This window comes from Python bivittatus, unplaced genomic scaffold (assembly GCF_059951505.1).
Source record: "Python bivittatus isolate LINGU-HERP-01145 unplaced genomic scaffold, Pbiv_v1 ctg000410_np1212, whole genome shotgun sequence".
In the NCBI taxonomy this organism is placed as follows: domain Eukaryota; kingdom Metazoa; phylum Chordata; class Lepidosauria; order Squamata; family Pythonidae; genus Python; species Python bivittatus.
Genome location: NW_028277067.1, coordinates 10235283 through 10303704, shown reverse-complemented (window position 1 = coordinate 10303704; position 68422 = coordinate 10235283). Strand labels below are relative to the sequence as shown.

At 39.0% G+C, this 68422-nt stretch overlaps 1 protein-coding gene across 2 annotated transcripts; it reads left to right on the top strand.

Annotated features, from left to right (window-relative positions):
* The first annotated feature begins 10945 nt into the window (after positions 1–10945).
* Positions 10946–38172, top strand: COPZ2 (coat protein complex I subunit zeta 2). 2 transcript variants are annotated; one of them, XR_455790.3, is made up of 10 exons: positions 10946–11238; positions 12242–12310; positions 16040–16121; positions 17246–17337; positions 17988–18043; positions 19877–19954; positions 21209–21260; positions 21376–21503; positions 31088–31126; positions 38104–38172. XR_455790.3 is itself a non-coding variant. In XM_007420140.3 (9 exons), the coding sequence occupies exons 1-9, from the start codon at positions 11095–11097 to the stop codon at positions 38149–38151; spliced, it is 660 nt and encodes a 219-aa protein (XP_007420202.2). In that variant the 5' UTR covers positions 10947–11094; the 3' UTR covers positions 38152–38172. The 2 variants fall into 2 exon arrangements, 1 of the variants encoding a protein (XP_007420202.2); XM_007420140.3 differs by lacking the exon at positions 21376–21503 and having other exon boundaries at positions 10947–11238.
* Positions 38173–68422: the final 30250 nt, after the last annotated feature.

Genomic DNA, 68422 nt, shown 5'->3' with positions numbered 1-68422 from the left:
TTCAGATCTCTTTGCAGTTTTACTTTCTCCAAACAGGTTTTTGGTGAAACCCTAAATGAATCAGAAAAGTTTTTCAGCTGCAGGCCACAGGGTAGGAAGATTTTTCTGCCTTCAGAAGGAATTGTTTCTGCTTTTTTGAGGGTTTGAACGTGTTTAAGGGCAAAATAAATATATTAAAACTTTTGTGGCATTCATGCAGTAATTTGTAGCAAAATAAGGAAAAAGACAGAAATGCTGGTGAAAACTGGCATTTTTACAACCGATTTTTGATAGCAGAACCTGGGGTGCTCTGGAAGCCCCAAAATGCAGGTAGGGTCCAAAATTGCATCTATTAACCAAAATGAAAGAAGTCCCCCTCCCAATATGGTGTGTAGAATGGTTTGCCTCCAGATGATCAAAAATGGAGATATAGGTATCAGCCCTTTTAGCATTTAAAGCCAAGTATGGGGCTGCACTAAAGAGGAATACACCAAAACTGACATGTGGCCTTAATATGGACTGATTTGCAGTATGAGAGGAGCAGGGCAATTTAAAGAGCCTTGCCCCTCTTGCTCCTCTTTTTCAATCATCTTGCTGTTCATTAAGATTTGCCTGGTATCTGCTTACAAATGTGGGGATAAATAGTAACCACACCTGCGCTATATATCCTTCTCTATCAGGGTCCTATCAGGCCTAGTGGCCTGCGGCTGCTTCACTTTGTGAACCTGAGGATTGTCAATTTTTGCAGCCCTCTAGACTGCACTCTTTTGGAAATCAGTGTTATAACAAGCTAGGGTAAAGTGTAGGCACCATAGTATATCCACCTTCCCTTGCAATGCCACCCAAAAAATTATGGCCTTTATGTTCCCGCTCCTTTTAATTATGACTTGTCTTGCCTCTTCATTTTGGATGTGATGGCAATAGCTTCTTGCTAGCAAAGACTCTATCTCTTGCAGCTTTCCCATTAAATGTATCTCAGTGTGATGCACTGTTTCCAGCAACTGTCAGGCAATGGCTCCAACCCAACAGTATCAGCCACTCATTAAAATGTTAATATAGATATTGCTCTATCAGTCAACCTTTTGGAACAATCCAATGTCTAAGAACTGACAAGAAAAATGTCAACACATAAGTTGCATTGCTCAGAAAATTAAACTAAACTTGATGGTGCTGCCCCCTGGATTTCTTGTGATGGTGGAGAATATACTATAATTATTTTATTTTATTTTATTTATCGTATTTATATAGCTGCCCATCTCACACAAAGTGACTCTGGGTGGCGTACAACAATTAAAAAGAATAAATACCTAAAAACAGTTACAAATTAAAAAACTATAAAACCACACAAAACTGGAGGGGATAAAATTAATAAAGGAGCCATTGCAAAAGGGACCCCAGGCCTGATCACATAGCCAGGTCTTGAGGGATTTGCGGAATGTTAAGAGGGATGAAGCTGACCTCACTTCCAGGGGAAGAAGATTCCAGAAGGCGGGCGCCATGGCAGAGAAGGCCCACCTCCTGGGACCTGCGAAACGTAATTCTCTGGCAGACGGGACCCGCAGCACGCCTCCTCTGCCAGACCTGAAAATACTGTACTATTGCCATATTTCATTTCAAGTGAAGTGCAGCTGCCTCTCATGAGGTCAGGGTGCTTTCTAGAAAATGTGGAATGAAATGTGAGGGTGCTGCTAGGAGAAGGAAAGGGAGAAGGAATTGCCTAAGGCCTGGATCCTTAGTTTAAGAAAGGTCAGGAAACAAATATTTCCTGTGCCTCTTCCACTCTCTGTTACACTCTCCCCATTACATATGAGGACAAGATGACCTTCCAGAGAGCTTTTTGGCAGGAGGGAAAGAAGTGGCATTGGTAGTAACTTATGACATTGGAGGTGGTAAGAATTTGTACACTCTCCCCCATGGCTTCAAGATATGAAAAAATCCAGGGAGAGTGTTATTAGAATTAGCTTTCCTTTCTAAAAACAAGTAGATGTGGGTGGTCTGAATACTCAGCTAAGTTGCCTCAATGTACATTGTATCTAATTTACAGATAAACAGGTGAAAGGTCAGCAACCTTTTTGGGACAGGGACCATGCTTTTAGTTTTAATTTTTAGGCAGTTCAGGGCAGTGATTTAATTATTTCCCCCTTTTAAAAACATACTTTATAGATGCCTATTAGAGGTATGAGCTTTAAAACTGGATAATTATTTGATTTAATTAAATTTGACATTTTTGAATGAGACTTTTAGTGGTAAGGTTTTCCTTTATGTAGCCTGCTGCACAAGTCATATAGTACCATTTGCAGAACTGAGTATATCCTTAACTTACGCAGATCAGATTCATACTAAACACAGTTTTAGTTAATTCAGAAAGCATTTGTTAGGTCTAGTTTGACCTAGTTGTTCATTGAATGTCATGTACTTCAGATAATAATACCTTCAAATAAGACCAGCATGAAATTAAAAATCAAAAACCTTCCATTAAGTTGGTCCTGGCAGTGGTTTAATAAGGGATGGAAATGATCTAACATATTTCTGTACTACAAATAAATATAGATAAAAATATATAGCATGTGGTGAAATCTTGTTAAATCTTGTTTAAACTTATATTCTGCAAACATTAGCATATGCACCATTGATCAAAGGCAGAGTATCCCTAAAACAGTACAAAAGCCAAGCAAAAATGCTTTGGTGAGTTAAAGAAACATCCCAAATGGCATGCCCCTCTCTTACTTATTTTTTTATTTTTTATTTTTATCTGCGCTCAGTCGTTACCGACTCTGCAGTGACTGCTTGGACAAGTCCTTGCAGTTTTCAAGGCAAGGTGTTTTGGAAGTGATTTGCCAGTGCCTCCTTCCTAGAGCAGAGCCCATAAAGCATATTCCAGAAGGAATTTTTGTCTGCCCATGTGTAGTTCCTATCATTGTAGCAAAACCTATATAAGTGAGCTTCCTGCTATATTATGACCTATGAATCAGTTCTCTGTACTCCTTTCCCCACTAGTGGTGCTCTCCCTAGCTTTGGCCCAAGGTCACTCAGTGAGGTCCATAGCTGGATGGAGATCTGAACCAGAGTCCCCTGAATCCTAATCTGGTAGTCTAACCAATTATCATCCTGGTTCTCACTGGCTCAGTTTATCAATTCATTCTATGGCACTTCTATTTCATGTGCTGAAAAGAACAAGAAAACTTGGCTCATAGCATTTCATAAAAGCTGCAATGGTACAGAATGTTGTAAGATAGGCTCATGCTGCTATTTCAAGGCCATCTTTAAAAGAGACACTTGAAGGACACTAAAAACTTATAAATTGTGTCTGAAATGTCCATTTAAAAAAATAGGGGCTCTTGGTCCATTTCATCCTCTATTATCAATAGTGACTCACAACAGCTCTCCAAGGTTTCAAGCAGGACTTTTTTCAGCCCTGCCTTTGGAGTTTGTGGCTTTCTTCATGTTCTCATTGAGCTACAGTATAGTCTCTCTCTAGCTCTCTGGGAAATAAAAGTTCATTACTGATTGTTATGAGGCAACATGGTTTGGTGATGATTGAGAGAGCATGCAAATTTCTGTTCAACTGAATGCATTGGGTCACTTTCCCAGTTTGACTAAGCAGCACCAAATGAGAAGAAGCAGTGAAACTGTTTCTCCTGTTCTGAGCACTGAAGTTTATAACAAGAAAACTGTCTGCATCTGGATATACTGTAGATGTCTGCATCTGGATATAGGCATGAGAGTTACCTAATTAAAATTAGGTAATAAATGCTGTTACTACATGCCACTTTTGCATCTCTCAATGTTGCTGCTCAGCAGGCACATTACAAATAATACAGCACAAAATCCAATATATTGAGAATAGCCTTCCTCAACCTAAGTACCTTTAAGATTTTTGAACTTCAATTCCCAGAATTCCCCAGCTAACAAGGCCATTGCTGGTAATTCTGGAAAAGTTGGTTTAGAAGAAAATCAGGTGATAGATACTAATAGTTGCTAGAAAACCCCTGATTAGTGAATCAAGAGCACCACATTTGCAAGTATTAGCTGCTTCCATATCTTGGTGGTGTTATTTTAGTACAATTTTGTTTCTGTAAATATGAAGAGATTTCATCACTGTGCATTTATTCCTGCAATCAACGTTTTCCTACCCAGAATCCCTTGGGGAAGAAGAAATAAGGGATACTTCCCTGTTCCATCATTGTCTGTGCTAAATAGCCTCTAGTCCAAAAGTGGGCAAAGTCCAGGCCTGTTCTTTGTGGCCTTTGTACCCTCCTCTAAACACTGTTATTGAATACTGGTGGTACAATTTATCACCATTTTGAGGCAGGAAACAAATGAAAAAAGTAGTCTAATATCAATAATAGTATTAACATAAAGCTAAGAATCGCCATCAAAATTCACCCCACCCACTTTGGCCTACCCACTGTGGTTATCAAAGCTCCCTTCCAAATTGTCCTTCCATATTCTAATCAATGTCATAATCATGCAGTTAGGTTCATGATATAGATAGAAAATTCCCCTTCCAGTTTGGATTGTCTTTGCTTATTACTGTATAAACAATATGCATATTTTCACAGGAATATTCCACAAGTAAAAGTGAAAGTATTATTGCAGTTCTGAAATGCATTGTACTTGCCAGTGACAGAAGTCACAATTGTTCAACAGATCCATCATAAACATGGTCAGGAAAAAATAATTTTTAAAAAAAAAATAGCGTCAGTAGGAAGAACTTGAATATGCATTGTGTTCAGGAGTGAGATAATCATCATACTGGTGGGAAATACAATGGGCATGTAGATCTACCCCAAAATTTTTTCAAATGTACAAAGTAGCAGCCCTAATGCTATTATAAATTCAGAACAGACTACAGTACTGAAATGGAGACAGCTGTCTAGATGTACAAAACCTGTAAGAATTAACTATAGTTCTTTCAAAGCCCCTCTGTTTTCAACTTCCTCAGGACTTCAGTGAAGAATCCAAGTTAATTAACTGCCCCCTTCATGCACTAAGTGAAATTTTTCCACTAGCCTGCTTATCCTCAACAACATCTCATAGATGCTTAGTATTCCCTTCCACAGAAGCAATTAGTAGCAAAGCATCTGGACCCTCTTCAGATGAACTAGTCAACATTAACATATTGATTGGATATTGTCCCAAACAGTGGGGGAAGTGGTGTATGTTTGGAACAGTACCAAAGATGCACATATTATGGATGGATTGAGAACACAGCTTTACCCGAAGATGATCAAAATTCCAAAATGTCTAAAATTGTAATCCAGCACTGCTCAGACATGACCACCCAAAGAAACTAATGCAATCAAATGTATCTGTTATGATTAGGTTGTGCTCACAAACCCAGTTAAATGCACACCTAGGCCTGTCCAATTGTTGGCTCCATGTTTGTCTTTTGTGTGACAGTATAATATTACTGAGTGAGCTTAATAAAGCATAAAGGACGTGTACTATGCTTGGCTATAAAGCCAAAGATTTTGAGCAGCCTTCTCCAACTGCTGCCTTACAGATATGTTAGTCTTTAGTTTTAGGAAATGTTGTTTAGGATTTGGAATTATGGGAGCTGAAATCCAACACACTTAGAAAGTACTAGGCTAAGGCATTTAGGTTGGAGCATGGATGATGAATTATGTCATAGTGGAAACTATTGTTCCGAACTGATTCAATATTGTGGAGTCCTTGGGGTTCTCTGAGCTTGGTTGTTTTCTTGCAAACGTTTTGTTACCCAGCTAGGTAACATCTTCAGTGCTAGAATGGAGTGGGGTTTGCTCTCTGTATATATACAGTGGCTTGCCCTGCCAGTGTTGGGGGGGGGGGCGGGTGATTTTTTTTTTTTGAATTTTTTCTTCTCCTGGTAGTTCCTTGGTTAGAGTATTTTTTACTGCTTGATTGTCTGGTGATAATCTTGGTGTTAATCTCTGCTTATCTAGGTGATGATTGCTGGTGAGGAGGTATTCTGGTCTTTTGTTTCCTTTTTATTGCTAACCCAATACAGAAACTAAGCAACCTGATCAAGAGAACCCTTAATGACCTAACCAAGAAAGGCCATATCACAAAAGAACAGTGGCGATGAAAAGCAGTGGACCCTTCCTCCCACGTGTCTATGGATGACCAAAAATACAGAAGCCTGACATACCTCTCCAACCAATTGTATCTTTACCAGGGACTCCAACATACAACATAGTGAAAGAACTGACAAAAAAAGCTTGGATATCTCACAGAGAGGAGCGAATATTCTATCAACTCCTCACTACAGTGCCTCCAGAAAATCTAAGATGTACACATAGATGAAGATGAAATTATGGTCTAATTTGATGTCATAGCACTCTTTACATCCATAAACCCAGAACTAGCGAAAGAATCCATATTAGCAGTACTACACAACACACCTGACCTAACCAAATACACCCAGATTGAAATACCCAGAAACATGGACCTCATCAACCTCTGCCTCACTACCTATTTTCAGTTTGATGGACAAATATACCAACAAATCAGAGGCACACCCATGGGATCACCACTGTCAGGACTCATTGCAGAGATTGTAATGCAATGCTAGAAACTATAGCACTTCCTCTCATACAACCTAAAGTATGGATCCAGTATGTAGATGACACCTTTGCTATAATAAAAAAGGAACTAGAGAAGATACATGAAACCATCAACAACATCTTCAAAGGAATAAAATTCACCAGAGAGGAAGAAAACAACAACACGTTACCCTTCCTGGATATCCTCATCAGCAGAGGAAACAACAGCAAATTAGAAACTCAACTCTATCGGAAAACAACCCACACCAACCAAGTACTGCATTACCAAAGTAACAACCCAAACTCCCACAAGAGGAGCTGCGTAAGAACATTATTCAAACAAGTGCAAATGCACTGCAGCAACCCAGAACAGCAGAAAAAGGAAACAGACCACCTATACAACGTCTTCCAACAAAATGGATATCCACGCAACTTTATCAAAAAGTGCCTGACCACTCAACCTACTACAACACAACCAACACAAACCATGAAAAGGATAACACTGCCATACATCAGAAACATCTCAGAAACAACCAGCAGACTATTATAACCACATGGCATCTCTGTAGCACACAAACCAACTAAAGCCCTCCAAAACATCTTAGGTAAACCTAAAGACCCAATAGCCCAAGAAGGAAAAACAGGAGTCATCTACAACATACAATATAAGGACTGTAATAACCACTATGTAGGACAGGTAGGCAGAAGGCTAGCAGAGTGCATCCATGAACACCAACTAGCAGCCAGAAGACACGATGAAGACTCTTTAATCTCACAACACATGGGTAGACTTAACCATAGTTTCAACTGGGAAACTGTCAGCATCTTAGACCAGTTAAAACCAAAAATGCGAGGGAATTCCTGGAAGCTTGGTATTCAGATAAGGCAGCCATCAACAGGCACATAGTGATAAACAATATCTACATACTATTCAAAAGCGGCAATAAAAAGGAAACAAAATGTACCCAATAAAAAGGGTAACAAAACATTTGCAAGAAAACAACCAAACTAAGAGAACCCCAAGGACTCCACAGTTCAACCCTGAGTTACATATATTCTCTTCTATTGATTCAATATTCAACTATAGTTTCTAGTGGAATGCACAGATTAGTTAGCCAAGTATACAGGCGTAGTGGAGGGAGAAGGCACTCTGCAAAGTTATTGCAAGTTATTTCTTCCAGAATAATCTGCCTTCTATGTGGTCCAAATATTGCATCTTCTTTTTCACATTCTTCCCTCATAAACTTTTTTTTTTTCTGGGAGATAATGGCTGGATTTTCTAGCACTGTGCCTTTTCTATACCAGAGAGAAGCAGTGCTGCTAAGGATGAGGGGATGTTAAATTAGATGCCCTCCTTAGGCACTGTGTGCTCCAGCTTCTCTCCCCATCCCTAGTTCCTCTCTGGTGGAACTCTTCCTTTCTCGCCAGTTCCACCCCAGTTCCTTCTTTCTATTCTTTTCCTACCCTATCCCACCTCTGTTATACCAAGCAGTAACACAGCACCTCTATTTTGTAAAGATATTAGGAACTGAATTTCAGGCCATCTGATCTGTGGAAAACAGGTCTGTACCAAGTATCCCAACACTAGTGACACAATTAGAGCGTTTCCAAAAGGGGTATAACACCCATATTTCAGAGAAAGAGCTATATACTACCCCTTCCATAACTAAATGCTCAGCATTAAGAATGCCATCCAGTATTTTACTGTCATGGCCCCTAATAAGAATTTGCTAGTATCTAATAAGACTTTTGCCCAGTTAGGTGATAACATCTATCAACCTTGACTGACTTTGAAAAACTAAGCAGAGTTGAACCTGGTTAAGATTATAGACTAGACTGAGAAGACAAAGCCATCCCAGAAACCAGTGGCAAGCCACTTGAATAGTGTTGCTATGAAAACCACATGGATGTATCTCTGATGCCACCAGAGTCAGGTCTGATTTAAAGATGTTACTTTTAGAGGAGATTTCAACCTTTTACACTGTAGTCTATAGGGCATCTTAAAATGGGGCACTGACTGCCTTTCAGCTGAAAATCCACATCTGTAAATCTCTTCACTAAGGAATAGCAGTCATAGTCCAGTTTTAACAGCTTTAGATTAATCCCTTATAAGGTTGTCGTTTTGATTTGAGCTGTTTTTAAAGTACCGAGGTACAAATTTTACCATCAAAAATTGTGAAAAAAATTCAGTTCTAGGTGAGTCTTCTTCAAAAGTTTGCAGTCTTAAATCCTCCTTAGTTATAGAAGTGTAATCTCTATAAGACAGGAATTCAAGCAGATGGGACTTTTAGCACTGTTAGATTATGTATTTGAATACAGCCTCATAGACCCTGCTTACTTCTGCTTGCTTGTTGGAAGTCATTTTCCTGGAAAGGACATAGTGCATATATCAATGTAAGAGCATAGAAAGAGCTGTGGTGCAACTACATCTAACATTCTGTTTCCTACAGTTGCCAAGCAGATACCTGTGGGAAGTCTCCAAACCGAATATGGATGTGATAAATTGCTCCACTTATGTTCTCCAGCAATACCTTATTCACCATTAATTTGTGTAATCCCTTCTTAAAACCATCCAAATTGTTGACCATAATTTTTTTGGGGAAGATTTTGCATAATTAACCATGTGTGTGAAGAAATACTGTACTTCTTGTCCATCTTGACTCTCTCATTCTTCATTAGTTAACTCTGGTGTCTGGAATTATGAGAAAAACTTGCTACCCACTATCACTTTCTATATTGTACGCATATATAAAATTTTAGTCTATCATGCTCCCTTTCTGAATAATGTGATTTCTAATAGTAAACTTCCCCTGCAGAGAAGTTACGTTAGAACTCTTATTATTTCCTTCATCTTTTCCAGTTCTACAATATTTTTTGAATAAAGCAACCAGAACTGGACCAAGTATCCTAGATAGATAGACCTATCTTAAAAGTATAATAATTGCTTTCTGCTATAATATTGAACAAACATAAATTAGATCTACTTTGCATAATGGAGAGCTCCAAATCTCATCAGGACAATTTTGCAGTGGACAATATAAAATTAGGAAGAAGGCATGAAGAAAAGGGTTACATAATCTCATGACTGTTAGAATTTTAGCTCAGTATGCCATCAATGATAATAAAGAAAATGAACCCCAAAAGTGCCCAGAAAGCTTTTTTTCCCCCTACATTACCACAACAAAATGATGGCTGAAATGGGGATTTGAGTTCATTCAACAGGAGCTGTTCTTAGAGGATGTGCTCTTGAACATAGGAATACTGAAAGAATACTGAGGAATAAAGCAGCAGAACATCCCATTTAAAAGAATAAAAAGCTCATAACACAGCTGTCTTGTATGGAGAGTATGGGCCCAACTATGAATACATGCTAACAGATATTCACTACATTTCAAGTAAAAGGTAGACTTATTAAGAAATATATGAGATAGGAAAGCCTTATTGCTATCTAAACCACAGTACAGTACATCTTAAAAGAGACAAGAGAGAGAAAAACACAGGGATTTATTTTACTAACAATAAGCCACATGACAGTCAAACACAGGACAGGGTGAAAACCCTTCCCCTTTATTTGTCTTTTCCCTAATGGCCAAAACAGTTCATGGGTGCAAAGAGATGATGCAGTCTCCACTGATTTTCTATGATTTACTTCTGACCAAATGGACACAAAACTATGAAAAGCAACATTAAGCTCTAAACTAGAATGTCCTCTAATAAAATCTGTTTTCTGCCATGAATTTCAGAATTTCTTCCATGAATTTCAGAACACTGTGATCTGAAGTACTGTATACCCTTTTTACTCAATTTCTAGCAATCTGCAATGTGAGAATACTAACTGATACTGCTTACAAAGTTATGGAGATACATACTAAAGCCAAATGTTTGCCTTCGAAACATTTCTCAAGACTTACTAGTTGAGTCTACTGGGTTTAAATTCACTTCTGATAACACCAGAAAAATCAACAACTACAAATATTGGGGAGTGGGGGGTGAGAGGAGAGGAAAATAGAAATGGCCTGATAACCCAGAGCTTTATTAGGAGCCATTAGACATTTGTCCAATCCCTCCACGCCTCCTGTTGTGAGGCTTCAGGTTTCTACACAAAGCATGTTAAATAATAGCAAAGATCGTGAGTTGAGAAATATTTTCCCGTTTTCCAGTTCCTGCAAATGGCAGCGAAAGACAGAGGGGGGGGGGGGGAGAGAGAGAGAGAGAGAGAGAGAGAGAGAGAGAAAGAAAGAAAGAAAGAAAGAAAGAAAGAAAGAAAGAAAGAAAGAAAGAAAGAAAGAAAGAAAGAAAGAATCGATTGCCCTTTTCTTAATCGAGTCTTCAGGAAAAACTAAGAGGCTCAAGCCCTTGGCCGTCTTCCTTCCTCTCACTACAAATTGGCACAACTTCGCTTCCCGCCCCCCCCCCCCACGTCCCGCTCTTCCGCCGCCCCTTCCCTGCGTGGACATTTTAGGAGTGGTCCTTCATTCTACACTTGGGGGCCGGAAAGGCGGGGGGAGCGTTGCAGCCCACCCAATGCCCGAGTGGGGCGGAGCAGCTCAGTTGGTCCGAGCTGAGCTCTGGCGTGGAGCGATCCGAGATGCAAAAAGCAGAGGCCCGGCCACGTCAGCACGACCACCTCGGGAACGTGGCTAGGGGACCCGGAGGAGGAGGAGGAGGAGGTGCGGATCGCGCCGCCGGAGTGCCGGCTGGAGCCATGGAAATCCCCTCCGGTCTGCTGCTGGTACGCGGGTGGGGAAGCAGCTGCAAGGGAGGCGGGCGCCACGGGGGAGGGGGAAGCTTCGCAGCAAATGCCTGCGCAGAACTTCGCGCTCTCAACTTCTGGCACGCGTTCGGCCGGGGAGAGGAAAAGGCGCTGGGAGACTAGAGGGGAAGATCTTCCTAAGAGGAATAGAAGCTGGACGCTGTGGTCTTAATAGTGGCCTAGTTCTCCTTGGGTTGAGTCTCTTGAACTGTAACCCTCCGGGTTGCTGCTGGGAGGCCTGAGGAAAACACCAGTCAGACCAAAAGCGTTATCTGGGTAGGGTGGATAGAATGGGGCAGGAAAGGGGAGCAGACCCACAGAGAGAAAAAAGCGTTGTTGAAAGAATCAAGACACCTTTGCAGCCGTAAGTTCTTTGGGCGGATTCTGCTTTGATGTTTATTTGCTCCTTATGCTGTCAAGATAAGATCATGGCCATGTAAAGTTTGCTACACGTTGGCACATCCTTAACAAATTAACAACAACAGCAACCTACGAATATTGAATCTGTAGCAAAAGGTTGTCATGTGTATCCCAGCTATGCAGGATTGCTTTCTCTCCTCTACCTGGTTTCCCATCTCCACCAGCACCACAGCCAGCCCCCTCTGTCCTTGCTGGGCTGATTTTGGTGTCTACCACCTTACAGTCTATACTGAAGATGTTGGTTGCCTGGAAACCTTTCTCTGAGCCCAGTGATGCCTTCCAAACATGGGAGTGCTTTGGCCAGAGACATAATAGAACCCAGAACAGCAGTACAGAAACCAAAGAAATGACAGGTTGGAATGAAAATGAGGTACATTAACGACATGATATGTAGAAATACTAGTTGAAATAGTATTTTGTTTTCCTGAAACAAAAGTTTCAGGAAAGCCTGTTGAATAGGGGTTGAACACCAGGGGTCTCACTTTCAGATTTATTTGTTTAATTATTTAGGCTGTTGTCTGAATACTTGCAGTGAAATAAAACCAATTAATGTTGATCCTAGGAACCATCCCTCTATACTATTAAAGCAATTTTCATTTTGGACAGCTTTGGACAACGACTTTTGGCCAAGGTAGGATACTTCTAGCAATTTTGTTTGAAATTTTGCTTATTTATTGAAGTTCTGATAAACCTAAGGACAAGAGAGAATTAAAAAAAAAAAAAAACTGTTTAAAGTAGAGAATATGATTCCCTCTCTCTTGGCTTCCATAGCACAGTGGAAGCCAGACACATTTCAAGAGACAAGGGAATACAATGCGAGGTTTATTTTGCCTGTTGCATCTGCAGTTTATAAACATTCCACTTTTTCTTTTGAAAAAATTAAAACAGCTTACCTGAGGCCCTTGGATAATCCAGAGGCTGGCAAGAATGAGACCAGCTTAATTCTAAAAATTAAAATCCCTTGAATTTTGGGATGGGCTTGTTGATCACATCCCAGAACGTAAGGAATGCGTTGTTGGATCATTTAGCTACTGTAAACAGCAACCTACTTGTGGCGCCAGGTAAGAATTCTAGGAGGTCAACAGATCTCAGTGGGCAACTTTTCTCAGACTTAGGGCCACAGCTGGCTTTAGACTGGCATAGTTGGATGTATTCCCAAAGAAGTAAAGCCAGAACAAAAACTGCATTTGATTTAAACAGTTATTAAAATTAAAATAAATCAATTAATTTTAATTTTAAAGTTCATAAGATTACCCCCTTCACACATATGTATTTAATAATTTCCCCCTTTTATTACTATCTATATATATATCATTCTGTGTTTACAAAAAAATAAATTTGGAGGCTTCTGAGAGACTATATGTGACCCTGGGGGCCTCTGAAGTTATCCAAGAGAATTCCTCACCATCTATTCCTTTTAAACAATTTTTGCTGCTTGCAAACATCCTATGATTTCCATCAATTGCGTTTTACTGTAGGAAGAAATTCCTTTTCTCTTATATGTCAGTTTTGGTCAATGCCTCCACACTATCATATTCTGACAGGGAAAACATTTTCACTCTCAATTCATCACTTACGTCCTATTCAATTCATTTCCTCTACAGTGCCGTTTTTATAAAGCTCCATTAAGCATCCCAGCTGCCTCAGCTGTCTACTTTCTATAATAAAAAGCCCAATTGTCCAAGCTGTTCTCCAAGCTGAAAGTCATGTACTGGTCATTCTTATTCTGCATCTTCTGCTGCACAGCTTTGGAGACCAAGGGAACAGAATTGCTCCCAGATCATATATAAACAATAGCTTCTTTTGGGATACAATGATGTACTTAAATTCTAGCCATCTTATAGGATAAGTATATGAATAGTTTACTCAGAAATCAATCCCACTGTGTTCAACAGGGATTTTAACTAAGGCTGGGATCCCCATTATCATTACTGTTATTGTTATTAATGTTAATATTAATCATCCACTATCTTTCTATCTAGAGTGCTTTTACAATCAAAGATAAAACATAAATAATTAAAATATAAAATAATTATCTAAAGCAATTGTTAACTAACTCCAACTGAAAGTACAAGTGAATAAGCCAGCATGAATGCAGTGATCCTTACATCTAGTAATCATGCATAAGTTTGGTTGGCTACACTTATTATGTAGAGAACTGAATATAGGCAATTGCTTTATAACAAGTCAGATTATAGATCTTATTCATTGATCAGTCCCCATAATGTTCTAAGAATATACCAGTTACTGCCTCTCACTGATGCTACTGTCCCCATCTGGAGTTTGGTCATCATCAGTCTAAAATAAAGGTTAAGAACTCCTTCAAATTAAACTCAGCTGTTGGTGACTACATGGGCAGGTCCATATAGTTTCTCTGGCAACAATAAAGAGATAGTTTGCCCTGATCTTCTCAGATTTTTTTTAGTTCCCAGTCTAGCCTGTAGCTCCAGATTTCCTGAGGACCTCTTATCAAGTTATTAACCAGTACTAACTCTATTTAGCTTTACAAGATCAGCCAAGGTCAGTTAGATGCTGTCACCTACTGCAGACTAAAGAGGATACCAGACACGATGGTTGTATCTGCACAGATTGCTGTCCATGAGAATGGGAATCCTGATTGATCAGGATTCTTGTCATCCTGGAGAGAAGCCTATATACATGCAGTGGTACCCTCAAGGTCAGAATTTAGGTCACAGAGGTCCAGGACCCCATCAAGGAGATCTCCAAAATATATATCTGCTTTATTGCATAAGTTAAATATATCACCACCCCACCCCATAACTCCATTAAGTTTAGCATCTAAAATTACCAGTGCACAGATCACAAATTGAAGAGAATCACAGAGATGACCTTGGAGAAGGTACGTGATAGCAGTTAAAGAAGATTTAAGCCCAGGACAGAAAGAGAGCATTAGGAAAAAACTGTCTCCACCTTCATATAAGAGGAAAGGAACATGCTGTCAGGCTTTCAGGATTCTGTTACTATAGCCTGTATCAATAAACAGTTCCAGTAAATCTTGTGGAGTAGGTTTCCTGACCTGGTCTACCTCAAAGGGCTGAACACAAATATATGACCTGTTTTTTATTTTTGGCTATCAGTCATAACATAGGCATTATTAATATGCACCTCGGCATCCAAGAGGTAAAGTTAGTCAGTCTTGGAACTCCTTTTTACATTCATTACTGAATGTTTGAAGAAAACGTACTTGTCCATTTGGTCTGGAATTATCTACTCTAAAAGGCAGAATTATCTAGGATATGAGGCAGCAAAAGTCTTTTATATCACCTGTTACCTAATCTTTTCACTGGACAGAACTGGGGGGCTAAACTAAGCACAAGAACTTGAGAATATAAAAACTGCTCTGTCAGATCCAAGTATAGTCCACCATTTTGTTTTTAACAATGCCTGCCAAGGATAAGCAACCCCAAGATCTATTATTTATATGTAATGAGCTTCTAGGAAAAAAGCTCATTGTAGTTTTTTGTTGAGTTCTGATGTCTAGTGTTAGCAAATAGATGGATATCTTTCCATGAACCTTGGCCTCTTCTGTGTTACTGTTGCATTTTCAACCTTATCTTTGACTAAGTATACCAGTAGTTAGAATTCTAAAATTGTGTGAAGGCTAGTCCTATGAAATATTAGTTATTAGTGAAAGCAAAAATTTAAATTAATTCAAATAAAGATATTGCACTTCCTACTTGAGAATTTAGTTAACATAATTTCAGCTACATTGCCTGTGAATATCAGTATATATACACACACACACACAATGGTGTATTTATTGTTATGGTGGCATTTATTTCAATAACTACAATAACTATTCATAGCAGTTTACCAAATTTCACATCTAGGGAAGTTTAACTTCAGTAAATATGAACATAGGTGAAGAACATTTTGTATTGTCAGAAAAAGGCCATAAGAAGAAGTAATTATATCTGGGGAAATTCTATAATTGTTTATTTTCATCCAAAAGTTTTTGGAGGGAAATATTGCTGAATATAAATCTAGAATCCTTTTTTATTTTACAAAAGACAGGTGATGTTTTTGTCTGCCATTTTTTAACTTAGATGAATTTCCAATTTCTGTCCCCGGGAGAATAGTACCATTTTGAAGTGTAGCTCAGAGTTTACCTACAGCCTATAGCCCTTCAGATTTTGTTGTTCCATTGTCCATAAGCAGCACGGTCAATGGCGAGGAATGATGGAAGCTAGAGTGCAGCAACATCTCTTGAGTCAAAGTTCTCTCCACTGATATAAGATGTATGTGATCTTGGATAAAGATAATTCTTGTTTGCAAATCATTTCCCAACTCCTCTGTTGTTTCATCCCTATTTTAAACCTCTTGTTCTGGCTATCCACAGTATTATGACAACACATTTTCATCAACAAAAGAACAGAAGAGCTTTGAGAGAAACGTCTTCAACAAAACTCATAAGACAGACAGTGAGTAAGAGTTCATCTCAAAACTCAGCAACTGGACAATCTGGCCTGCTAAAGAGAAACCCTTAGTCTCCTTCCTCTGGTACAAAAATGTACTGTATTTCAAGCAACGAGGAGTAACAAAGAACATATAGGCTGGATTTAGACTGGGCTAAATGAAGTTGTGCAGCTTGTGGTTCAGAGTTTTATGAGAAGCCTGACCATTGCCTTGGCCTGTTGTTTGAACCAGACTGTCACATTAAGCCGTAATATGGTACATTTGGGGGCATGGCATGTATGTGATTGCAGCAATTATGTTTTGTTAATCTGATTTTGGGGTTAAGCCTGTCATGTGAACCCAGTCCAGCAGCAGCAAAGAGGTACATGAAGAACTACATCACAAGCTATAGAGAGAGATTGCAGAGTTTAGAGGCCTCTTTCAGAAACTTATATGCCCAGAGTACATGTGTGCTGTCGTTAGGTATAAATGGGGAAAACCCTTAATGGCAACTTTTGGTTGTGATCATGAAGGGCAGACATATTTTTCATCTAAGCTCAAGACTGGGCATGCTTTGAAAATGATTCAAAATTTGGTGCTTTGGACCTTGTGGCAGCATGAACACAGCATCTCTCTGCTGTTCATTAAAACAACCCATCTTTTCTCAGGCTTCTGTGCAAGCCTGAGAAAGGTGCAATTACTTGAAGGAGTTGACTCATTAAAGTGAGCGCAATTCTTATAACAGGCATACTTATTTTCAGGCAGTACTGGAAGTTGGAAAAAAAAGGAGAGGCTGCTTTAACAAGTTGCAGAAAGTGGCTGTATTCATGGCTGGGCAACTTCCAAAGCACAGAATTCTGAATAATTTTCATAACGGGCACAACTCTACTGGCTACCAAATTAACCATAGGTCGTAGGTCTGGTGGCCAGGAACTCAAATCTGCAACTTTGAAAGGTTTTATTTTTTTAAACCATATCAACAGTGCCTACAGTCAGTAGAAATCTTCCTTTTGGGCCACAATTCCTGAATCATGCAGATGTTAGATGGATACAGCCAAATTAAGATCAGGTAAACCATCAGCCTCTCAGTTTTCAGATACTTTGAACATGATGCCCAAATAATTCTCTCTTTTCTCTTTTTCTCTCACAGGTGAGATTGCTTTCTTGGAAGGCTTAACTATAGTTTATAAAAGCAGCATTGATCTTTTCTTTTATGTGGTGGGAAGTTCCCATGAAAATGAGGTAATGTGTCCTTTGAAAACCATTTTTAAGCCTTAGGTAAATGAGCAAAATGGGTGGCAAAATAATATTCTAGACTTCGTAATTTGTATTTAGTTTCTGTTTCGTGTTTGTGCATGCTTCCTTTCCCCACAATTTATTTCTATGGCAAGACTATGTTGAATAGGAAGCAAATAAAGAAATACACTACAGGTAGTATTTCTTTATTCGCTTCCTAGAAGGACAACCCATAGTTAAGAATGGAGCCTATTGTAGCAAAATTTGAATTAAATACTCAATGGTTCAAGTTAATTGCACTATACTAATACAGCATTATATAATAATGCTGTTCTGGCTTACATACAAATTCACCTTAAGGACAGACCTTGGGAATGGAACTCATTTTTAAACTGGGGACTACCTGTACAAGGAGGAAACTTCTGATTAAAGCCAAGACTCACCTTGGTTGGACAGAATCCTGAATAACTACGAAATCATCTTTGTGCAGAAAGATAGTATGATGCTAAATGATAGAGCTCTGTGGAATCACCAATTTGATTCTGCTTCCAGCTGATTTCAGAAGAACAGTGCTCAGGCAGAATTGTATGCTTAGCAACCAGATTTTGACTCTTATTGATATGAGTTTCTTTTCTCGATCCGATTTTTTTTTCTAGTTAATGCTGATGTCAGTTCTTTCCTGTCTCTTTGAATCTCTCAGTCATATGCTGCGGTGAGTTACTTTTGCTGATCCTGTTGGGGATCAAGGATCACCTTACCAAGCTCCAAAATTATAGAATGGGAAGCACAGAATATCAGGACTCTGGTCAATAGCACTGTACCTACCCATAATCTTTCTGTATATGAATATATATAATCATATACTATCTATCTATCTATCTATCTATCTATCTATCTATCTATCTATCTATGAATGAATGAATGAATAAATGAATGAATGAATGAATGAATGAATGAATGAATGAATGAATGAATGATAATCCCACTTGGGTGTTGCTGTAAATAGTGACCTGGTACCTGGCAAGAAACACTGTCTTCAGAATAAAGGACTTTGGTTAGTCTGTGCATGCAAGCCATGTTGCAGGCTCTAAGAAAAGCAAATCCCCCTGAGAAACATCTATACTTTCTTCAGGTGCCTCTGGCATTTTAAAAACTAGTGCTATTATTATTGTATAAATGTGATCCACAAAAGCTGATGTGATATAAAACAGTAAGTCTTTAAGATGCCACAGTCCTCTATGGTTTATACTATGCTTTTGAACAACTCACAGCCCTTCTTCTCAAAGAGAAAAGAAGGCACAAGAAAATTTCTCTGGAGGTTTCACTCATTGTGACAGAAAATTATCACTTCTAATCTAATCTTGGCTCTGTTGGATTGACATCATTTTTTTCCAATGGAGTTCCTTGTATGGAAATTCAACATGTCCTCTGAATTATGCTCTCTATTATTGGCCTCCCATTGCAGAGAAGTAAATATCCTATCGCTATCTTATTGGTGTCTACTTTGCATGGAGGTCAATATCTGAGGATCTTCTCCAGGAAGTTCAACAGAAGTAAGCCAAATAGCAACCAGAAAGTTGGTTGCTGTTTTTGGCAATGATATCCCAGCTTCTCGCAGAGATTTAACTATCGTGTTGACACTGAATGGAGACCTTTGTATTTATGTTCTAAGCCTTTTAACATTGCTGTTAATTATTTTAAGTGAATTTTTATTGACTTTTTAAAAAGTAATTCTTTGCTTTTTTGTATTCTCTTGGAAGCTACTTCTGGAAGCCAAAAAGTCATTACAGAGAGATGTACACATTTCAGAAGGGACTAAATAGTGTATATCACCTGGGTATTGCAGTTCAAAGAAAGATAGCAATCTGCCTACAGGATCAAAATCCAGGGAACAGAACCCAGTCTTTGACATCCACCCCTCCAGACACTCCAGCTGAGACCTACTAGGACATCAAAGCCCTATTTGCTATACCTGAAACCCTCAAATATTAGTCCACATGATCCAGATCATAGACAACTAACAAGCAGAAATCAGGTGGTGTACAAAAGAATAGCCACAACTAAGCAAATGAAATCAATTAGGACATGTATTCCCCATCGTTAATTCCTGAACTACACTTTAATTTGTAACCAACATTATGTTTGGAAAGAAATGCCCATTTCCAGAAACATTTCCCTGTTTCCAGGGATTTTTAGATAAGCTCCTGTTTTGCTTTGGGACGCATCTACACTACCTATCTGTATAATTCTATCAGATTAATTGTCATCCTGGTTTCTTACACTGAATCCTGGAAGTTGTAATTTGATGAGGTGCTGAGAACTCTCTATTTTAAAGGTCTTTTGCCCCATCCCAGCCTTTATGGAATTATAATTCCTAGAGACTCCTGGGAGAAAGCATTAACTCTTAAACCAGTGTAGGTCTGGCCATGATATTGGAAGTTCTGGGAAAACTTTCCAACAAATATAAAGGACAGGATGTCTTGGAAAGTAAATGTAGATAATACATCAAGGTGTTAACATTGGTGTCATTTTCTCTTGCATCTAGAAAGAATGTGGAGAAGCGAACTCTGGTGGACAACATGGATGGGGTATTTCTTGTAGTGGATGAGATTGTTGATGGCGGGTGAGATTTCTGTGGAAGGAGGAACATTATATGCAAAGAATCACAGGAAAAACGCGACAGTTTAAATACATTTCATACCACTACTACCCAGTATTGTTTAAATACAGTTTGTGCAATATTACTTAGAATCCCTTTCCACTATAAAATACACTTGGCAAGCTTTGGCAAACTGGTTCATCATGTTACCCTCAAATTTTAATCTGGACATAAATATATTTGCCATGGTTCATCATACTGATGGAGGGAGATTGAAGTAGTTGAGAGATTCTCCAGTGGCCACATAAGTCACATTAAGAAAGCCAGTTGAAAAGTAAAAATAAGGGATAAGTTAATTCACATTTCAAGACATGCCTTTATTTTCTTCTGAAATGTGCTTGCCCCTACTTTCTTGAGACAGCCATACAGTGATTTTCTACATGTCATCAGAAGTAAATCTCCCTGAGTTCAGTTATCTTTGTAAAGGCATATGTGGACAAGGGCTGCAGTCCTACAGAGTTAATCTAAGGTGGGAGACGCTGGTGATGGGCAGAGCTGTAGGTAGTGGATCAAGAACAGACTAGATGTGGATGTGGTCAACCTTTTTCTCTCTATTTCTCCCAATGGCCATGGTGGTTCTGCAAAAGGGGACAATTGCAAATGAAATATAAAATAAGTTAGTCACGTGCAATTAGGTTGAAGGCTGCATGTGGCCTGTGGATGAGAATTGCCCATCCTGGGAGATAGATTGCTCAGACTGAGATTCATAAGTAAAGGAAAATTCATCTCTTTAAGAGACAGGATTGCAGCTGAACTGATGGAAGAGAAATGGGAGAAATAAAAATAACTAAATACCAGGGCATTTCTCCTATAGGAAGACAGAGGCTGTGCTCACACTTCGGCAGAACAGCTAGAGAGAGATCAGAATAAAATTGATGATAGAATTTTAAAAACCCAAAATAAATATCTTAAAGCTCCCCAAGGATCTCACAAATTCTGATGGCATCAGAACTGACCAATTGATGCCTATGGTATTTTAACACTCAGAACCTAAACAAAATATTGAATTAGAAGAAAAGTTAATTCCCTGCAGAAGAATGACTTCAGTGAACAAAGCTGCTTAATGCTGTGCAAGGTGATCACTGTTAATGAACACTCAGGAAACATGTCAGGTTGTCTGGAAACTCTTAAGATCATTTCCAGGGATTTTCACACCATTAACAAGACTGAAAATTCTTCTTCCTAAAATCCTTAACTTCTTTCTTTTTTTAATTCTAGTGTGATTATGGAAAGTGATTCCCAGCAAGTCATCCAGAAGCTGAATTTTAGAGTGAGTCTACTGTGGTTTTCTAATTTTCTTTTGTATTTCTTTCTTTCTGGTGACTCTTGCTTCATCCTTGCTTTTATTCCAACTTATCTTCCTCATAAAATTCTTTCCATCTTAGACGAATCCCGAGCCTGCAGCTTATGGCTTCATTCTCTTTGATTATATCACCACTAATTTGGACCACAATGAAACTATGCCGGAAAGATTGTCCAAATATTGAAACATCCCCCAAAGTGGGAAGCAGAAGTAAGACATCACTTCCCTCTAAGCATGTTAAGTGTGGCATGTTGACTGGCTGGGCTGAAATATTTGTTTACCTTGGACCTCATTTACGATTGTCCAGAGATATACCCTCTCCCTTGTTCCTCTTTTACACCTCAGATTAGTGTTTCTCAACCTTGGCAACTTGAAGACATATGGATTTCAACTCCCAGAATTCCCCAGCCAGTGCTGGCTGGGGAATTCCAGGAGCTGAAGTCCACACATCTTCAAGTTGCCAAGGTTGAGAAACACTGCCTCAGACCCTTCTTGAAGCACTCACCAGGATATGAAAAGAGGATACTGGAGGGCCATTGCTACTGTTAGGCAAAATAAGATGATTGCTTCAGGCAGCTGATTTGGGAAGGCATGAAACAGATCCAAATGGTTAGTTCTTTTAGTTATTATGAAGGTGCTTTTAATACCCAGGGAGAAATGTAGATTGGATTTTCTGCTTCAGGTGCCAAAGCAACTCAGTACTATGCATCATGATGGGGCTGAGAGAGAGAGGAAGGACCATCTGCTGCTCTAGTTCAGGCAGAAAAATGTTTTGGCCCTGTCCTAACAGAGCTGTAATTCTATAATTAAAAGAAAGTAAGAAACTTGAGCTCCCATAAAGAACTAGACATCTCAGGGAATAAGTACAACCAAAGGGATCCACTCCCTCCTCCTCATTCATACAGATGAATGAATTAATTAATTAATATGAATTGTCTTTCAGGAGAACTCATATCTCTAGCTAACTCATAATAATCAAGTATTTTTAGAAGAGGATGGATGGATGGATGGATGGATGGATGGATGATAGATAGAATGAAACCTTTTTAGGCCTCTGAGAGACCTAGGTGCACACCATTCATTCGAATCCTTTCTGTACACAGATTTTTTTCCCACTACTTGTGGTGTCAGTGTAATTTTTCTCATTATTGTTTTTTTGTCCTTTAAAGTTAGAGACCTAGGAAATGGGTGTCTGCAGGCAAATCCAAAATAGGAAATAACTGTTCAGCTTGTTATTGAAAGTGGCTAGCATTATTGCCTTGAAAGAAAAGTGTTGGTCGGTCTCATCATTTCCCATACTGAAACACACTTTAGGTGGGATCTTTTCTGTGTGGGGTTTTAGATGTACCATCCCTGTCCACCAAACTGTTTCTTTAAATGGTGCAGAATAGATCACCTGGTGTCCCACTTTTATCTCTTTTCAGCAGTGGTGTAATTAAAGGGTTAAAAACAAGCTTAGTAGCCCTGTCATCTACAGAGACTAAATTCTGTGCTGCAGAACAAGCATGCAGAGAACTTGAAAAGCTGCACAAGCTGTTGCTAGATTTTAAGAGAAAAGAACCAGTCCCAACCACATTATTTAAGGACAACATGGGATGTGTTAAGAACTGCAGACACAAAGCAAAATCCCTACATAAAAGGGTACATAAAAGGGTTAAAACTGGAAGTACCAAAAGCTGCTTCCTTTGGGACTGTCCATGCTCATTACCCACAGTATTATTTCCAGTGGCTCTGAAAAAAAATACTGTGCTTTTTGTTGTAGATAGTTACCTAGATAATGTAAATGCTTGCCTTTGTTCATGTCTTTCCCTGCTTTTGCCTGCTTTTTGTCCCATTTTGAGTCTGTCTGATAAGCTTGGTGACTTGGAGACTACAAACTAAAGAGTTTTTAAAGCAGTTCAGAACATTTTTGGAATTACAGTGGTACCTCGGGTCATGAATGCTTCTGTTCATGAACAATTCGGTTCACGAACAGCGCCGTTCGCAAAATTTTGCTTCCGTTCACAAACTCCGCATTGGGTGACGAACAGGATCCGTGGCCATTTTCCCTGCCGTGACACGTGGTCGTGGCTTCCTGTAGGGAGGGGGACTCTCCCTCCAAACAATAACCGCCTCCCCACCCGCCTTCCTGTCCTCCACGCCAGAAGTCACCTCAAGCAAGATTAGTGTTCTCTCTCTTCATGCTGTACTGTACTGTACTTTGTTTCATATTTTTGTGGTTTAAAAAAAAAATACATATGGTTCAGAACGGATTAACCGTATTTACATTGAACCTTATGGGAAAATTTGATTCGGGTTGCGACCAATTCGGTTCGTGACCAGAGTCGTGGAACGAATTAAGTTCGTGACCCAAGGTACCACTGTACTGTTACTTACTAATCAGGATGGCATGAACAGCAGCCCACTCAGTGCCTGATGCTGGGGAACAAAAGCAGGAGAGTAGTACTGTTTTCATGTCCTGCTTTGGAGCTCGTCCAGATGCCCACCATCTCAGCTTACAGTATAACCCCCCCCCCCAGTTCCAAAAAACACTGGGTGCTATACAACATCCGAACAAAAAGAAACCATAATAAAACCTAAATCAAAATCAGTATCAAAAATCAACTCAGAATCAAATTCCAGATAGATGCCCACAGTCAATCAGTATTTAAGTTTCTTCTTTCTAATTGCCTGAAGAGAGCAGTCAGTCTACTTCCTCCATTTGAATGGTTCTTCTTGCTGTCCATAATACTGCTGGTAGTAATTATGAATTCAAATTCATAATTTGAAAGGATTTATCTTCTTTCTCTTGTTCTTTTTCAATGTTCAGCTTTCATAGAAATACACTCTACTGGAAAAAACATTGTTTAATTATACTGATCTTTGTTGTCATACACATATATTTATCTTTCATGATCTTATCTAAGTTGCTCATTGCTCCTAGAATTAATCTCCCCCTTACTTCTCCAGCACATTGTCCATCTGTTCTTGAGTTGAAGGAAATAAAACTGCCTACTATCTTCACTTCTTTCCATCAATTGTGAGTTCACTGAGCATGCTGGTCAGTGGACCTTACCTTTGATTTCTTAATATTTAACATTAACAAAGATTTTTTACTTCCTATTTTTATTTTCTTAATGAGGACTTTATTACAACTAACAAGTCTTAGTTGTAATATTTTCCATATTCTGGAATGATCTTAAGTCTTGCTGTAGTCAATAAAATAAAAGTAAACTTCTGTAAATTCTCTTGTTTTCTTCATTATTCATCTTGTCAACTATCTGATCTCATGTCCCTCTATCTTTTCTTAAACTTGCCTCTTTATTTGGCATTTCTGTCTCCATGTATGGCTCTATTCTTTGTCAGATCTTAAAACTTTGCTTGCATGAAGAACTAGTGCAATGGTTTGATAACTTGAACATTTTTTGCATCTCATGCATCAATGCATATACTGTACTTTCCAATCTCCAGACCACACAATCTTGTTCTACATTTGCTTACTTAGTTACTAGCTCTTTAGCACTGCCTTTTCTGTTGCAATTTTAAACAATTCAATGAGTATTTTGATGCTTTCCTATCTGATTGCTGGTCTATTTTCCTTCTTACCTCACTTTCTAGTAGTTCCTGAAATAGTTTATCTTTCATTGTTTAATCCCATTCATAATAGATTTCAAGATAGTATTCCCATCTTCCTTTAACTTCTTTTGCCTCTGTTAGATCTTGTCCAGGATTACTCTTGTCTTCTATTAGCTGTAAAATTTCCTGATTTCTCTGATCTTTTAAAAAAAACTTTTCTTGTTTTTCTTTTCTTGTTATTTTTCTCTATTTGTTGACCATCTTGGTTGATTTTCTTTCCTTATCCTTTCCTTCTTCATGATGAAAGACTGTATTTAGTTGTCATACATTCTTCTTGTTGGCCAAGGTTTATTTCTCCCTGGCTATTGTGATAACTTGCTCAGAAAACCACTTGGATTTTTTTATCTTTGATATTTTGGTAATATATTTTCGGCTTCAGTTTTCACAGTAATTCTTATCTTTCCCTATAGTTCCTCCAGTTCCCTTCTGAGTAAGTGCACTGAATCTATCCTCTAAAACCCAACTGGATCCATTAGGCACTTAGGGTTCACTGACAATAGGTCCAGTCTCCCTGTGGAGGTCAGGTGATAAGGGTCTGAAGGTAATTTCCTCCAGCTGCAGATCACATCACCACCACTGAGACAAGGACCAGGTCTAGTATGTGATGCCCCACCCCGTGTGGATCAGCTCAATAATAAGCTGGGTCAGGTCCATGGTGGCAGTTTCAAATGCCTCTAGACCATAAGCCTGGGGAATTTCACTGCCAACCGAGACCTGGTATTGAGCCACATGGGCAAGGAGGCTGCAGCACAGCAAGAAGGCTGGTAATTTTAACTTTGGTTTTCTAAGTTTAACCAATATATTTTACACCAATAATTCATAGCTTGTTCCACAGCCTGCACATGGAAGTATCCTATCTGACTGGATTGCACTTCCCCATCTTCTGTTTCCTATTATGTAGTTGATTTGATTCCAGTGGTGTTCATCCAGTGATGTCCAAGTATTAAGTCTGTATTATGTTGCTTGAAGCAAGTGTTAGCAATAAATAAATAATTTTCTTCACAAAATCCTATTAATGTTTTGCTCAATTATAACATTTACTTAATACAAATGGTTCTGTAATGTCAGGCTCTCCATTTCTTGAATGTTAGTATTCTAATTACCCTTTAACAGTACTATGTCTTTCTAAATGCTGAGTTTATACTTGCCAGAAACTTCTTTAAAGTCCTCCACATCTGCATTTATAGTTGAACTTACATTTGTGCAAGATTAATGTTTGCTTTTAATAGGTAGGATCCTGTCAATTATTGGGCTATAACCAAGCACACAATAACTTGTGACCTTTTTGAGTGTCATTGTCACTCCATTCTTCCCTAAGGTATCATGACCTGAATAATGTATCATGTAATTTTTAAAGAAGTGACTTCCAAACTTCATCACAAGAAGTATAAACAATTTTAGTGACACTTCACCCCCTCTACAATTGCAAGCATTTATCTCTTCATCCCATATCCCGTCTTTTATCTATAAACAAATCCATAAAGCATCATCTTTTCAATCCTGATGTCAACCGAAAGTCCATAAAGAGTTCCCAGAAGTAACAACATATCTTGCTTTAACCTTGACCAAATAAGCCATGTATCATGTAATTATCTGATTTAAAGTGATCCATTCTGGACCACCTATATCCACTTATTTTTAGAATATCCAATTTAGTATGCTTGATTTCCACTTTGACAAGTTGAAACTTTCATGCTTCAAGCTTCTCACATTCCATATTCCAATTGTATATAGAACTCCTTTTTCAATATTGGTACCATCAGTGACCAGACTGCCTTGTGCTTTGGCCTGGCCACGTAATTACTTCCAGGTCTACTCATGAAAGTTTGTATTTTTCTCTAGTAGCTAATTCAGAAAGTAAGGAAGATAACTTTGATGCAAATATGGAAGAACTGTTACCTAGGCAAAAGGGGCTGAATTATGTTTTAAGTCCTGAGAAATCAGATAATATTTGGAAGTGGCTTAGGCAGACTGATTCACTGAAGTATAAAAAAGAAGAAAAGGTACAGCACAATCAGATTTGCCAGATTCTGTTGTTACAGTATAGCCAGTCTTGATAAAGATAGATTTAGCCTTCCTGTGGAGTTGATTTCCTGGTTTGGTCTACCTAGTGGGGCTGACATTAAAGGAGTGCCTTTTAATCTAGAAGTTCTCATCTTCTGACACCCAATCATATTAACCGTGTGAGCCATGTCCATGCATTTTTTCTTGGCAATAACACAGGAGTGGTTTACTTTTGTCTTCTGATGTTGATTTTGGGGTTTCTTCCTTCAGGTGGGTTGACTTTCCTCACATCTACAGAACCTGACTTGCCTTTATTCTGTAATGGATTGCTTTTAGCTTCACCCTTTTGACCTTAACCAGCAAGGATGATCCTACCAGGATCTTATATTGCTGGCATCACTTTAAGGATCATTGAAGCTGCTGAGCTTTCTCAAAGCCTTCCATTACAGTCCTTCTATTACAGATAATCTAAGACCACATTACTTTCTAGAACAATATAAGAGACCTAATCAGCTTTGCTTGACATCGGGGAATTGCAATTAAATGGAAAAAATGTGGCGATTGCATTACATGTTGTATTTTTCTTCTGGTATTTTTTTTAACTCATCCCAAATATTCATGATCCCTGTGTCACATGTTCAGAATCAAGTGAGATTACAGTTTTAAAATGGTTTAAACTAATGAGCTGGATAGGTTGTATTTATTTGTAAATGTGGGTCAATCCCAACATGTGAACAATATGCGCTTATGTGATCTGGTTTACAAAGCATGTTGTGTGGACTAGTCACAACAGTGTATTCCATGAACTGGATCCTGATTTAGTCTGCATCATTTAATCAAAATTAATGGAATTTAAGTGAGGCTTGACTAATTTAAGCCCAACCGACAATAAGAGTTTGTTTTTACTAAATCCTATTCCAGCTTCACATTTCATCAGAATATTCTCCTTGTTTGCTTTACATAAGGTAAACTTTTTGAATGGTTTTTTTTAAAAATGCTTTCGTAATGATTGCATAGATACTTTCTTCATAATTAACCAGGCACTGAATATTAAATACTAGTGCTATTCCTGTGTGTGGACTGGAATGAGAAAGGGGCTACAAAATCATTATCCATGCAGTCTTAGGGAACTATCCCAGAATGCAGCAGTTATAGTGATTCTATATTTATATGTGTTTAAATATTTAAAAAATATTTTATGTAGTGAAAAGGCCTTGGATAACTTTTGCTCTGAGCAGTCCCTGAATTGTTGAGAAAATTAGAAACATGGGAAGCGTAACGTTTGCTATGTGATCTTATTCTGTATGGTCTATATCAGTGGCATGATACCTGTGGTTTCCAATTGTTGGACTCTAATTTACATCATGACCTATGGCATATGGATAGGAGCTGGCATCCATCCGCACCAGGAGCCATAGTTTTCCATTCCTGGGGTGTACTGAATGGCCAGCACTCCTCCTGAAGATGCTGGAGACAAACTTGTGATCTTCTGCATGTAAAGTATAAGCCCAACTACTGAGTTAATATCTACCTTCATATATGCTCTCAGTGCTACCATCATCTGATTTTTTGCTGAGTTGCTGGTAGAGAGAAAGGTCCAATAAATTTTATTTTCCATTGATTTGTTCATTTGTTTTATTTTTCACCCATTCATTTATTCATTCCAATTTATATGGCCGTCCATTTCAAGTTCATGACTCTGGGTGGCTAACAGTGTTAAAAAATTATAAGCATAAGAAACAGAAACACACACATAAACAGAGCCATCGGTCACAAGTTAACATAACCAGTGCACGAGCTCAGACCCATCTTCTGACCTTGTGACAAAACCAGGTTTTTAAGTCCTTGTGAAAGGCCAACAGGGTCAGGGCCAATCTGATCTCCAGGGAATGATGTTCCAAAGGGCAGGCACCATGACAGAAAAGGCTCTCTTCCTGGACCCCACCAGATGGCATCCTTAGCAGGCAGAACCCAGAGCATGCCTCTTCTGCTGGAATTAATGGGACAGGTAAACATAACTGGGGAGAGGCAGACCCTCAAATTTACTATCTATTTGGGATTCTACCTTCCTGCATATACTTCCTAGATCAGGGGCCCTTCAGACAGTCAGTCATGCCCTGATCACCTCAAGGCTTGACTACCTCAATGTGCTCTATGGAAGTTTCAGTTGGTCCAGTATGCAGTGGTGCAGGCAATGGTTGGCATGCCTGAGTATGCCCATATAATACTTCTGCTGCAACTGACAACTGGTTGCCAATTTGCTTCCAAGTATGATTCAAGGTGCTGATCACTACCTATAAAGCCCTACATGGCATAGGGCCTGGTTACTTGAGGGACCACCTGTCTCCCATAGTATTTTCATTGGTGCACTCTGGGTTCCTTTGATTAAACAATGGCATCTATCAGGACCTCAGAAGTGTGTCTTCTCTGTAGCAACATTTGCCCTCTGGAATGGGGTTCCCCCAGAGATTCAGACAGCCCCCTCCCTGGTATTTTGAAGGGCCCTGAAGATGTAGCTCTTCTCCCAGGCCTTTGGCAAGGGTGATCGACACCCCTTTTCTTTTTCTTTGTTCCCATCTGGGTTTGCTTTCTCTGCCATCTTGTTCTTTTTGTTTTGTGGTATTTTTGTGTTTTTTTGTGTTGTTTCCTTGTTTTTAAATGTTTTTAACAATTTGTAAGCCACCGAGAGTCACTGGGAGTTGGGCAGCATATAAATTTAATAAATTATTATATTTGATGTATATATTTGTTTTCTGCAAATCCATAATTTCCAGGGTTTTTTTCCCCTCTCTAGAAAGGACAGTGAGTTCAGTGTTGCTTTGGCAATAACAGGCCCACTTTGATCTTGAAAATGAACAGGGAAGTTTGAAAAAAAAATCATAGAAGACAGCAATGCTGAACCACTTCCTCTAGTTGTCAAGGGTGGTTAGGAAGTCATCAGGAGTCAAGTTTGACTTGAAGGAGATTTGAATTTAATTTTGCATATTACTTTTAGAAGACCCAACAGTTTCACATCTGAGAACTTTAAGAATATTTGTGGGATGCTGTCTGCCTGGATAATTAATTTGTAATTTGTCAATTAGTATAAATTCTATTTATATTCCATTTGATTTAATTATTCAGTGCTTAAGCTGTTACATCTTCATAGCCTTTGTCCCTACAATTTCACAATCTTCTTTATTCCTTCTCATATATGAGCATAGTCTTCCTAAAATTTACTCAAAAGGCTCTTGACATGTGAATCTCTCAAGGATCTGCATGCCTGCTCATGTGACTTCAGCAAGAAACAATAGATGTAGGGGTTTTTTTCTTGCTGGGAGAAAGAAATCCCATAGGCCAGCTCTATAGCTGTTACAAATTTCTCCCCAGGGTTTGGAAAGCATTAAATCCAGAGAAGCTGTGGTTTCTTTCCCAGCATGCTTAATTTCAATTCTCTCTAATGTTGGATTAGAATGAACATGACTTAGAAGCTCTGGATGAGCTAGAAGAGGTTTTCTGATGTTGGATTTTCCCCTTTAGAGCAGAATTTCTTTCTCTGTAAACTTTGAGGTGAAATCTGAAAAAAACTAATGGTCTCTGAGGCACATTCCCATGAACAATAGTATTGCATGAAGGCAGGCACCCTTGAATCTTTCCTGGTGGTATTTCCTGATGGATTCCCATGCAATTATTAACCAGATCCCACCCTGCTTAGCTTTTCAAAATCAACCGAAGTTGGCTAGGCACTGCCATCTAGTTGGATATTATATTGCATACTGCAAGGCAATTTTATGACATTGGCTCCAGATTTAGGCATACTTAGACTAGACTCATTGGACTCAGTAGGACGTAAGTTAATCATTAATAATTTAGAAGTCATTGATTTTAATGGATCTACTCTAAGTATGACTAACTCTAAATGGAAAAAACTCCATGACTAAATCGGGAACCATCTCTTTGTCTTTGCGTCATTAGCAATTTGCTTCTCAAATTCATTATTTGTTTGCTGAATTGTCAATATATATTGGCTTTATGTCTTTTTTTTCTTCAAACCCATTTAGTCAAGGCTCTCTCCCTTTTAAATAAACCTTATTTATTTTTATAGATTTCTTGACTTAGCTATCAGCATTCTATTTATCCCTCTCCCAGCTAATCTTTATCTTCCTTAACTATCTGAATTTCTTTTCCCATTTTAGGTGGATGACAGCTCTTTATCAGAGCACAGCGTCACTCAGGTAAGACTACTTGAATCATCTGAAGTTTGGCTTCTGCAGAGAGACGTTGCTTTCTCATATGTGGTCTGGGTTGGATGGCTTAGCCAGATAAGTGGAATCTGCAGCAAAATGTTGCTACATGAATAATGTTCTCTGGAACTCAGCCCGCAAACCATGCCTTTTAAAAAGATACTGTGTTCCATTCTCATTTGTGGGTACCAAATATTCCATCCTTAGAGCTCATTGTCATAAAAAATATGTGGTTCTGCAAAACATGAGACACCCAGAAGCCTGTTAATACTTCCATTTGGTGCATGGACAATGCTGATTTAGCTTTGTAAAGAATGAAGCCACGTTTGAATAACCAGTTGTCTATTCGGATATATACCCTTTGTCATTTTTCTATGAACCCCATTACAAATATTGTTTGCCTTTATAACATATATTTGAAAATCTGCAAGTGAAAAAAAAAGGGGAAATAATCAGAGAAATGAGGTCAGTTTCCTTGCTTTCATCCTTGTAAAAATTATGAAATCAGGATTCTAATGCATATATTTGCATACTGCCTGCATTTATTAAATTAAATATACCTGAGCATGTGTTCAAACAGTACTATAAGATACCAAACACAAAGCCAAATATCACCCTTTTTCCTGTTGCTGCAAGTTGGCTATCTGTAAAGAGAGCGCATTCTACCAGATTTAGAAATATGTTTTGTATACATATCTGCACACACATGTACATCATATTTCTCACCTTCCCACGTTACAAACTGTTAATCCTGGTGCTATGCTTTGCTCATTCCAGGAGTCCAAAAAGTTCTAAAAGGGCATTAGCCTAGAAGAAGCGAGTGAATCTCAGTACTGTGTTAGGTAAAAAAGTAAGGATTCCTTTAAGTTGAGCTCGGCCTCAGGAACTGACAAGGGCAGTCCATGTTGTTTTCTTGACAGTGTCATTTGCCATTGCTTTCTTTTGGGATCCTTTTCAACCAGTTCATCCAACAGCCCACAGATTTCCTGATGGTCTCCTATCCAAATACTAACCAGGTCTAATCCTGCTTATCTTTTTAAATTATCAGTGATATTTTTCATGGTAAAATAAAGCCTTAGTCAGGACGGGTCAAATTTCTTACATCCCCTTGTGCTTATTTCACCCACATATTATTAATTTCTTTGTAGCTGCTTGTTTCTCTGACCTGCAGCATTGGTGCAAAATAGCCAGGGATTGGGCAGGGAGTGCAGTGCTATTCAGTTATTATAGAGGAAATAGATTTGACAACATCATGAAGCCTAATCAAAATGATAACAGGAAAGATCACTGTCACTCTGAATAGGCATCCTGGTATTCATAAGCATCCAGGACAAATTGCAATGGTGCAAAAATGATAGGTGTCTCATGGTGTAACAATGCAAACCATGTGACTTTCATACTTGCATCCTGACATTGCACACTACCTAAGTCACATGGTTCACAATGTTGTGATAATGTTTCTTCATTGGCTCCTCTTGCCACTCTCTGGATGTCCATGTTGGCAGTCCACGTAATTAATCAGACTTTGGAACTGGTGATGTCACAAAGCCAAATCAAAGAAAAGTCAATGTTTCCTGCCATCCATGACTGAGATAATATTTTTTCTGTTTTATAGTCTCTTCTGAATGAATGCCAAAATTAGGTGGGGGGGGATACATTATGGTGGACAAACATTTTCTTGCAGTATGTATAACTACAATTTCAGCTCAGCTGCAGACAATATGTTGATACAGATTTTGTATCTATTAATCATCATTAAACTGTAGTTTGATAAAATAGTAAAATTTTCTGTTTAAGAATCACAGCTTTCTTCATAAAACTACATTTCCCAGAACTCATCGGGAAGAGGGAGTGAAACATTAAACCAGTTTAAATCTGAATTAGCACACTGTGGTGCAATTTTAGTCTTAAGCAACTGCAGTCAGCAGTCCTCCTAAGTGAGACTATTAGTTGCCTAGCAACTGCATTTTGTCTAGGCCCAACAAAATGGTTTCGGAAAAACGGGTTGTGGGGGGCAATATCTTTTGCTGATATTGGGAGAACTAAAAACAATTTCAAATGTGTGGGGTTGATGAAACCTGGTTCTAGGTACAGTACAGTTCGTTTAATTCTGAGTATGATTGATAACAAGCAACTCACCATTGGTCCAATCCAGACAAAATTAAGCACTTTGAAAATGTTTAATTTCCCTGAAAGAATGCTCAGCATTATCAGTTCTGCAGAAATCAAGAGATTATGGTGATTTAAAATTAATTTGGATTACATCCAGTTAAGAATTCCTCCAGTGTCATTTTTAGATGTATAGTGATTTTTTTCAGTGCTGTTTGGTTCCAGCAGACAATATATATAGACTATTAAAGCTAGATTTGTTTTCTAAGCTTTTAGGGGTAGATTCAGTATTTTTAATTAGCAGATTTCTTTATTTTATTTTATTTTATTTTATTTATTTATTTATTTATATTTATCATATTTATATAGCCACCCATCTCACATAAAAATGACTCTGGGCATCGTACAGCACTTAATTAAAAACAATAAATACAGAGAGGATAATATTAACCACAATAAGGGAGCCATTGCAAAATCTCCCTGGTCCCCTGGGATCCCCAGGCCTGATCACATAGCCAGGTCTTGAGGAACTTGCAGAATATTAAGAGGGATGGAGCTAATCTCACTTTTGGGGAGAGAAGATTCCCCAAGGCGGGTGCCACGGCAGAGAAGGCCTGCCACCTGGGATCCACCAAATGGAACTCCCTGGTAGGTGGGTCCCGCAGCATGTCTTCTCTGTCAGACCTGAGGGGGCAAGCAGATGTGGGAGAGGTAGTCCCTCAGATAACCTGGCCCTATGCCATGAAGGGCTTTAAAGGTCAAAAACAACATCCTGAATTGGACCCGGAAGCAAACCGGCAACCAATGCAGCTCACAGAGCAGAGGTGTAATGTGTACCACTCTAGGGGCACATATAACTGCCCACACCACTGCATTTTGCACCAGCTAAAGCTTCCAGATACTCTTCAAGGGCAGCCCCATGTAGAGCGCATCACAGAAATCCAAACAGGAGATGACTAGGGCATGACTGACAGTGAGCTGAGCCCCCTGATCTAAGAACGGACACAACTGGCACACAATACGAAGCTGTGCAAAGGCCCTCCTAGTAACCTGCTCTTTGCACAGGAGTTGTGAGTCCAGGAGGACCCCCAGATTGTGCCCAGGATCTGTCTGAGGAAGTTCCACCCATCCAGCACCAAAGATGGCATAGTCCCAGAACCAGAAGGCCCCAAAACCCAAAGCCACTCAGTCTTGCCAGGGTTCAGCTGAAGCCTATTGTTCCCCATCTAGACCCTCACAACCTCCAGGCACCCGGATAAGACATTCACAGCATTGCTTAATTCTCCAGGGGCAGAGATGTATAATTGGGTATCAGCATACTGATGATACCTCACCCCATGGCGATGGATATGCTCACCCAGCAGCCTCACGTAGATGTTAAATAGGAGGGGAGAGAATACCGAACCCTGTGGCACCCCACATAATAGGGGCCAAGGGTGGGATCTCTCCTCCCCTACCACCACTGACTGGAATTGGCCCCGGAGGAAGCAGGTGAACCAGCACAACACTGGCACCCACCCCCAATCTTCTGAGCTGATCCAGAATGATACATGAACGATGGTATTGAAAGCCACAGAGAGATCAAGTAGGGCAAGGATGGATGCACAACCCCCGTCCTGCCTTCATCAGAGATCATCCAAAAGTGCGACCAATGCTGTTTCCATCCCATACCCAAGCCTAAATCCTGACTGAAAGGGATCCAGATAATCCACATCTCCAAAGTCCTCTGAAGCTGCCCTGCAACCACCTTCTCAATCAACTTCCCCCAAAAGGGGAGGCTAGATACTGGATGGAAATTGTCCAGTGTAGTGGGGTCCAGTGATGGCTTCTTGAGTAGGGGGGAAACCAAAGCCTCCTTAAGAGGCAAAGGAACAACCCCCTCACTCAAGGAAGCATTAACCATCGCTAGAACCCAGTCACACAACCCCCTCCCCCCCCAGGCTGTTTTAATCAGCTAGGAGGGGCATGGATCTAAAGAGATCACAGCCCTGTCCACTTCCTCAGGTCCAACAGGTTCAAACCATTCCCAGATAACAGGGCAAGACTCCTCCCTAGGCATCTCTACCGGACCTGCAACAAAGCCAACATCCAACTGAGAACAAATCCAAGCGATTTTATCTGACAGATGCTGGGAAAATTCCTCTGCATGCCCCTGCAGAAGATTCTCTGAGCCATCCTTACCCGGAGGGCTTGTATCACCCAAAACAGGGCCGTGGGGTGGCTATCTGTGGACGCAATAAGAGTGGAGGAGTAATGATGCTTCGCCACCCTTATTGCCACTAGGTAGGCCTTAATAACAGCCCTAACCCATGTTGGTCAAGTTCGTCCCTTGATGAGCTCCAGCAATGCTCTAGGCATCTCTTCTCTCGCTTCCTCTCCTTCAGCTCTTCTGTAAACCATGGAGAGTTCCGGGATCCCTGAGAGGAGAGAGGTTGCATGGGTGCAATCTGATCCAAAACCTCAGCTGCCCCCTTATTTCAAGCGGTGACCAAGGCTTAGGATGGACCATGCCACAGACCAGCAGGAACAACTCCCAGCTCCCTCTGGAACCCATCCAGGTCCATTAGTTGCCAGGGCAGACCAATCTAATGAGTCCAGCCTCCTTGCAGTAGATAGTGGCGCTAGAGAATCCCATTGTAATCAAGGCATGATCTGACCATGACAAGGAGGACACCAAAAGCTGCCCCAATTTCAGATCACATAGCCTCTGCTCCAACAGGAACACCAGATCAGGTGTATGGCTGTTGTCCTGTGTCGGGCTCTGGATTATTTGGGATAGGCCCATGGCCATGATAGTGGCCATGAACTCCCAAACTACTTTGGACCCCATCCCTACAGAAGGCAGATTGAAGTCCCCCAAGACCATAAGTCTGGGGAACTCCACTGCCAACCCAGAAATGGCGTCAAGAAGCTCAGGCAGGGAACTTGCTGTGCAGCAGGGAGGCTGGTACAACAGCAGCAAACCCAACTGATCCCTGGAGCCCAACTTAATGAACAGGGTCTCACATCCAGTGACCTGTGGTGCAGCACCCCTGAAAGCCATTAGAGTTTCCTGGATGACAATCACCACACCTCCACTCCTTCCGCAGGATCTCGGCTGATGCCACACTTCAAACCTGGCTGGGGATAACTCTGAGAGAGCTACCCCCCCCCCCCATCCAGCCAAGTTTCAGTGATACATGTCAGGTTGGCCCTCTCATCAGTAATTAAATCATTTCCTATTTTTGGAAAAGGATATGTTACCCATCCTGAGATAATCCTCCTAGAAGGCTGGGCTAATCATAAATAAAATAAAGAATAAAAAAGTAAATGAGTGAGGCATTTTATTTGGGCACACGCATTAATTGTGTTCAGGTTCCTTAAGCTCAATGCAAGTTCCAGAGCTCTTTCTCTTCCCTTGGGCTTGCTGTAGGCCTATATTAAGAACCCTTTCTTGGAGCTGCATTGTAAAAAAAATCACTTAAATTATCAATATTTGGGTGAAGCCTGAATTTTATCATCAAGATTTAATAGACTACAAATGGACAACTGAAAAGAGTAGCATGGTTATGGGTGCGGGTGTCCTGACATTTTTTTACCCAGGGCCCCACGAAATATTGCAACTGCCTCAAACCCTGTTTTTCATTTCATGAACTTTTTCTGGTTAGGGTTGCTTCTTCATCTAAAAGAGACATCTGCCATCTAGTGGTTAGAATGGGAAGACCAGGGCCAGTTAATCTAGGGAATTCTTCAAATGCAAGTAGTCCCCTGGTTAAGAATGCCCAGTTTAAGGATGACCCATCATTAAGAATGGAGCCTATTGTAGCAAAATTTGAGTTAAATACACAATGATTTGAATTAATTACACAATACTACTTATACAGTATTATACAATAACATTGTTCCGGCTTACATATAAATTTGATTTAAGAACAGACCTTGGAAATGGAACTCGTTCTTAAACTGGGGACTACCAGTACTTCTAAAATGTATTTCCTGTTCACAGGCTTGATTAAAAAAAAAAAGTCAAAGCTTTAGTTTGCACCAAGGTTCACCAGGATTTAGAAGTTAAATTTATGTGTTGAGGAATGCTGGAGGCCATGATGGAGAAGGCATAAAAGTCTTTGGCTGTATATGTGGTTGGGTTTTGGAGGGAGGGAGGGTCTTGCTGGACAATGTCATCAGGAGCTGTGCAGGTACCATCTTGGTGGTGCCATCGGTCTTCTAGCTGGATGCAATTTGCCAATCTTAATCGAAGATTTAATCAAGGTGATCTTGGGCTCCTGTTGTCTGCATAGTTCAAGAAAGTGAGCATGCTGAATGGCTCGCTGGTTTATTGAACTATTTTTATAGTGCCTTTCAAATAACGGCCTGAGGGTAGTATACAACAAAACATTTAAGAACAACTTTCATCAATAGATTTTTAAAAGCAAAGCAACGGCAGCAAATAATGTAGTACTGAAATGAGTAATCCCATTCTCATTAACAAAGTGAATGCTGAGCAAGACAAAACCAGTCTCACCCATAGTACATCCTGTGAAGTGAGAGTCTTGCCTGATATGGATCTACACCAGACTTTTCCAACCTGATGCCCTTCAGATACACTGAAATAGAACTCCCATCATCCCCAGAGAGCAGAGCTGAAGTCTTAACCCCTCATGGTGGCACGCGTGTCGTGATGCAGTTAAATGAAGAAGCACCCAGCTGAACCCTTCAGATGAATTTCAGCATGGTTGAGCACTCTTATGCATAAGGGATGGGTCAAAGAAGTTGGCACGGGATGTTCTGCAAAAGGAGCTGAAGGGATATGCCTGATCTTTTGGGAAAATGTCAGGTAAAAGGAATGGTTCTCACATCTTTCTCTTTTTGCTTATTTGTAGGTGCTGCAATCTGCCAAAGAACAAATTAAGTGGTCCTTATTAAAATAAAACATCCCAAACGTCTTGGAACATTTTCAGTTTCAGTTTCTTACATTGTTCTGTTTCCCCCAAAGAATGAAAACCTTGCAATGGGGTGTGTGATGGCTACTCAGTTCAGCTGGGAGAAGACCATCTTGCTACAGGCCACCTCTTTAATTTTTTCAAAGTTGATCACAAGCATCTATTGTTTATTAGAAAGGTGGTAATAGATGGAGGTTATACATGAACAGCAACAAGAACAAACAAATTTGGAAATCTGCTTAAGACTCTGAGATGACAAAGGGAAAATGTGTAGTAAAAGTCTTGTCAGGAAGCACCCAGATTTGCTAGAATAGTATTCCAAAATGCAGTGTTCAATCTCCAATTTCAAAATGGTGTTTGAAGAGATCTGCAATTTGGCATGATTCTCCACTTGTTCGTGATTCCTTAGAGGGCTGGAAGAAGAGTTACAGTTTTTAAAAAGAAGCTATACTTAGACCAAATGTAGCAGTAGGATAAATGTGAAACATCAAACCAGGTATACTGATTTAAGAGCACTTTCAGACAACTAGCCTTTCTTTCTATTGCCCAGGACTTCTAAATGCATAAATAAAACCAAGCAGGGTAGATAGTCCATTCTCACTACATAAGATCACTAGCATGTCATGGGACCAAGCTTGTTCATTTATTTGTTAGATTTACATCCTGCCTTTTGTTCAGGAGCTCAGGATGGCAAGCATAGCACTCCTTCCTCCATTTTTTTCAACAACAATCCTATGAGGTAGGTTGGGCTTAGAGAAAGGTAATGAATCTATAGATATCATAGAGCATCAGTCAGCCTGGCGTAGAAATGTTTCAGCCCACCTAGTCATTGCTGACCAGTGAAAAGTTTCTCATCTCCACCTCTCATTTCACACCAAACCACAGATTCTTCGAAAGCAAAACAAAACACAACTGTAAACCCTTGTTGGCTCACCATGACGGCTACCCTCTGTCGTGACCAGTCAGTATTTGGACTCCTTGACACAGCTATGCAATCTCTTTGCCAGGGCAGTTATCGGGCTGGGAAGTGAGGGGAGCCAGCTATCCCCTGGGATGGCTCTGCAGAATGTCCTGTGCAAGATGAACATTTCAAATTGCTTCTCTTCTGTCCTGAGACTTGCTCCAAAATGGGAATTTGCAAAACCTTAGGATTATAGCAGGAAGAGAGTTGGGCAGAGCACTGCAGGGAGTACACAGTGATGGCATCAATCGATCAGTATGGGGCTTGATTCAATTTCATGTTGCAAAGCACCCAGTTCTGGAACAGCCCTCTGCACCAACATTTTACCATTTATGTTAGTATTTTTGCATTGCTACCTCTAAAACTGCTATAAATTGTCAGCTCTGTGTTCTTAGCCTGACCTCTTCTGGAATAAAATAACATTGCAGTCCCATAATATTCATCCCTCATTATTTCCAGTTTATTCGTATAACAGTGATATCCTTGCTTTCATAAAGGATCTGTGCCTTCATAGATTGGTCTACACCAGCTTTCCCCAGTCCAGCTCTTTGAAATGTGTTGGATTTCAAGATCCTAGGATTGTAGAGTTGGAAATGAATACAACAACTATCCAGTCCAACCCTCTAGAGGGAAACTGTTTAAACCTAACCTGTAATGGTTATACCGGTTAGAATTACAGGATAAAAAAAGTAGTTGGCTAATATTTTTACTAGGATCAATCAAATTAATACAAAAATATGTGTGGGGTTTTGCACTCTCCAGAACATGTCATCAAAAAAAACAGCTGGTGGGCACAAGGTTAGAGAAGGCTGCTTTACACCAGAGTGACCAACATTGTTGAGGTGTCTTTCTCTTTGGGAAATAAACATGCTAATGCTGGACAGGGCCAAAACAAACTGTGTATTGGTCTAGAAGCAAAAATAGAGGGGGGTTAGGGTATCTGTTCTTTTTCTTTCTGACACTCCATTTTTCCTCTCTCATCCTTTCTCTGGTTTCTTTTTCCTTCCCAAGCACCTGGAAGGGACAGATTATTCTTACTAGTATTCTGTGCATGTCATCCTTGCAACAGGGGTTCCGATTAGGCTGAGGATGGCCCAAAAATAGGTCAAAGGTTGCAAAAAGCCCTTGAACCCCTGGTTGAAATCCTATGTTCTGTGTAAAAAGTCGGCAACAATGGCCACTTCATTAAACGTTTATATATAGTATGGATTTATGTCCACCCTTATGCTGTCCAGACATAATACAGAACATTTGTGTGAGCTCTGATGCTTAGCTGTTTGGGGCTGGACTACTGGTTTTGTAATTTCAGTTGAAGTGGTTTCTAGGCAAAATAGGTTGCGGCACAACACTCTGAAAGTCATGATTGTTGACAAACAGTTTATTGAACCATATCTCCCCCCCCCACCCCTGGACAAATTATCTGGGGCCAGGGCAATTGCTCCCACTGCCCTCTTAAAAGGACACTAGCCCCATCTTTAACTGAAACTGAGAGACAAAAAATAAGCATTTAAAATCCCCATCATGTTATTTATACTGTATATAGTATGGATTTATGTCCACCCTTCAATATAAATATTTCCAGGCCAGATTTTATACATATATTGTATATAAATATTACATTCATAAAGGTGAAATAGAGCAAAATATGAAATTGGTTTGAAAATTACCCTTGTTAAAATCATCTCAAGTGTTATGACTCCAGGCAAATAAAAAATCTGAATCAGGCACCCAGAAAACATCAACGTGCCTTCCAAAGACAGTTTCCTTAGAGAAAGCGTTCCCTAAGAGACAGAAGGATGTTAAATGAGAAGGTCCTCCTTCTAGCTCAGTGTTTTTCAACCTTGGCAACTTGAAAACGTGTGTCTTCAAGTTGCCAAGGTTGAGAAATGCTGTTCTAGCTGCTTTGTGCTTCACTTTAGATGTTGAAAGGAAAAAGACGAAGACCCCCAAATTACATCTGTTGTGTAAGTTCTGTGTGTCAGATTACAGTTAAGGATCTAGCTAGCAGCGCTGCTTCTCTGTACTTTATGTCATGCACTGCAAACAATTACATTGGGTTGCCAAGCTGAGTAGAGAAGTAGTGAGAGTTGCCTTCAAAGGATGATATGGCCTCCAAACCTATACTCAGCCCATTACTCTAGCAGCTCTATCATTTTGGCTCAGCACTAAGCATCCAAGACCTAGAAGAATTCTCGTTTGCAAAATACATCCAGGCTGGGATGTTGCTTGAGGATCCTGTATCCAAGAGCCCTCAGAATCCTAAGTCAGCAGCGAACATAGCATTCCTCTTGCCCAAATTACAGGGAACTATATTTAAATCACTGTTTCCACCCATACCCCCCACCATGCTATAGGCCTTGATTTCAGAAAGTCTGTAAATTATGCAGAAAATATTCCCCTGTCCCCTGAATTTGATACATTTTTATCATGCTTAAATATTTTTCTTCCCAGGCCTACCCCATGCAGTATGGAGCTTCACTTTTGTTGTTTTTATAGGCCTTTCTGCTTTTTTATAGCATGAATGAGTGGATCTTGCATAAAAAATGGGCAGAGTTTTGATCACACCATCACGATTGCCATCTTGACTTTTTTGACAACACCCTGATACAGAGGAAGAAAAGGAATCTTAGATGTATATGATTATAGAGTCAACATCTGCATTTGTTTTTATATCATCTGGGGTTTAATTTATAGCAAAAACAGGTGCTGGGACAAAAAAGCCTTTCTGGAAGCAGTACTCCTTCCCCCAGATGTTAAAGGCACTATATTTTGTAGGTTCTCTTCTCCAGTTGAACCTGAACTTTTGAAAATATGTCATATATTAGACATTTACCAACCTGGCATCCAGCAGATGCATTGGAATTGCTGTCTAGAATACCCAGTGATTATGCCGGCTGGGATCTATGGGAATAGCAATACCAATACATGTAGAGAACATTAGGTTGGGGAACACTAATTTGTCTGGAGCATATTCAAATTTAGAACTGCATTATTTCTGGCACAATCTTATGGCGATTGTGAGGGTATCTTAAGGACTTCAGGATAGATCAGATTTTGCTGTCCAATGACAGGGAAGAAGTCCAAGTCAACAAGAGAAGCCAATCCCAGATGTCCTCCTCCCAGCCTCAATGGCAGCCTTTCCTATTTGGACACCCTTCCAGATGTGTGGGCTTCAACTCCAAGGATTCTTAACACTGGCCATGCTAGCTGGAGAATTCTGGAAGCTAATTTACACATCTGGAGGGCACTCAGGTTGGGGAAGGATGCTCTGTAGAAACATCCTTCTTTTTCTCTGTTTGAACTCTGTTGTTGAAAGTATGATTGACCTGCCTGTTGATCAGATTATTATTTTTTAAATATTATTATTTAAAATGCAGATTAGTTTCTTCTCTACACAGGATGGAGTATCTCTTCTGTGCCTGCTGTAAAGCACATTGGAATTTAATTTTGATGACATGTGGGATGTAAATGGCACGCTCCAAAGATACATGCTTGCTAGAGCCAAGCACATCTTGCTCTGGAAAAATTGATTAAGGAGGAAAAGACAGACTAGCTGCACAATGTATTTTGATTAGCAGCGTGAAGAGCTATCCATCTGGAAGCACACAAAGGGCCTTTCTCCACTGCCGAGTGAAACTGCTATCCAGCCATCCTTGAATTGGCAGACAATTATACTGGCATGAAATTTGCTATCGGATCTCTATCCTCTGTAGTGCCTCTGTTTGAAGTCACTGAATCACCTGACTTCCCTCCAAGATAATGGGTGACAAAGACAAACCTTGACAATCACCTTGGGTGGCGGTTGAATAAGGCAAAAATACTACTTTAACATCAGCCCAGCCAAGGATAACTTGTCTTATTTCATGGGCTTGGCTTGAGATGAAGACAAAGCCATGCAGAGGGCGGGATGGGAGGGGATATTGGAGCATGTTTAGGGCAGGGTCAGGTACGAGGAACAGCCTGAAGAAAATGTTTTTCCCCTTTCAAAAGCACTGGATTGTTTGTACACAAATTTAAGCAGATTTTAACCAATAGAAGCTTTAAAACTGGAAAAGGTCCCCTCCCCCCCTTTATTCTTCTAGGTGTATTTTTTCAGTCTTTCTGAGGAAATCTTGGGGGATTAACCATCTTAAACAAAACCCAATGTGCCACTCTTTATCTCTTAATGAGAAGGGAGAATACTGGCAACATTTTTGGCCACAGTCCAAGAGGATATCTGCTGGCAGACACCAGTTGCTGAGAGACCTGCAGTATCCAATAGTCCCTTATTCATTCTTGCTAGGAATTTGGGATTTTTTTTTTAATGGATTAATACCACCAATTCACTTGCTGGTGCATTAAATGAGTAGACCAGTCTTTTTCAACCATGGCCACTTGAAGACGTGTGGACTACAACTCCCAGAATTCTTGGAGTTGAAGTCCACACATCTTCAAGTGACCAAGATTGAAAAAACACTACAGTAGACTCAGATTAAAGTCTGGGGAGGATTTTTTCTGTTTCATGAAACCAAAAATATTTAGGTGCATTAAAAGCTATGGGAAACACTAGGAAGGAGATAATTGGGGTGGAACCTTTGGTTTTAGGGGTGGGAGGGAGGCTGTAGGAAAGAGCACGAAATCCTGAAGAGATGTCTTTCAAGCACCTAAATGTGTATCTAATGAAGGGAAGCAGAACAAAAAAAAGGAGAGATGAGAGCATGGCTGCTAATATTCATGTGTTGGCTCAAATGCCCCCTTTTCCCATCAGGACCAATTTCATCAGTCCTAATACAGCAATTTCAATCTTCATGGTAACAAGCAATTCTGGGGAAACGTGTCCATTATGGCTCGCCGCTTGAACAACACTTCTTTGGGAATACGCTCAGGCTAAAAGAAGCATTTGAGAAAGGGTCTTAGATATGGCATTCCAAAATGAGGCCAGCCATATTCTAGCCCACACTACAGCTTGTACAAGATGGGAACTAGGAATCACTTTAGCTTCCCTGCAAGCAAAGAGCCTTTCTCAGAGCTAGGCTTGATGTTTTCCCCTCTGCAGTTCTTAATGGGAGATTTACCAAACTCCCCAAGTCTATGAGAACCTGTCCATGTAGCACAAACAGTATTGAGACCATCACACATTCCTTCCTTCCTTCCTCCCTCCCTTGATTTCCACATATAATATAGGGTTGCCCCATTTGCCCTCCCCTCACAACCTCAGGAGGGCCCTGGTGAAACTGCTGCCACTTCCTCCTCCTCCTCAGCTGACTAGCGGAACTGCCTGCCACTTTGCTGGGGGGACGTGGAACAAAGGGAGCCATGGACTGTGAGGAAAACTGCACCCCACTCCCTTTTCCAGCATGTCCCCAAGGGCCCTGTCCCTTGAGGGAGGAAGAGGATTACCCACTGGCCACAGCACCCCCCAGCCAGACCTACCTCACCAGCAGGCATCCAAGTCACTCCCTTGTCCTTCCCTCAACACCCACAGCCATTAAGAGATTTCAAATTTCTACATTGTTTCCAAAGCAGCCAATCGCCACTTGCCTGTCAGGCCTTGCCGCCAGCTGATTGGGCACAGGGGACAGAGGGAGGCGGGAAATAGATTGGGGATATGCCCATGACAATGACATGACCTGCGTTGGCCACGGCAGCGCAGCAGCACAGCAATGCTGAAGCGGTCACAAATTCCCCAAATTTCAGTCCCATGGGAGTAATGGGTCCTGGATTTTTGACACATTCTGTAAGTTAGCCCATTTGAGGTACCTTGGTTCAAAAATTGTTGCCCTATGATGCACCATTTCAGCCAGTTGAAGGTTACAGACATGAGAGTTTTAATAGTATATAGATTTTTATAGAGACATTTTAGGGTTTTAAATTTTATAGTATTGTGTTAGCAACCCTAGCTTTTAGTTATCTTTCATTGTTTATAAGTTTTAGGTGGTATTATTAAAATGGATATAATTTTCCTTGTTTGTATTTTATGCTGGTCTATGACTGAAATAAAGACTTGTTATTGCTGAAGAGATGTCATCACTGTGAATGATAAAGCTGAAGTGGAACAAATTGGAAGCACCTTTTTTCTAAGTGTCATAATTTCACAACCTTTCCCAACTGCTCTTAACTTGCAAAGGAATTTGTTACAATATTACATTTCCCCTCACTGTAGAAAATTTATCCACCATAAGCAGCTCTTTTATTATCTTTATTGATTAACATTGCTCACTTTTTCCTCTCCCTCCCTGCCCCCAGTTCTTTTTTCCTTAAAATTACCCACCTAAATTGTCCTAACTTAGCTTGCCAGGCATTGAGAATAATTTGTGATCTTGCATCTCCACCTACTGGCAATAACCGGTAATGCCGTTTCACAGTATAGCTGTCTTAAAGATGGAAATTCCCTTTGTTGAAACCATTGATCAATCTAAGTTTCTTCAACAGTGATCTCCAGAGTTTTAGAGCTTTTTGTAGCCCCTTCTAAGATTGAGTCCGTGACTTTCTGTACATCAAGTATCAAAGCTACAGGAATTCCTTCTGAGATGGGGCCAAAGGATTCCCGTGGCTAAGCATTATCCCTGGAGCTTTTAAAAAACAATGGTCCTGAATACACACGCAGTATTTTCTTCTCACCATGAGTAACCACACCTGGCTTCTGCATTGCTGTGTTTCAGTGGCAGCTAAGCATTCCCAAGCAGGGAAGAGCATCTACATAGGCTTAAACCAAAATATACTTTTAGGGGTAGGAGTGAATTAATAAAGAAGATTGAAAGCTGTGCCAAGCTCCTTTTGATATGATTGTTCAGGTGGTGCATAGGAAGAAAGGCTGTTCTTCAGAACTGCTCAGCAGGGCTGTAGGATCCCCTCTCTTTTCTCTGGAATACCTTTTGGTCTAGTAGTTAAAATATATGAGGTTGCAGTCTAATACATCTGGAGAACACAAGGTTGGGGAAGTGTGATGTGTTTCAGCACACTTGGAATACTAAATGCATCTGCAAATGACTTCCTTCCATCTATCATTTTTATTTATTTATTTATCATTTTTATATAGCCGCCCATCTCACACAAGGTGACTCTGGGCGGCATACAACAATTAAATACAGGTCATATTCAATTTCCAAAGCTCCCCTCCCTCCCCCCGGTTCTCTCTTCCTCTGCACATACCGCAGCAATGCGCTCTTATGTTCTTTCCACTAAGAAGAGAGCTATTTAGTAGCAGAGAAATTTAGATTTTTTGGTGAGCATTGTAATATTTGATTTATTTATAAATATGCAAACCCAGCATAATGGCAGGCAAAGCACATCCTCAACAGGCAGGATATAGCAAGAAAGTAACATTCACTGGTGTCCCCTCTCTCTCAGTGCTGCCTTTCACACTTAAACATCTCTCTCCCTCTGTTTCACATATGGCCATTCCTTTCGGAAACCTGGATGGAAATCCCATCCACAAGAATGAGTGGTCCATTCTGATGTCTACCCATAATAGATCTGATCTTAACTAAATTAGCTGCAGTTGTGTTCCCCTGAATGCAGTGAGGATGGGTTAGTCATGGCAGAAGTCTCATTATTTTAGATGGAACTATGTGCAGCGAAAAAAGTTACAATTCAAAGTCCTTGGATTGTGCTGCTGTTTTGGACTAGGTCCCATAGCCAGCTATGAAGAAAGCTTGACATAATTTTCACCAAATCCCTGACTTCCATCTCTAAGACTTGAAGATCCATTGTGTCAAAACTGTTCATGAGTCAAACACAATAGCAAAGCATTTCCTGAACTGTCATTACTAGCAAATATTTATGAAGAATAGTAGTATTTCTCCAAACATAATGCCTGGAAAGAGAGAAAATATTGATTATGAGTGAGTGCAAACCACATAGCAACCTTAAGCTACTTTGAAGCCAGCATCAAATCCAGCCAAAGCAGACTGCTTAAGTTAGTTTAGAAGCCTGGGGGGGATGAGCTACAAGGTTTTAGGGGATTTCAAGCACAGCACACAGAGTAGTACCCTTGCCTCAAGCTGTTCCCTTAGGCTGTGTCTGTTTGGGTGGTGATGACTGGATTCCTACAGCCATAGGCCCTCTGCTGGCCTTTGAGCCCTGATCAGTCTTTCCACCCACGGCAGCTAGTCCTGGTTCTGTCCACAAAAAGTAACCTGTATTTCCTTCTAGCAAATCTGTTTCCAAGGCAATTTCCTCTTTAAGCACAGTGGCCCAAACCAGATCTATTTACTTTTGACTGTCAGTACAGGCATTCGCATACTTCTAGTTCTGGCTGACCTATTCTGTTGATGAGGAAGAAAGGGGAACAACCAGAGCTAGGGGAAGATGAGGGGACCATCACCTGACAATTTAACACTCCATATTCTGGTCAATTCCCTTTTTCTTCCACTCTTGTTGGGGAGCAGGTATGAAGAAGAAAAAAAAAAACATGCAATATGCCTATGAAGTTATCACCGGAGTTTGAAAGTACGTTGCTTGTGGAAGCGTTATCAAGGTGGTGTTTGGTCTTGGATCATAAATAAAATTTTGATTTGATTTGATTTTATTTATCAAGGTGAGTTTACAACAGCAGATAGTTTCAAAACCACTTAAGGAATTATTTTAAGTTTTTCAGTCACATCTAACATGAACCAGCAAGTATATTCAAGAAGACTAAAAAATAGAGAATATAGAGAAATGTAATCAATACTACTATTAATATCCTATAACATTTTCAATACTTACAGAATTATGCTCCCCCCAATCTTTCTAAAACGTTTGCAATATTGCTTCTGTTTCAAGGACATACACACATACAAATCATCCATACACATGAACAGGTAGAGTCTCCGTTTAGCTTGACTCCTAGTGATTACATGTTCAAGTATCTTGGCGACAGTTCTTTCTTTTCTTTTTTCTTTTTACTTTCCAGTCTAGCCTGCAGGCCTAGGATTTTATGGTGGTCTCCCATCCAAGCAACAACTCATCTGATCCTGCTTAACTTTTTAAAGATCGGCCAAGACTGGCTGGGGGTAGCATCTAAGCTGCTCGCAGATAGAGAGTATGGTTTTAACAAGACAGCCATGTTGGTACCCAAGGGGAAAAAAATCCAAAATCAGTAATGAGGTAAGACCTTTATTAAAACCAAGACCATCATGTGGAAGTATTCAGGTTCTCCTGAATACTTTGTCAAGCATGGTGGTCAGCCCCTTTTTCCATTACTACTTTCATGAAAAAGTTGCACATTTTTTGTATCCTTCCAATAAAGGTATGATCTAACTACAGAGAGAGTACTCTGTTATTTAATTGAGACAAAATGATGTAGTGTCTATAAATAAGCTTGATGCATACTCCTGTGAGGAAAAAGGCTTTTGGAGGCTTTTGGACCAGGAACCATTCTAGGGCATCTCATAGAGCAGAGATGGATAAAAGAAGATCAGGACCTACTGACAGATCTTAGGTCCGACTGATTGGACTACATGTTGTAGTCCAGCATACCTTTTGACCCCCACATTTGGTGCTGTATCATGAAAACGAACCAATATTAGAAAGATACTCCCCAATTGTCTACTGATTGCACAATATTTATGACTGCATATATGAGATATATGCACCATATTCTTCTGTCCTCTTTTCAATAAAACACATATTCCTTTCTCCACAGACATCCCATCTCTATAGGATTTGCCAGATCAAAGGCCATATGGAGCATGGTGGGGGCAAACTAACTAGCTGTACTTGTGAGCTCCAAAATAGGCTGTAGAAATTATTCTGGATAACTTTGGAGTAATATACTGTATATGCTCAATAAACAAAGTATATGGTTAAACTGCTTTCCTTTGCTGGCAGATAGGAGGCCACTGGAAGAAGGGTGAGTTAACCTCTCACAATATGAAAAAGATTGGAGAATGTGCCTGTTGCATCTTTCTTAACTTCAACTATCTTCTCGAAAAAGTGCAGAAGAATAACATGTTTCCTTTTTTTGAAATGTTCAAATGGCTTTAAAGCCACATATATTATTTTCTGCTGTTGGCTTTATCTGAGTTGCTCTGCAATTATTCTGTTTTAGATTTTACATTGTGATTTGTTACATTTGAGTATTGTGCATTGCTTACCTTTATTTGCGAAAAGGTCAGAGAGCTTTTGCTCTTAGGCAGTGTAGAAATGCAACATGTCATATAAAATAATTAGGTGTCAAACATTATATTAACAGCAAACATCAAAAACATGAGATTATTGGCACTGTCAGCATTCGCTGGAAAAACAATTACCGGTGAATGTTGACAATTCCTGGAGGAGGGATTGACTGCATTCACTGGGGAATGCTGACAGTCTCCAATTTCTGACATTTACAGTATGATTTGCTGTGTGCAGCTTCTTACTATAGCTTTAATCCATTCCCCCTCCCTCCCTCCCAAAAAAACCCCTCTACGGTATGTATTTTGCTAAAATACGTTGTGCAAAAATTGTACTGCAGTATTTCAAAGACAATGTCCAATTAAGATATTGCATTTCAATCCAAAATAATTAAATCTCATTAGAAGAATATGAAAAAATATCACACTTTTAATTCCACATCTCATGTAACAGAAAGGGAAATCTGTTTGATTGGTGGAGCAGCCTCTTTTTTTCATTTCCTCTTAAACTTCATCTCTGAAGACTACTGAATGTTGCATTTAAAATCCATGCCTCAACCTACCCACCTAAAATTATTCAGAACCTTATTTTTGGAGTTCATAAAGTTTGCCAGGTAGCCATGAGAGGGTATTAAATTATTCAGTGGATTCCACAGCAGCAATAAGAATATTTTAAATGTTCTTTTTAAGGCTATTTTGAATTGCTGAGGTATTGTCAAGCTTTTTTCTTCTAAATGAATTGTATTGCTACCAAAACATGTTGTATGAGTTTTAGACGACATTTAAATTATGCTTACCTAAATTTGGAGAAAGAAATTTGGGAGTTTTATTTTATAAACCCAGCCCCAAAAATACTTTTTCCCAAAAATCTGAATTTCCCCTTCAAAATAATCCCTCTGTGTCCCCTCTTGCTATTGACATTTGAACTGTAACTTTTCCAATAATGCAATAATAGATCTCTGCTCACAAATAAGCTCTCTTGAGATAAATTGAGCTTAGATTCCCATTGGGGGAGATGGGCAGCATACAAATTTAATAAATAAATAAATAAATAAATAAATAAATAAATAAATAAAATATGATTTCGCCATTAACATACTTTAAAAAGTTATATATTTGTGTATATATGTCTATAGCCTTTTATTCAGACAATTCCCAAGACAGGTAATATGTACGATCGTGCAAAATAAATAGCTAAATAAAATTTAATTTCAGATTTTGCAAGGTTCTCATTTCCAAATTGGCATGAATTCTGAAAACAGAATAAGAATTTCCTTTTTCTGAAAGTAAAAATGTGATCTCTTTCTTTCAGTTTGTTTTTGGCAATTCCAAGACTAAGGAAATCAACCAATAAATTATCCCCACCAGACTCTTTAGTTTTATACTTTCTACCTTCAACTTAGACTTCTGCCATTGGCTGACAGTCCACAAGACTTCTTTTCACAGATTGGCCCTTGGTATAGCTGTGATGGATGGCTGTCTTCATGACTGGCTAGCATTACAGCTGGGCTACGCCTACTGAAAAAACCTGACAATTAATTAAGCAGTTTACCGTCCCTTGAGAAAATCTGTAGCCTTATTCATGTATCCCTCACTTCCTCCCCCTCACACATTTCTGATGCATGTTCCCAAGACAAAGCAGTAGAAAAGGTCTCAAATCAATGGATGGAGTTCTTCAAAGAATCAAGGTGGGAGCAATGACCCCTTGCCCTATTCTGTCTTCAGCCTCTATGTGAAGCGCATTAGCCTTTGCCAGTTCATGTCCCTTGTGGTTTCTCTTGATGTAGCTTTACCATGATCGCATCAGATTTTTTTTCAGCACTGATGTGATGCACACTCCAAATCAGCAAACTGAATCAATCTATGTAGGAACAGGTTTCTATAGCCAGATTTCTTTCTTTCATACATTTATATGTCCACCCATTTCATAGACATTACTCTGAGTGGCTGACACTTAACATGGAATAAAAATAGAATAAAAACACAACTAATAATTATAAAAATAATTTATAAGATCTAGGGACGGGGGCATGGCATAACCCTGCTACATGAGTGGAAATGAGAAGTGTTAGAATTGGTTGCATCCTGACAAAGCCCAAGTAAACCAGTGGTTACATATACAAACAAAGATTTTATATCTCCAATTTGTTTATATCAAATTGGACAGTCCAAGTGGCAAATCACAGTCTTTATAGAGCTGTTGACATTAGAAACAACAGTTCCTGCTTAGGTCTGTTTTCGTTAAGCAGGCTTAGCAATATCTAGCAATACATGCTGGCTTCGTTTCTGATTTCTTTTGTGAGATGTTTTGGAAAGACCACAATATTTATACTTGAAAGCATTTAAATTAAATGCAACTTCTCACCCTCTGAAACCTTATTTATTTAATTACACCAACCTATACCAAAATGCCATGGGATTGAAAATCCTGTGTCTCTTAGCTCCTAATTCAAGTAATTTCTATTGAAGAACTCTCTTGACCAGCAATTTTTGCTAAAAGCTATTGTTGTTATCACATGGAGTACATAAAATATTTAATAATAAATACTTAGTTTGGGGGGAGAAATGGTACAAAAATTAGTTTTAAAGGGCTTTTAAAAATGAAGGGCATGGGAAGGCTTATACAAATGCAATTATTCTTTTGTTTGCTGAAAAATAGGAACTCTTAATGACAAAAACATCAGAAAAGGGTACAGTATTTCTTTTGGGTAGTCCCCATATTTTCTGAAAGTTTCTTGAGTAATCACATATTTTTATGAATGAACTAATAGTAAGAATCAATATGATCTTACATAAATCCTACTCTAGTACTTTCTCTTGGTTATTTTATGGTACACAGCTGTGAAAGGAGGCATAACCAAAACCCAATTATCTCCTTTACAGGGCCACTATTATTGCAAAACATATCATTCTGCCCAGGTAGATGGTCCCTTCAAAGGAAGAGACCTTTCACAGTTCTCAGCTCATAAACAAAAGAGGGAGAAAAGGTATTTTTTAGAATGCTACATGGACTTTTCTTTTCTTTCTTAGAACAGGCAGATAATTCAATGCAAAATAATAATTATAGGTGGTTTATTTAACACATAAGACCTTATGCTTATCACATGCATTGACATGGGAGATGGAAGGGGAAATAAATGGGAAATGGGGACTTACTCTTTAAATATGTTTGTTGTGAGTCGCCCAGAGTTCCCCCATTGGGGGGAGATGGGCGGGTGAGAAATTTAATAAATAAATAAATAAATAAAAATATATAACTGACCATGACTAATTATAATTGTGAAGAGACTATAAAAGTAAAAACTGTAAAAAGGGGGTTAATAAATAATGAGAGAACTAACAGAAGAAAATTTGAAAGTTTAATGTAATAATCTCTGCTTGTAGTGTATATGGCTACTCAACTTTTAAAAACAACAGAGAATGAAGAATAAGGATCAGAATAAAAACAATTTGCCTAATTTTGCATGAATTTGACTCAAGGAAGAAGGAAGTAGTATGTTTAATCAGAGGGAACAATGAGATAACAGAAATAAGAGTATCCCTACGAAAATGCCATCTAAATCAAATCAGTGACAACTCTCTTAAAGATTATGGAAGGATGTCAGCCCATGATAATTGATCTAGGTTCTTGCTGTACAGCCACATTTAGAATAGATCCATTAACTTAGCCAATTAAAAGTTCATTCAGAGGATCTACCATAGATATGATTATGTCGAGATCCAGCCCATATATATCTTCTATCCCACTTCTAAGCAAATATATCTGAGAGGTTTTTCAAATAATACATTTTTGTTTAGCAGAAGAGCTAGAAAAATGTATAGATACCACACACACATACCCCACAGCCATCCTTCTTTCAAATCATATGCAGCATGGATGATTGTAAAATTTCTTCCTTATCTCTGTAGTCTGGCATGTAGACATTAAGGAAGTAAAACACTATCTTGACAAGGACAAGGTAATTTAAGGTCTATCAGTGAAATTATAAGAATAATGTGAAGTTTATTTTTTTAAGTGTCATGGCCTACCTATTTGGATGTGCTTAATTATATTCTAATTCATACATGCCAAAACTGACATGTGAGTCATTAATGACAATGATATTTGTGGTTACAACATTGGAAATGGAAGGTCTTTTATTCTAGTAAACATGTTCATTGGTGTTTCTTGGTGCATTATGGCTTTTGCCAACAGAGGGCATCCGAAGACTATTGGCTGATAAAAGACAGAGAGAGGCTGAGAGAACAGCATCCAGATCCAAGATCCAAGAAGCAACTGTATGAGGGCATCTAGATTTTGATATGCCAGGGAAAGGATTAAAGCCCCATTTATGTATTTAAAATTACACCCTTAAATGCATATATACCATTATTTGTGACTGAACACTGGGCTACTTCTAAGCAAACAGTTCTTAATGGTACTAGTCAAAAGACTGTGCAAATATTCTGTAGTTTTATCTTTCAAAATTTTAAAGGAAGGAAATGATCCTTGCCTGTTCTCCAAAACAAAACCTCCAAACCAGGGTTCCCATCAACTAAAATGAGAAATAGAATAACATAATTACAATGTGGCTCTATTAATTACAAGGCATTATAAACACATTTGATTCTGTATATCGCAAGGGCAGAGAGAGCTTGAACTAGCTTACAGCTCTACATTTAACAGAAGTTAGCTCACATATGTAAATATTGTCACTTAATGACCTTATTAAAGGCACAGTATTAATAAATATTCAAAAACATAAAAATAAGATACAGTTGGATAAACCAAGAGTAAGGGTATGGAAACAAACGTTTTAGTAATCTGTGAATAGTAAAAATGAAAATACACTAAAATGGTATTAAATAGTACCAAATGGAGGAGAGGTTATTTCTTCACTGTATATTTCAATGCTGTTTCACTTTGGCACCAGATCCTTGGTAGGACTTCTACAACTTCCTCTTCCACTCTCATATCTGATAGCTATGCAGATATTCAAACCCCTGGGAAACAGTATGAGTAAAAAAGTAAACATATGCAAAAATTGCTAGTTGATTGCTGCTTGTTTATTAAAAACCACTGCAAGTTACAATTTACCATGTATACTCTTGGTGAAATGCTAAATTCTCACTGCCCAGAGAGACTGTTCCTCTTCTACAATATCTCAGCTCAGAAGTTGTTTGCAGAATACAAACATACTTGGAATGCTTCCATAATAATTTTTCATGTGGCATAACCACACTTTGTTTCCTCACTTTTACATAGCCTATACAGTTTAAAAAATCTCATCAATAAAATTCAGCCAGCAGGATTTAACATATGAACTTTCAGAAACACAAATATTATAATCTTAAATGGAATAAAATTCTGTTAATCAAATAATTAGTTGAAAACATTCTTTAGTTTTTAACACTGATTTAAGCTATGAAAAAAGGCTGATGTAAATCTGATAGCTGGGTTTGCAGAATACATTAAGATAGGCTAAAATTGGGTTTGGCAGTTGATGGTTCAGGGCGTTGTGAGACCATTGTTTTAACAATGCTGTGTGAAGTGGGCCATCACGTCAAGCCATAATACGGTTCATTTCTTTGGGCATGTCATGTCGTGTGAACATAGGAATTATGTTTTGTTAAAAATGGATTATGGTTTATCATGCTATATGAACCCAGCCATAAAATAAGAAATACATTTGCTTATACTAGCCATCTAACTATAGAAACAAGTGATTGACTTTTTTAGAAAATTATGAAAACAAAACAAATATTTTGAGGTTATTTATTTATTTAAATCTGTTTAAATGGTCACCCATTTCACCAATGAGCCTCTGGGTGGCTAACACAATTTTAAAAACAATACAAAATAAAATAAAAAGAATAAACAAGAACAGAAGATAGTATGGCAACCAAGAAGACCTCCAACCAACCCAGTTATATAAAAGCAATACAGAATAGAGTGTACAGTGAATTGTGTAATTCTTAATACTTAGAGTAGACCTAATGAAATCAATGAGGCTTAAGTTAATCATGTCTAACTTGTAATGTTCCTAAATCTTATATTGTTCTTAAATCTGAGTCTAACCCAAGTTTTTTGACTGGTCTGGTCCAAAATAATTTCATCTTCAGGTAGTTCTACTGTGTGTGCAAAAAACTTATTACATTTTCCCTTATCAAAATATATAGATGGATAACAAAGTAAACAGCTTTTGATCACATTAAATACCACTAAAAAATAGTGATACGCCATGATAAAAAGTAAATATAGACTCACTGAGTTGAGCTTGACTCCTGGTGACTTCATGATACATCCATGTAGTTTTCTTGACAATAATATGGAAAGATCTTGCCATTTTATTTACTTCCCAGTCTATTCTACTGTATTTCCTGTACTAACCAGGTTTGACCCTGCTACTTACTGTTTCAGCCAGGATTGCCTGGGTGCTGCCATCTAGCTAGGCTGATAATCAGTGACATTGAGCAATAAAAGTGTTTATACACACAAATCACAGACACAAAAACATATACATTTAATCTATCAAGTAACTAAAGATCTGAGTTAATTAATTTTTTCTGTCTGGGGGAGATTTTTAAAAAATTGTATTAAGCCAGTTTTATAGATTTTACACTGCAGTTTTGTATGTTTCCTGCATCAAAATAGCATGGAATTATCACACTGCTCATTTCCAATGATGATGCCATTGTCTTCCAGCAGCCTAGTTGGAGAGGCTCTGGAGGCCATAAAAAGGAACTTGGCATGCATATTGCCTGATCTCTGTTTTAAAGCATGATCTGTCTTGCATACCTTGATCAATGTATCAAATAAAGTGAGGCTATTAGTGATAGGAGCACTTGACTTGGGTATAAAAGGTAATGAAATATCAGATGAGATATTGACGATTATTAATGTAACATTTATATGGGCAGGTGCCAGCTTGCTCGGAGTCACAATAGCATTGTCAGCTCAGTTTCCATATCCTAATGCTGTAGGGATATTTTAGAAACTGAACAGGAAGGGAGATACCTGAAAATGTGCACATTTGACCATGTATTACAGTTAGTACGGCATCCTCCTCCAACAGTGCTTCCACACTGGTTTCTCCTACCTCTACCCAATCACTGTTGTTCTAAGAAAAATACATATAAAATCTGGAAAAAGACAAATATGGTAAGCAATAGACTGTATGACAGAGTTGACCCTGGGACAGTGCACCTGCACTTCATTTGTGCAAATCAGTTCCTCTGCACCAGCATATATCTTCACAGCTGAGTATGGTACCTTTCTCCAGAAAATACAGTGAAAGAACCATCTGGGTCAATGGGAAGAAGTTGCCACTGTTCCCATTTGGGAAAAAATCCTTATCTGGGGCACACAAAAGACTTCTCTACTCTGGGATTTCAATAAGACATCTGTTGGCAACACTTAAAAGACTCCCTATATAAAAAGCATGTAAAGAACAAAGACTGAAGAGGAACAGAGGGCAGAAACCCCAAGGCAGTCTATGTATTGCTGAATCTTTTCTTTCTTTTTTCGCTGCTTACGCTGTAACCTAATATGTGAGTCTTCTCCTTGCAGCCTCATCCAGCCATGCCCTAAGAGCAACTCCCCCATCCTTTTCCCAACCTCTGCCTGACAGGATGACAAAGACAGAGCTACAGTCAATGGACTCAAGAAAGAGATGTACAAAAGGCCCATCAAGTCCATGTGAGACCAAAGGGGGCTTTGGTGGGGTAGCCTTTTTGTCATGGATGGGGGCATCATGTTGACAGCAGTTTCCTTTTCATCCCACATTCTACCCTGGGGGACACAAAGTGTTTCCAAAAAAAGGTGGGTGTCTTGTGATTTGAGAAATATAATAGAAACACTGACAATATTTGGATGAATCTTTCAGTTCCCTGGCCCTAGTCAATAATAACCAACTACTGGGTAGAATTTACAATAGAAATCCTTCCATGTATGAAACATAATATTTTATAAAATAAAATTGCTGCTTAGTAGTAGTGGTAGGCACATGAAAAACATTACAGCATAAAATCTGTTGTGTTTATAACAGAAGTAGGAGGCTCTACAAAGGCTAGCTGTTTTTTTATTACTACTAGGAATGCAGTTGCAGGCTTCACTTGCTTTCATGTATGTTTATTTTGGGCCTACAAAGCAAAATCAAACCCACTGGTCTTTTGCTTGGGTCTCTCCGAGCTGTGCAGGACAGGAAATCAGTAGCACAAAATTCTTACTCATTTCAGCAAAAGATCCCAGTCAATTGTTACAGTGGATTAGTGAAAGCTCTAGAGGATTTTCTTCCTCAGGCATTCAAACATTCTGAGAATGCTAATGACAAGAACCCATAATAAATGAATTAAAGCCTGCTCATCATAAAATAGTTGCCATGCAGTCACTGCTTGAAATTACATTTCTGTTAGCTGGAGACTTGCTAATTTGCATTTATGTAATCACAAAACATTTTGTCTTAGTAGTTTGCAATGCAATAGGGAAAACATTGTTTGATGCCTTTGATCTAGGTAAATGCATGTATAGATTCACCACCTAAAGCAGTCTCCTACCACAAGACACAGTTTTAAGTGATTATTATTCACACAGTAGTTATTTTGTGAAAGTTTCTGATACATAGCAAAATACAATAATACTGCTGGGTCATTGTCAAAAATGCATAGAACATACACAAAACCAACTTTACACATATTACTATTTATCAGATGTAGATCAAAATTTCTACGATCAGGAGAATATCCTGAGGTAGAAGTTTTTAAGCTATGGTCTGTGGACAAGTGGTGGTCTATGAAATTGATTCAAGTGATTCTTGAAAAAGGTCAATATTTATATTTGGTTCTCTACTTTTCTAACAGTGCCAGAGGCTATTTTGATCAGGTCTGGATTGTTAAACAGGCCAATAAGGAGACTGCAAATATCATAATATGGTGCTGGTTTTGACAATGATATTCTTGTTATTGGAAAATGTATTATAAATATAGCATATATATATAAGTATGTACCTCCTATTATATGGGGATCAAAAGAATGGTCTGCTAATCCCCAGCAATTTTTAAATTGTTGGTGAAAAACAATCAAATTTAGAACTGCTTTTTTGTGAGGCATTAATATTTAATTGGTACACTGATACATGGGATTCATGACATTTCATAAGTGTTAGATTGCTGATCCAGTGTTAGGGGGTTTGTTTGTTTGTTTAAAGGACACTGCATGTTTGTGTCAATGCGATCACTAAGAATTGAGCTTGATTCAAAAGTGTTTTCACCTTTCCTATAAAAAAGAAAGAATATTTGTGTGTATAGGTTGTTATTGTTTAGTGACTATTTAGTGAAAAACATTTTAGCACCCAACATTCTCACTTCTGCTGTACTTATCAACTGAACCAGTCAAAGCCAACCCTTTTATACTGTATTAAAAGGGAGGAAACTTATCTTCCTTTCCATCAAATCAGCATGGAGAGATAAGACAGATATATACAGCAAAACAATCAATCAATACTGGATACCATGTTGTGGCAGGTTGGTATTAACTATGGTATCAGGTTGGAAAAAATTCACAATATAGCATTTTTCATTCCTTGAGGGTTTAACGCTAAACGGGAAACAAGTCGAGCTTTTATGTGAACCAAGTCTTCCGCGGAATGGCTAAAAGAGATGAGGATGCTTAGTGTGAAGAAGAGATAATTAAGAGGCAATATATCAGCCATCTTCAAGTACTTGAAGGGCTATTATGTAGAAGATAGAGTAAATTTATTTTCTGTTGCTCCAGAGAATAGAACTCGAACTACCAAGTTCAAATTCCAAGAAACAGGATTTTGCCTAAACATTAGAAAGAAATTCCTAATTGTGTGAGTTGTGAAACAGATGGTCCCAGAAGGTGGTGGACTCTGAGGCTTTTTAGCAGAAGCTGAATGGCCACCTGGTGGGGATGCTGTAACAGTGGGCGTCTTGCATTCAGCATGGGGTTCCTCTTGATGATCTTTAACAACCTTACCTTTCCAACTCTAGAAACGATTATTTTTTACAGAAAAAACTAACCAAACTTCTATGTCAGCCTCTAGCCAGTGTCCCCCTCCAGTTGGGCTTTCTCTCCTAATCTTCCACCCTATACCAGCATGCATTGATTGATTGATTGATTATGTGCCATCAAGTCATTTTCGACTCCTAGCAACCACATAGATAGATTTTCTTCATGAGAAAAGGGTTGAGGTGGAGGATGATGAATTTTAGGTCTGATATTGCTGAAGGCCGTCAGGCGGGAAAGACTTTACAGAGAACAGAAATAGAGAGGCTGGTCCTCCCCTAGACCGTCCACCTCTAGAAAGGTCTCGTTCCCTGCTGCTGGAAACCGAATTCAGGAGGAGAAGGGCTTTGATCTGACCCACAAGGAATTCGCAGGGACCGATTCTTCACCCTTCTTCTGCCCAGCCAGTCCACACTGGATGGCATGAGAACCAATTACACAGAGCGAAGCACATGGCCACGCTCTTCTACGGCTTGTTCCTCCCTGCCTGCCTACCGCCCTTTCCTTTCCAACTCAAATGGAAACTCTAGAGTAATAAAGGCTCCTAATAAAGGCTTGCTCCATGTATCTGCATTCTGATCGCGGGGGCACAGAGAAGGCGGCGAGATCGGTGTGTGGCTCTCTGGAGGGGATGAACAGGGGGGATTTGATTATAGCCCAGGCCGTATGGCGAGGGCTGCTGAGATGGAGATAATCACTGAGCCAGCAAGACGAGGCACAACGCAGCCAGCAGGCGGTCTCCTCAGTCGCCATGGCAACCAAGGCCTACTGGGCCACTCCAGCCTCGGCCTGGCTCTGTTTTGGCTGCCTAACATCTGCTTTCTCAAGGGCTGCTGGGAGTTGGCGGGGGGGGGCAACAAGGGGGAAATGGGCAAGGATTTCACTTTTGGAAAGAGGAGGGGGGGAGAATCCAGAGGAGAAACAAATTAGGACAAGCATCCAATAAAGGGGAGGGAAATGTATTTATTAACACTAGGGAGAGGCTGTTCAACCAGCTGCCTTGATTAATGGGCCGGACTCCATCTTGCCATATATTTTTGGCTAGTGAAGAGGGGGGAGAAAGCATGAGCGAGAGAGGGAGAGTTGGAAAGCATTGGGGCTGTTTATGCAAGCAGAACCCTATTCTTTCCACCTCACCCCTGCACATTTCTTCGAGCTGCCACACTTGATTGATAGTTGAGACAACAATTGGATGGCGCAAGGGACCGGTTGCTTTATCCGGAGCATCTTCAGCCAGCCTTCCCCACACTCAGACAGGAGGTGGGGGGGAAGAAATGATTATAGAGCATGGTGGCTGAGCAGGAAGGAGAAGCAATTAAAGCACAATTATTGTGCAGCAGGGCTGTCTCTACTTGCTGCTTACCTGAGCAGCTCTGAGGTGGGGAAGGAAAAGCACTGGCTGTCCCAGGAAAAGTCCATTTCCAATGTGTGCTATGTGGCATTGGGGTCAAGGTGATAGAGGCAGACAAACCAAACACTTTAAATTCCCTGTTTGAAATGTGGAGCAATTCAAAATATGGCACATCACCCTTGCTACCTTCTGGGTATCTTTTTTAATCAGCTAACAGAATGTCCCACCTGCTGGCCAATTCGATGATATCAAAGCGGTCCTGTTTCTAATCCAGCGTTTCACCATCTCTTCCTCACCATATTCCCTATCTGTATTTTCCTTTCAAATATGGGATATTACTGAATTCCTCTACCTTGGGATACTCTCTAATGTCTCTGCAGCCCATGGAGGCAGTTTATTTTTCGTGGAAGGGATTTCTCACCACACCTTGCCTTACTGCTCCAGAACACACCACCAATTTCTTTCTATCTAGTATTAGTGTAGGTAGAGTACTTGCAATTGATTCTCTTCTCCAGCATGTTGTTTATAGAGCTAAACACATCACTGGTTTGGATATGCATTGTTACAGCTGATATACTTACACTTTTCCATCCTCCCCTTCCCGCACAGATACTTGCTGCACTTAAGACTTCTGAATGCAGGTTTACTACCATACTTCTATGATTTCAACCACTTGAAAAGGTTTTTGCATGCAAGTTTGCCATCAGGCTTATACATCCAACATCTACTATAGCATATTTTATTTTATCAGCATATTACTTTATATTTTTTACAATTAACTATCACTTGCCATTACCATGTATTCTCCAAATACTTTTTTTCTTGCAAACCACTAGGTATACAGAGGTACATTTAGATAAAGCATGGCTCAAGAGACAGGATGGATATGATCAAGTTATTTTCTTGCTGTGGAGACAGTATTAAAGGGATTTTTGTTAATTCACAACCCAGTATACTGTGGGCTGGGACTTGCAGGCTGGCTCAAAGAACACTCAGATATTGGCCAGCTTTGATGAAGTCAGGGTAAACACTGATTATTTGGCATTCTCTGTAACTTATTTTGCAGAGAAAAGCAAAATATTATCTGCAAGGTTAGCAATTGCAAAAAAAAAAGACATCCATTAATATACAGTCTATAAATATCAGCATGAATTGCAAAATGTAGATACTTTGGAAGTATTCCAAATTCATTTACCTGTACATGCTTCAGAAAGTGAAAGCATATAATTGATATGCGAATACCCAGAAAACTATATATACTTATAAAAATATATTATGTCTTTAAGAAACAATGCTGTAATACAGCTTCACCCGATAATAAAATTTTCAGTTCTCTTTGCTAAAATAAACTTTTGAAAACTGTGTGCTTTGAAGATACACAGGCCAACTTCAACAAGGGTCAAGGCCTAATTAGAAGATTGACAGATGCTGCTTCTATTAAAAAAGCAACTTAAATTTTGGGATTTGTGGGGATAAAAGAGGGTAGACTGTTGATTTTTTTCTTTAGCCTCTGTATTGTTCCTCCAGACTGACCCCCTGCCACTTCTACTTTACTCAGGATTTGGAATATGTGTTGTGAAATATCGTGTGAGTGGAAGGAGTGCAGAAAACATCCAGTTAACTGATATAAACTCTTACAGCTCTGGAAGTCCCCTTGGTTTGATTCCAGTCATGAAAGCTATAGACACCTTGTGGATCTTTAGGTTTAATTGAAGACTGATGATTAGTGGAGATTAATTAGACCTAGAAATTCATTCTTGAACTTACATTCAAAATTTGAGTTCACTCCTGAAAGTTAAAAGAATAATAATAATAAGAGTTCTCCTGTCTTGTCCAAAAACTTTCTCAGAGCCATCTGAGATGGCTTCAATGTGCTCTTTCATTTCCCACTAAAAGTATTTCCATGGGGATTAAGTCTACAGCAGGAGTGCCCTATTTCCATTGGCTTAGGGGCATGTCAAGGGCCAAACTACAAAAACAGATTCAGCCAAGACTCAAAGTGGATGGTGCCATGTTTATTTTTTAATTATCATTTTAAATAGTTTTCTTTCTGTACAATAGAATGCAAAACTTTCTATAGTATTTTGTTTTTTGTATGTATATCCTTGTAAATTTGTTCTTTTTCAAAAATTTAACCATCACTAAATAGTATCATTAGATGGACAAAGTGGAGGATTCAGCAATGTGGACATCATAGGCCACGTTAGACAATTTTTTAAATCTCATGCAGTCCCCAGGCTGCATTTTTGTACTTCTGGTCTAGAATATGAACTTTACATTTTTAATAGATGGTTAAAGAATTAATAGATCTCTCCATTGAATGGTTCTCAGTTCTCCCACTGGCAAAATTGTATGAAGGTTATCCACAACACTCTCAAAATCAAATTCTAGTTGAAGAAGAGGAAACATAATTATTACAGTTTATACAAGGTTGAATTCATCCACACATCATGCTCAGTACTTTTGTAGGTCTGTGTCGCCATTGAGGAGTGTACTTCTCTACCAAAATACTCTTTTGATGACATAAGTGCAGGAGTTGAAGCATTCATGTTTTCTTAATGTTAAATATTTGTTGAATATGATTTTGATTTTATTTCTTATGAGAAACAATTTTCCCTATCTATCTATTTAAAAAACACTTGGGAGGTGGGTGCTGAATATATGCATTAGAATAAACTTTTCAAAGTGATGCTGACTTCCACTGCTTTTATGGCCATGACTGTATTTTGCAATGCAGCTGTCCCAAGGTGCACTGGGGCATCTGTCGAGCAGTTAAGTATTGTTTAACAGAGAGATTTAGAGATCTTTAAGCAGCTGCACTGTATATGCTTAAGAAAGCAAAGGCAAAGTAAATGTTACCAGGGGGGCAAGATGAGAGGCAGTGGAAATAAACCATGATGAAAAGGAGGTGGAAGAGACAGAGATTTGACTCCTGTAGTTCCAGAAGTAGTGTAGGAATAGAGGTATCCCTGTGAGCTTTCATTGCTAGATATGAGTAACTTTTTCTAAATAAGAAATTATAAATTTATACCATTGGCAATTGTTAAGTGCTGAAAATGTATTTGATTCCTTTTATTTCTATTTATTTGATTCTTTTAGTGCTGTTATTTTTTTCCCCCTCTTCCCTTTCTCTCCCTTCAACACTGTAGTCTGCAAAGCGTTGCAAGTAAGTTCATTTTGCTTTCTGAATAGGAAACACAGAGAGATGAAGTTGCTAGCTTTACCAGCATATGTTTGTTAGTATGGGGAGGAGGTTCATTTATCCAAACTGTTTTTACTGCTGCAGTCCAAAAATATAAAATGTGCATCTGTGCAGTACTACAGTTAGGGACTACAGGGGATTGAAGTTCAGGGCCCTGCAGCCAAGAAACCTAACAAGTGACTATCTAAGGAGTAGCTAGTAATGGGGACAGTGGCAAACTGATCTGGCACCTGCTCTTTGCCTGTCATTAGGCATGGCAGAAGCCACTGGTATTTTAAAAATATATGTTATTGGTTAGGTGGAGATAGATATCCTTATTATTTTCTCTTGAAATATGCTACTTTCTATTACAAAAAGTTCTGTATTTGTAAGTAAGATGTTTTATTCAAAAACACATTTACTTAGGAATGAACACTTTTTGTTATAGAAAACTACATTTTTAAGTTAAAATGTGTTTAGAATCAGGAATGTAAAAACCAATTTGATTTTATTTCTGTAACCATGAATAACTTTAGTTTAAACTGGAAAATATCATGCTTAAAATGTATATGCTTAATTTTGGCAAGCAAGTTTTTAATTTTTTTTTAATCTGTTCTATTAGGAATGTAGAAGAAAGAATGCAGGGGTGGGTGGGGAAAAACATGTACTTACAATCAAGAAATATATGTGGCTAAATAAAAGAGGGGGGCAGGATTGGGGGATAAGATTTTTATTGCATAGGGTCAAAAATTATTTAGCCAAATCCCTGTTTGTGAAGTTGATTCATTCCTTCTTTTAATTCAGTACTGTGACTTACCCATTTGAGATATAAATGTTCTAAGTAGTTTGGTCTAGTGGCTAAGGTACTAGGCTAGAAACCAGGAGACTGTGAGTTCTAATTCTGCCTTAGGCATGAAAGCCAGCTGGGTGACTTTGGACCAGTCACTCACTCTCAGCCCAACTCACCTCATAGGGTTGTTGTTGTTGTTGTGGAGAAAATAGGACGAGGAAGGAGTATTAGGTATGTTCGCTCCCTTGAGTTATTTATAGAAATAAGAAAGGTGGGATAAAAAAATCTATTTTTTTTAAATCAGGTATTAAATATACAAAGCATAACACTGTGAGATTGAAGACACGTTTTCGTATATGGATCTGTTGCAGAATGAATGTGTTCCTTAAGCATTTTAACTGCCTATACCAGCTTTGTGATATGCTAATTCATGGCCCAGAACCACTGTTAAATATACACTAATATATTCAAATGCCAAGAACGGGTACTAATTTTTAGAAGAAAAAAGAACCCAATGTATGAGGTCAACGCTCTAAATCTATTTAATTTTTTCTATTAGAAAAAATACAGAAGCTTAGATAATGATACAGATAGAAGAAAGGGAGGAACTGATTTCACTGATAGCATCTAATATGATCCTGTGACACTTACACGATCAGATTCCATACAGCTCACACAAAATTAGTAGAACTCATACCATGATAGATGAGAAATGTCAAAACATAGTCTGAGTACTGGAATAATCACAAGAGAAGCATGGAATTTCTTCCTAGGGATTCTTAGCATAACTCAGCCCTTGCTATGTCAACATAAGAGCAATATGCTGCCCTGACTCTATAAGCAGTCCTGGCTGACTACTGAACTGTGTTGTCTTCCATAGTGGGGTGAAGGAAATATTTTGAAGATCATTATCAAATAAGTAACCCAGCCCCCCGCATAATATACAGGCATCTCCTGAAAATCTAAAAATGACTGAATTAGACTGGTCTGGTCACATGAATACAACTTCCTGTAAAGGGGGGTGGGGTGGGAAGTACAATAAAGTTTATACACCATGGTTCGATATCAGATTAAGGAAGAAAAACTAGTTATTTTTATGGAACAAGAAGGTCTGCAGAAGTCTATTTGAGGGCTAGACATAACATAAAGCCAGTGTTACACAATCAGGTCTGCTAATGGATCTGGTACCAGTATCAACTATGTCAAAGGAACCTGAAACAACATACTGTATATTACTCTTCCTCATAGAGATTCATTTTGAAATGATATTAGGTTAGGACACAATCGAGTTTAACAGCTAGTGTGCTCATAAATTCCATGTAAAATTACACATTTTTTAAAACCTTTGGGAAAAAAGTCTTTGCTGATCATCTTGAAAGGATACAACCAGAGGATGGCAACTATTCTAAGCAAAATCCAGGAGAGAGAGAGCAAGAGAAAGATACAAAACCTTAATGAAAGAAAAGAAGTAAGGATAAATAAATAAATATGAACCTTTCACTCACCCATACAGTTTCAGAGGGAGGGGGAAAAGTGGATAGGAGTGGAACACTTAATTGAATACCCAGATGGCCAGATTGCAGTGGGACCCCAAGCCCATTGTGCTATGCTGGGTTTGGGCAACTAATTGTGTGAAATTGTTATCAGGAATGCAATTAGAGTATAGTGCATGTTCCTTGGCAGGTCTCAACCAAATGGAAGGCTCTTAATTGGTAATTTAATTGCTTCCAAGCAGGTGAAGTTTTCTTCTCCTCTGGGGCCAGCACTATGTATAGCAGCCCATCTTACTGAGCAAAGCACAGCAGATCCCACTCTTGTTAGCATAGAAAGGAAGGGAAAGCAACTCACCATTTTTTAAAAAAGAAATTTAAAAAGCCTTCCTATTCCTTATGCCTGTCCAAGAATAAAGACAATCGTAAAATGTTAAAAGGAGTGGAGTTGATTTGATTGTGCTTCTGGTGTTCTGTAAACAAACATATGTTTTTCTCTCATGGGGGGAATTCTGTCAAAATTAGTTATGTGGGTTTTCACAATAGTTCAGCTGGAATGGGAAAGTAAGTTCAGCAGGGGAAAGCACCTATTGGCTAGCACTTGTGTATCACCATCACACATATGTGCAAATCCCTGAAGGAGTTTTACAACTGTGTTATCAATGCTTACTATTTTTTTTCCCTGAAAGTCAAAGAAAGAATGTATAATGACTATATGTACGGTACATGACATGTGCTGCTTTTTACAAAAAAAACAGTCTGTTTGATGCATAAGGTAAGTACAAATTGGGACAAGACTGTACACAAACATGTTGTTGTTAGTGTTTCTTTTGTCCTAGCAATTTCTTGCTGAAACAACTGTCTCTGCTTCGGGCAAGGAAGGAAGCAAAGAATTGGGATGGCAAAAAGTGAGGGAGGAGACACTGAAGTTATCTTTCCTTGTACCATAACAAAACAGAGAAAGCAGTGCAGTGGGTTACCTCATTAATTGTCACAACGAGAGCAATCACCTGTGCCATACAAGCCCCAATCTCTGATGTGACCCCAGGGTAGGCAGTTGGTTAGAGCCAGAGTTAGACATAAACTAGACAAGCTACAGCTTAGAGCCTCATGCTCTGAAGGGGCCTTTCAAAATTTCATAGTTTTTTAAAAATTTGTTATAGCTTTATTATAATTTCATATATGAACGTTTCCATAAATTAAGCCCTCCTGTTCTCTATTAGCTCTTGCCAAATAGAGCCTCTATCGCTTCTCATAGCGTAGGGTCTCACCATGTCTAAATCCAGCCCTGTAGCTGGTACTGTGGCTGTCTGGATATCTAAGCTTGGCCAGTGACAATTCGACGTTAAATTACCATTTTAAAATCCAGTGGTAAACATTTGCACAATTAGAGCCTGTGCCTAATTGTGCAGAAGTGAACTAGATAGAGTAGGATGGATTATTGCGTTGTGTTATGCATAGGGTAACCCTCTGAAAAATGGTTTCAAAGCTTCAATTTATGCTGGATGAGCATCTGGAATTCTCAGCAGTTTATCTAGATGAGCCAAATGACACAATTTTTTTAGGAATTATGTTGGCGTCCTCTACCAAGCTGAATTCAAGAGGTGCTGGTAATTTCTTTAAATTACATTAAATTAAATTTAAATTAAAGATAGTGTCATCTACCATATTCATTGTCAAATAATTATACTCAGCTCAGTCATGGAAGCCCAATGTTAAATCTAACAACAGCATATGCTAATTAGATGCTTAAGAAACCACACTGGTAACAGTGATTACACTGATAATACTGAAGAGAAGCTACCCCAAAGCCAAACTTCATAGATCTAACCAGTTAATAGAGGGTGACTCCATCTTCAGTAGCAGGACTTAAAGCTCTTGTATTGACACTTCAATAATATCTGCTTTGCATGCAGAATATCTGGCATGAATACCTGAAGAGATGCTGGCAGTCAGTGTAGACAATATTGAGCCAGAAGAACCAATAGCATGACTTGGAATAAAACAGCTGCAGATGTTTCTGTATATTTTGCACACAAACAAACACAAAAAATACTTGAAGAGACTAGCAAACATGCACTCCTTTTATCACAAATTTCTATATCTGGTAACAACTGTGGAGGTCTTCCATTTAGCTGCTGCTCAGTGCGAGGAATACAATATTATTGTACATTCTAATTATAAGGTATCAAAATAATTTTTAAAGAATAGCTTAAGCAACAAGTATGTAAAATGGGTGGACAACCTTTTGCATCTCCAGAAAATGCATTGCTAAAATTGGCAATAAACTGCTAACAAGCGGAAAAGCAAATTAATGACTTTTTTTTTGCAAAAAAAAAAATAGAATATAGAATATAGGAAAAGAAGGATTTTAAAACTATGTGGTTCTTAGCTGCCAAGA

Excerpts from the sequence above, each read along its gene's own strand:
- COPZ2 (XM_007420140.3), top strand. The coding sequence starts at position 11,095 with ATGCAAAAAGCAGAGGCCCGGCCACGTCAGCACGACCACCTCGGGAAC. Across the intron at positions 12,311-16,039 it reads GACAACGACTTTTGGCCAAG|TATTATGACAACACATTTTC; the intron begins GTAGGATACTTC and ends GGCTATCCACAG. Across the intron at positions 19,955-21,208 it reads GATGAGATTGTTGATGGCGG|TGTGATTATGGAAAGTGATT; the intron begins GTGAGATTTCTG and ends TTTTAATTCTAG.